Genomic DNA, 72,089 nt, shown 5'->3' with positions numbered 1-72,089 from the left:
ATGTGCCATATAACAATGTTTCAAGTAACAACGGACCACATATATGACAATGGCCCCATAATATTATAATGGAAAATTCTATTACCTAGTGATAGTGTAGCTACCCTAATGTCTCAGCATAATGCATTACTCACATGTGCATGGTGATATTGGTGTAAATAAATTTATTGCACTGCCAGGTTTACAAAAGTATAGGACATACAATTATGTACAGTATAAATATTTGATAATAAGTAACTATATTACTGGCTTATGTATTTACTGTACTACGCTTTCATTGTTATTTTAGAGTGTACTCTTTCTACTTATTAAAAAAAAAGTTGTGTCTAAAACAGTGCACCATGTTACACTGGTAGCAATAACATCGTTTTTACTGCATCTTTTGCTTGCATCATTTTCTCTCATGCTTGATTTAACCTCCTGGTGTTTAATATTTAGATACACAAATACCAGAGTGTTATAATTACCTAAAGTATTCAGTGGAGTAACATGCTATACAGATGTGTAGCCTAGGAGCAATAAACTATAGGATATAGCCTAGTGTGTAGTAGGCTAGACCATCTAGACTTGTGTAAGTGTACTCTATGATGTTCACACAATGATGAAATGGCTTAACAATGCATTTCACAGAATGTAGTCAAGCTATGCATGACTATAGTGCCTTCCAGAGGTACAGGCCTTCAGAAAACAAGTTTTTTCTACTTCCTACCCTATGGCTAACCTTCCCTGAATCAAGGGTAGGCTATCTACAGATTTGATATGGGGTAAATAGAGAGTATCGGGGAGAAGGAACCTCATTATCATTTCATATTCAAGAGCAAAAACACCTCTTTCACTGAAGAGAAAAAAAGGCTATTTCTTTAGTGATTTTCCTAATAAAGTCCTAATTTTGTAACTAGTTTGACCATTTTTAGCTAGCTTGGGACAATATGGTGCCACCTACTATTTCAAGTGTTGAAGCAAATGCTGTTGATACCCTGATTATATTCTTTGGCCTCTGCAGGGGTCACCTGAAGCTGGGTGGAGAGTTCCCTAATGGCTTTTTAGCATAAGCACTACCATCTCTGCCTGAGGCCTTTCTCTGGCTGTGGAGCAAGCATAGCCAGAATTCCAGACCAGATGGAGGAAGTTAACTCCCCTACGAGCAGCTTTGAACCAGTGAAGGACCACACTGTCTACTTAGGGGCAATTCCAAGCTCTGTTCTCTACAATTTCCAGTATAACAACTACTAGCAAATGTAGCTACTGAGTACTTAAATGTAGCCTGTCCAATAGATATGCACTTTAAATGTAAAATACACACTGGACTTCAAAGATACAGTATGGCAAATAAGGTAAATTATCTCATTAACATTTTTATTGACTATATGTTGAAATTATAATATTTTGCTAAGTAAAATATAATATAAAATTTAATTTTACCTTATGTTTTTACTTACTAGAAAACTTAAAATCGCATACATGGCTTGCATTTTTACATTTCCATTGAATAATACTGTATACAGTTTATTAAAGAGTCTCCCACAAAACTGAGCTGCAGATGCCCACACCAGCAACCTAATCATTTTGATTCAATATCTTCCCCACTTTCCTTCATACTGAAAACACTGATACAAGAATTGTGATAGAGATTATAAAGAGATTTATTTGGATGGAGTTTAGCATAAACAGAAATGTGTGCCTATTGTTCTAGGGACAGCAGAAAATTTATACATTTTTACGGGCCTTTAGGTTATGCAAAGCAAAGGAGAAAGTGGAAATTGAGATGCTTGAGCTAATGAGAAAGAAATCTATTTCATTTTTCTTGTTGGTATGTGTTCTCTCTGCAGAGATTATGATAACGTTGGCTAGGTTCTGTTTTCCCTTGAGAAAGCTAAAGACAGAGCAGGCTGGGGGCCCTGGACCATGAGGGAAGGCAGGAGTAAAGAAACAGCCATTTAGGGAAAATGAGTCAAGCCCTGGACCACGGTGTCAAAGCAAAGGAAAGGACAGTGATGGCCTCCCTAGGGGCCCCTTTGGAAGGGCACGACTAATGGACTCTAGGAGAAACGGCACCTAATACTTCATCTTAGGTTTTCCTTTTCTGAATTCTATTATCATCTTGTGTATGTTTCAGTGAAGTTGTATAAAATACCAAAACTCTGCTTTGGGCAGTTAAGGGGTTGGAGCCAGGTCTGTCTTTGGGGCATAACTAAATGGGTCAAAAATAGATGAAGTGCTTATATGATGGTAATGAGCGGAAAACCCTGAAACACTCATTTTGAGGGGGGGTGGTCAGCAAGGACAAGCTAATAATAATACACTACTGTCTACTGAACCAGACATGTTTAAACTAAAATGTTCTAAGTTTATCACAGATTATCTCCTTTCATTCTCACAACAGCCATATGATATAAGTAATATCATTATTCTTGCTTTATAGGTAGTAAAACTGATACAGAGATGCCAAATAACTTGACCAAGATCAAACAGCTAGTCAGTGGCAGAGTCAAGGTACAAATTCTGGCAATAACATTTGCCCTGGAGCCAGTCACCTTAACCACTATGATATCGTGTTTCATGGGACAGGTTTATGGAACAAGGACCTATTTCCTGTGTATCTTCAGAAATCAGGAGGGAAACATGGTAAAAGACATTGTGTCAAAGCAGGCCTTTCACAGGTGTCAACTAGAGAGTGTTAACTGATAATGGTTGCTGGAGCCAATTCAATGCCAACAGGGCTCCCCAGTTTGGGGTGTGGTGAAGAAGGAAACTTTATTCAGTGCAAAACAGCTCAATTGTAATACAGCACAGCTGTGAAAACATCGTGGCTGTGAAATAGTTTAATTGTGATATAGTGCTGCTGTGAAAACATCATGGCTGTGAGGCAGCCCTGGGGCCACGCCTGTCTCTGGTTAGAGGGCTCTGCTCTGCTAGTCTGCTCTGCTCTGCTCTATCCTGCTCTGTGCTGGTCTGTTCTGGCCTGCACTGGTCTGCTTCATTCTGCTCTGGTGAGACACCTTCAGTGTTTCGTCTCCAGCCAGGGAAAAATTAATCTTCACTTGAAAAGAAAAATGCACTCCACATGCCAGAGGGGAGCTGGCTTATATAGACAGAAGTGCCCACCCCTGGTCCCTGATTGGTCTATCCTCATGCAAATGAGGACTCCAAATCCTCACAATCTGACTGGTCCAAAAGGCAGTCCTGATTTGTCAGAATAAAGCACAGCTCCAATTGGATCAGGAAAGCTTTAGTACTATTGGTTGAAATAGGATTCCAGGAACTCCTTTATAAAAGCTGACTCAGGTACAACTATAAAAAGGATCACAACTAACCTCAAAACAAAACAACCAGAACTGCCAGAAAATCGAACTGCATGGAAGTCCAACAACCAAGGATTTAAAGAAGTACTCATCCAGATGGGTAGGAGGGGTGGAGATGGGAAGCTAGGGCAGAGAGAACACGGTATGGCAGTGGCGAGGCAGCAAGGCAAGGCAGTGGTGGCGGCTGGTGGAACAGGTAGTCCTACATTCATGTGTGGAGGATAAAAGCCAGGAGGGACACCTGGGGAGCGAAGACAGCCCCAGGCCAGGCCACACAGCCCAGGGTTCCAGTACTAGGAAAATAATCCTGATAGCTGCTGGCTGAGAAAACCAGTGGGGTTTGGGGTGGCGAAAGAAATTGCTTGTCTCTCAAGTGTCTGTTTATAGAGGGTCCCCATGGTCCTAGAATGTATACAAACCCACCCACTCTGGGGACCACCACCAGGATAACAGCTAAAGGGGCACCAGAGGCGTACAGAAGTGAGTGAAGTGACTGGAACTGGGGCGCGTGCTGAGCAAGTTGCACTGTTCCCCCTATGACCCCTCTCCCATATACAGTGCCACAAAGAGGTGAAAGGAGTTGCCCAACCCTGGCAAATAGCTAAGGCTCCACCACTTATAACACAACAGGTACGCCAAGACAAGGTGTTAAAGCAGCTCTACTTAATACACAGAAACAAACACAGGAGGCTGCCAAATTGAGGAGACAAAGAAATATGGCTCAAATGAAAGAACAGATCAAAACTCCAGAAAAAGAACTAAGTGAAATGGAGATGGCCAACCTATCAGATGCAGAGTTCAAAACACTAGGTGAGAAGGATGCTCAGAGAACTCATTGACTATGGTAAGCACATAAGTGAAATAAAAAAAATATGCAGGGAACCAATAGTCAAGGGCAAGAAGCCAGGGTTCAAATCCATGACTTGGAACATAAGGAAGAAATAAACAGTCAACAAGTACAGAATGAAGAAACAAAAATTCAAAAAAAATGAGGAGAATAAGAAAACTCTGGGACATCTCCACAAGTATCAACATCTAAATCATGGGGATGCCAGAAGGAAAAGAGGAAGAGCAAGAAATTAAAAACTTATTTGAAAAAATAATGAAAGAAAACTTCTCTAATTTGGCAAAGGAAATGGACATACAAGTCCAGGAGGCACAGAGAGTCCCAAACAAATTGAACCTAAAGAGGACCACGCCAAGAAACATCATAATTAAAATGCCAAAGGTTCAAGATAGAGTGAGAACCTTAAAAGCATCAAGAGAAAAGAACAGAGTTGCCTACAAAGGGGTTCCCATAAGACTATCACCTGATTTCTCAAAAGAAACTATAGGCAAGAAGGGACTGGCCAGAAGTATTCAGAGAAATGAAAAGCAAGGACCTACGACCAAGATTACTCTATCCAGCAAAGCTATCATTTAGAAGTGAAGGGCAGATAAAACTAAAGGAGCTCATCATCACCAAGCCTTTATTATATGAAATGTTAAAGGAACTTATTTAAGAAGAAGAAGACCAAAACTATGAACAGCAAAATGACAACAAATTTACAACCCTCAATGACTGAATCTAAAACAAAATAAAACAAAAACAAAATCAAAATCAAACTATGCAAACAACTAGAACAGGAACAGAATCATAGATATGGAGGTCACATGGAGGGTTATCAGTGGGGAGGGAGAAGGGGATGAATGGGCCAAAAGGCACAGGGATTAAGAAGCATAATTGGTAGGTACAAAATAGATAGGCGGAAGTAAAGAATAGTAACAGAAATGGAGAAGCCAAAGAAGTTATATACACAACCCATGGACACGAACTAAGGACAGGGGGTATTGTTGGAGGGAAGGCAAGTGGGTACTGGGAAGAGGGGGGCAAAGGGGAAAAAATTAGGACAACTGTAATAGCATAATCAATAAAATACACATTTAAAAAAAGCTGACTCAGAGGGCAGAAACACAGTACAGGCACACAGCTCAGGGCAGGAAGTTCAGTGCAGGCTTCTCTGGGAAGTCCAGTTTGTGTGAGAGGCCCCTATATAGAAATGGTTGCCACCAGGATCCCTTCTTAGTAGACATCTTCTTTCTCAGGGTCCATAATACAAGAAAAAAAAAAAAATCAGCTTTCACAAAACTATCAACTAGATGGGAAATTTGAAAGGAGAGAACAATTTCCTAAACTTCATGTTCCTCATAATGACTTTTACTGTGACCTATGCTTAGTAATAATTCCTAGTTACTGATAAAACACACAAATATGAAAATATCCTTTATTCGTTTTATTGCTAAGTGCTCCAATATATTGGACACCAACGTTTAAGCCTTCCAAAAATGTCAGCGCTTTTTCTAGAACAGCTTTGACTGACTACAGATGTATGACTTTTAAAATACTCCCCAGTGGTATTAAATTTTAACTCAATATAAACCTAAATTCAGGCAGTGAAATCCTTATTACTGCTTTTTTAGGGTACTTAATCTAAGGATTACAGAACACATGCCCCAAGATGGCATGAGCTTATAAAGACCTTCCCTCTTCACAACATACTTGGGCTATTTTCCTTCACTGAATTGCTTATTCAAAAGAATTAGAAGACAAAGAACTTTTTAATAGGTTATACCTGATTTAAGCAGAAAGCTTAGCATTCAATCCATTCTTCCTTTCTGGAAACTGCACTTTCTTTATTATTTTTTCTATATATTTGGTTTCCACCTCAGACTTTGTTTCCTTAAGAATCAAGGCTTTTGGAAACCAAACCAGGAAGACCAGCAGGCCATCAGCTTCCTATCCTGCCATATCTCTTTTCTAAGGAATGAAGCAAGGAAACTAACTGCTTGTGTCTGGGAAGGGAACAAAATCCCTAGGAACAAAAATGGTCATTACTTCAAAAATATTCTGTGTAAAGCACCATGTTCAGCATTTCACATATAGCATCTTAGTTCATCCTTAAACAACTCTAATGTTGTTTATTGTGTTGTTAAATGTTGTAAATGCTATTATTTATCCTCACTTGAGAGTGAAGGAAACTGAGGCTTGGTAGGTTTGCTGCCTGCCTCTGATAACCTCCTGATATTCACACCCTTGGGTCATTGCCTCCCCCTCTCCCCTTCCCCCAGCCTCCCAAGTGTGAGATGACCCCTAGCAATTCGCATCTAACAAAAGGAATACAGGACAAATAATGAGATGTCACTTTTGAAATTGGGCTGTGTGTGCCCTCTCTCACTTGTTCCCCCTGATGGAAGCCAGCTGCCACACTGTGAGCTGTTCTGGGGACAGGTCCACATCAGTGGCTGAGAAGAGATAACTCAAGCCAACAGCTAATGAGGACCTGAGGCCTAATAACAACCATGTCAGCGAGCCTGGAAGGGACCCTCTCCACTTGGGCCTTCAGATGGCTGAAGGCCTGGCCAATGCTTTGATTATGGCCTTGTGAGAGGCCCTGAGCCAGAGGACTGGGCTAAGCTGCACCTGATTCCTCACTCTCAGAAAATGTGAGATAATAAATATCGCTTTAAGCACTAAACTTTAGGGTAATTAACTAATACATTGAAACTTAGATGATTTGGCTCTCTGGACATGCTCTACTGCTCCCTAGGATTTGGGATTGGCTCTCTAAACTTCCCTCACAGAGGCCACCTCTGGTGGCTAAGCCCAGGATCCTCCCTCCTGTGTCCCAGTGGCATGGGTGATGCTGAGATTCTAGTACACAGCCCGCACCATAACCAACTCCTTCTCCTGTCCCAAAGAAAGATCCCCGGTTTTCTTACTTGCATCATCATTGATCATTTCTGTTGGATTATGACTCAAAAATATCCATTCATTTATTTCTCTTTGTTTCTCTACTATCACTGCTTTGAAGCTCCTCCTTTTTTTTACTCTTTACCCCATTTTCCTCTTCATTTCCACTTTTTCCTGTAAACTGTTTTCTCCTGCTTCTGTTTTCACTTAGAAAAAGGCACTATTTGCCTTCTGGAAACTTAACATTTGTCTGAAAAGAACAGTTTTCTGGAAACATCATCAGAAAGAAAAACACAGGTGGGGGCAGTACAAGAGAACTCCATTCTGTCGTGGGTTTCTTGTTTCATTCCCACCCACCTTCCGTATCAAAACATCCCTGTGGCACTTAAAAGCTGTTGGCCACCCCAATTAAAGTGTTTTCATAGAAGCTGTCAGAAATCGTTCCAAGAGCACTTTTAAGTTATTACATGTGGGTTACATAAGCACTGGAGACTTGTTAAAATGTTCAAAATAAGATATGAATTGAGTCACACAACTGTGGGTCAAAATTTTAGATTTTTAGTGTGAATAACACGATCATCTGAGATTTAGGCACCCTGGACAAAAACACATCTTACAGAAAATCAATTAGGGAATATTTTTGGTTCCTTCCAGGAATCTATATTCCTAGCTTTTTAAAAAATATGGCTACCATTACTTTGTATTTGGATTAACTAAGCTTTCAAGTATAGCTATAACAGAACCATTCACACTAGAAATTGGATATGGGATCCAAAGGTAATTCTTTATTTAGTTTAAATTAATCTTACCTTCTTCAAAAGTCCTACCCATTGGGTTGTATGGAGGGAAAAAAAAAGAAAGAAAGAAAAAAGAACTGTTAAGCCACTCCTCTCAACCTAAATGGATTGTATGACTTACCTCTTTCTGCATTTCTCATGATAATTCAAGTGGCATATTAGCTGGAACAGTTCTTCCTAGAGCTCTGCAGACATTTAGCATCCTGTGCCCCCTCCTCATCCCTACCTCCTTCTTCTACAAAATGCCACTAGTATGGCAACATGACAACATCACCTTAACCACCCTTACACATTTCCAAACACTCCTCTGTGGGTTGGTATTGTTGTCCCCCTGAAAAACAACAACAACAACAACAAAAAAACCCCTAAGTAATGCTCAGGTATTTAGGCAAATCTTCTAGTGTGCCAGACCCAGCCCTACCCACCTCCTCTCCAAGAAGGCATGTGGGCTTTTTAGGAAAAGAGACGGTAAGGATCCTTACTTAGATCAGTGCAGCGTTCCCAGGTCCTCTGAGCTCCAAGGAAATGGTCATCACTCAACTGAGTGCCCTTCACAGCTCAAGTCAACACTAGTGTCACGCACAAGCTGGTCATAACATAGAAAGTCAACCCTTGTTGATACATGATTAAAGGAGAGTTATTCTCCAATGTGCTGCTTCAAGAATAACTTTGTTGTACAACTGATTTGTCCAATTATACCCTGGTAAAAGGAGAAAATATTATTTTTAAAATTTTACTGTTGTTCAATTACAGTTGTACCAATTTTACCCCCATTGCTCTTTTTGGTAAAAAGTTATGTTGCTATGAGAGTAAGGAGATTCAGTAAAATAATTTGTTTTTCAATTATTAGGTATCAGTAAGAATTAGATACCAAAGGCAGAGTATACTAAATGAAGATTTGAAATAGCTTCAGAAGAAAAAGAAAAGTCTCTCTCATATGTCTACAAAGAACAGAGCATTAAAATACCAAAAGTATTCTGAATAAATTACCACATTAAAGTTTTCCTCAGTAGTTCTTATTTCACTGGGCCTCGGATGAAGCAGTTAGCTTTGATGTAGTATGTCTGCTTTTGCACAGAAGAGTCTTGGAATAGCTGACCTATTCCACTAGTCCAGCCTGAAAGTTCCTAAGCAGTGTTATCCTAGGAGATTGTACCCAAGACTTGGTTCTATTTTTATTTTTATTTTTGAAGATTTTATTTATTTATTTTTAGAGAGAGGGGAAGGGAGGGAGAAAGAGGGAGAGAAACATCAAAGTGTGGTTGCCTTTTGTGCTCCCCCAACTGGGGACCCAGCAGGCAACCGAGGCAGGTGCCCTGACATTCTTTTTTTTATACATTTTCTAATAAAGTACAGTTGGTATATAATATTATATTAGTTTCAAGTGTACAACATAGTGATTTGACACTTAAATACCTTATGATGTGATCACCACGGCAAGTCTAGTAGCCATTACTGCACAAAGTTATGATGATATTATTGAAAATATTTCCTGTGCCATACACTACATCCTTGTCAGGTCTGCATTGTTGTCTGTCAACTATTTCTGCCCGATCTTGCTCCCTGTCTGTTCATTTCACAGGTATTATTCCCCAATAAATGTTTTAAACTTCTGTTTCTATCTTCGTTCACTTCTCAGAGGACCCAAGTAGCACAATGATAGCAAGAATGACCCAAAAAAGTGGCAAGTTAGGATTCTGAGACTGGATCCCTCATTGCCTAACTGGCAAAAACAAGCCTATCCCAGGTGATAAATTGGGAACCATTTGTCCTTGGCACGATATGGTAGTGCAATTCTTAAAACTTATCACTGGCAGAGAGCACTGGAACATGATACTACATAGGAAGAGTTCATTGACTTTGGGGAACTTTCTTTGGATATAGGAGTAAACACTTTGGAACAAACCCAAGGGGGTGGAGCAAATTTCCTGCCAGGGTGACTTCTGGACACCTAGAGAAAGCAATGGCTCATGCTGGGGAAAATGAAATGCCTGCATTGCCATAGCTAACCCTGGAGAAAGAAAATTAAAAGCTCAGGGAAGTGGACATGCCATGCTGGAGTCAATATATTGTGTGCAGCCAAAAAACCTACGAGAAAATTATTTTCCACAGAGGAGCCCAGAGGACATATTGCCCAAGACCAACAGGAATGTGCTAGTAAGAAGGGCACCAGCATCACAAGGACATCCAGAATCGGCTCCTCTTTACAGGTCAGGCCTGACTATAGGACAGGCTGCACAAAACTGGTTCATTAGGAGCAGTGAAAATTATGGGTACCTGAAGCAACAGAGACTTAGGCAACACTTAACCCCTAGAAGCTGGAGTGGGGGGCGGGGTCACAATTACAGTGACAAGAATGTTAGAGCAGCAGCCAAGAGGGAGCTGTGAAGATGGTTACTAGAACACGGTGTCACTAGGAACAAAATATATGAGCAGCCAATGAGACTTGCTTAATATACATACAAGAAAGAATGGATGAGCAGAAGGCTAAGGTGGGTAACCCTAATAAAAACTCACAATCTCTTGCCTAGTTCCTAGACCAAACAATTGACTGAAGACTTGGCTAGATCTCAGGAAGAACCACCATGCAACACCTTGTACAATATATATTGTAATGATTCCCGTGGACCTTCCCCAAAGGAACCCACTTGCACTTAAATTAATGACTGTGCACTGGAAAAAGGGGAGTAGCCACATATTTTGAGGACTATTGGATACACGGTCAGAGTTGATATTGATACATCATAACTCTCCTATTGGAAATAAATGGAGTTATGGCCACAGTCTGGTTCATAAATCAAGCCAGTGGTCCCAAGTGTGTAATGGGGATCAATATACCTCACAGTGGAATAATTTCCATATATTGTCCTTGGCCCGTGGAGTAAGATGTATCATAGTGTGGAAAGCCAAGTAGAAGTCTTTGAAACTGCCTCTCTTGACCAATAAAGTCTGAAACAATATCATAATGCCATAGGAATGACGGAGATTAATAATACCCTGAAATATTTAAAGGGTACAGAAATAATAGTTCCCATCCCATCTCCAGAAACCAGATGAATTAGCAGAATGATTGTAAACTACCAGCAGTTCAACCAAGCAGCAGCCCCAATTGCAGCTGCCATGCCACTCATACTATCATTGCTAACACAGGATAATATGGCCATTTACTTCAAGAATGCATTCTTTTCTATTGCAATCAAGAAAGACAATTAGAAATGGTCCACATAAAATAGACAACAATATGCATTGACACTTGGGCCCCAGGACTATGTTAACTCTCTGTCTCTCTCATAATATAGGCCAAAGAGATCTGAATCAAGTGGAAATCCTATGGAGTATCATATCGATTCTTTATGTCAATGACATCACACTGATCAAACATGCTGAGCAAGAGGTGATTAGCTTGCTGGAGGTTTGTGCTCCAGAAGGTGGGAAACCAACCTTACGAAGAATCAGGAACCTGTCACTTCATCAAAGGTTTTAAGGGACAAGTATTCAGGACATGCTAGAACATTCCCTTTAAAGTAAAAAACAATTTGCTGCCCCTTGCATCTCCTACGACAGGGGTCCCCAACCCCCAGGCTGTGGAACGGTACCAGTTTGTGGCCTGTTAGGAACTGGGCCACACAGCAGGTGGGTGAGTGGTGCTAGAGTGAGTGAAGCTTTGCTTGAATTACTGCCTGAGCTCTGCCTCCTGTCTACAACCCCTCCCCATCCATGGAAACACTGTCTTACACAAAACTGGTCCCTGAGGCCAGAAAGGTTGGGGACCACTGCCCTAAAAGGAAGGAGAAAGCACATTGCCTAGGAGACCATTTTGGTTTCTGTAAGCAACATAACCCACACCTAGAAATATTTTTCCAGCCCATAGACCAGGTGACATTAAAGCCGGCAACTTAACAACCTGGCAAAAGAAAGGGCACTGCAGCAGTTCCGAGCAGTGGTGTAAGCACCCTTGACACTTGGGCTATAGGATTGTCAGTTTTGGAAAAAATGTAGTATGGCGTTTATGGGAATCTTAGAGAAAAATCCCATTTCAGGCCTCTGGAGTTCTGGAGCAAGTCTGCATATATTAAAAAAAATAGCTCTTGGCATGCTACTGGTAAAGAAGAAATGCTTGACCATGGGACACTGACTGACACAAATGGAATACGTTTTGTTGAACCCATAATGTCAGAAACTTGGTAGGGGCGGGGGTAAGTGCAATTCCTCATAAGATGAAAATATTACAGAGATGAAGAACAAAGAAGACCAGAGGGTACAATTTACATGAACAAGTAGTACAAACCTTGACATCACCATCACAGTTGCATCAAAACTCCTCTCAGCTCCCACTGTTGGCCAGATTAGGTAAGAGTGGTGTCTTGAACAACAGCTGAAGGAAGAAAAAACGGCCAAGCTTAATTTACAGATGAATTGGCTAAGTATGTGAATGAAAGCTGAAATTGAATAGCAGTTACATTACAGCCCCATGCTGGAATGAAATTGAAAGCAGAGGAAAGGGATAATTTCCTAATGGGCAGAGCATCAGATGGCGCACCTGGTCATCCACCTGTGTGGAAGGAAAAGTGGCCTGATGTTGCAACACAAATGGACCAATAGGCAATGGCAAATAGCCTGGCTGGCCAGTCAGAGATCTAAAAAGAAAGATGTTTAAAGGATTATAGACAAGGAGATTTTAGAGGGTTAGAGGTATATAGATAAACTACATATTGGTAAGAAAGGTGGGCAGAAAGCATGAATATCTCTTTATTATGTATCAATGCCCATCAGAAAGAAAACTTTATGGAAAAAGCACGGAACAAGTAAGTAGACAAAAGTACTCATCTGGCTGATGTTAGCTTGTTTTTGTCAGTGGCCATATCAGTGCAGCACAATGCACACCTGAATGAAATGGTTATGATGGTAAATGTAGAGTCTAAGCATGGGTCCATCATCATAAAACCCACCTACCATAGCTGATCAGTCTACTGCCTCATCTGATAACTCAGCTTGACAACAAGAGAGAGAGATGTCATCACTCCTTTAGAGATCGAGGAGGCACTCGGTGGGAAGTTAACCACACTGAGACCTTCCCATCCTGAAAAGGGCAGCAATTTCATTTCATGGAAATAGATTATATATTTTGGGTATGCATTTGCATTTCCTGCCTACCAGTTTTCATCCAGCACCACTATCTGGGGACTTACAAACTGCCTGATCCACAGACATAGAATATTATACAATATAGCATCCGACTAGGAAAAATACTTCACAGCAAAGGTGGTGCAGGAGGATACCTGTTACCATGGGTTCCATTGGTTATATCACATGCTGCATGTCCCAGAAGCTGCTGGTCTAATGGAGCACTGGAATGGCCTGGCAAAGGTGAAGCTCAAGAGCCTTCTGGGAAATAATACTCAGCAAGAATGAGGTGCTGTTCCTCAGGATGCAGTAGAACTTGATATGGCTCAGAGTCCCCAGTAAGAAACTGGGGTTTAGGAAACAAGGGATTAAAACAGAAATGGTCCGACTTACCATAATTCTCCATGAGTTGCTGGGGGAGATAGTATTTCCTGTTCCTACAAGTCTGAACTTTGTGGAAGTAGAGTCCTAGTCCCCAAAGATAGTACAATCTTACTAAGGGACACAGCAAGAGTCCCACTGAACTAAGCTTCATCTGCTACCTAGTACTTTGGACTTCCTGAATTTAGGGACAAGTAGGCGAGGAGTTAACACCTTGGCGGGAGATGCTAACTCTGATCAGCAGGAGGAGGTAGGCTTGGCATTACACAACGGGGGGAAAATAAGCATGTGTGTGGTACTCAGGTGATCCACTTGGGCATCTCTTAGGAGAGCCTGGCCCAATAGTAAATGTAAATGGGCAAGTGCAGCAGCACCTGTCTGCAAAGGAGATTATTACCAGGGGCTCAAATTTCTCAGGAATTAAGGTTTTCACATCACTGGTTTAATCACTGAGGCAAGCAGAGAGTGAGGGGAATTTAGAATGCGTAGTGGAGGAGAAAGGCAATGAGTTTATTTGGGGCTCAAGACCAATTGCAAAGATGGAAGCTGTGGTTTGCCCACTAACTTCTCTCCTCTCAGTTCCTCTTCAGAAAGAGAGGCCCACTGGGGCCTTAGAGGCACTGTTCCCTGAATGTGTATAGAGAGTGGATCTACATGGTGCAAGGAGTGAGCTATGGCAGACACAAAGATGTGCTGTTCAGGTACCTCTTCAACAAAAGGCCCTTTTCCATACCTGGGAGGAGTGTTCTTGGATGACAGCCTTCAACTGTTAACACTTTCAAGTCCACCTCAGGTTTGAGTTGAGGTGCATTCTTCCTGGGGTGGTTCCAGACAATGGCTAATCAAGACTGTTCAAGGGACCTACCAATTTATCCCAGGATGGGACTCTTACCCCTGCTCCATCCACTTTCCTCCCATTTCCTTTCACCTTTTCACATTCTTAACTCTATCTCACTATTTGCTTCCTAAAGGGCTCAAATGACAAACCTAGTGTTTTCCGGCTCCATTCAGCTCCTCTAGGTTCAACTCAAACTTTCCTATTTCTATTGATAACTGTAGAGGTGGTACTGTGCTTTCTTCAGATATGCACACAAATGTTTACCAAATTCATCTTCTGTACTCCATATTGGTACAGCTGAAGTCATCCACTTAAATATTTTAAGGCACTGAAATGCACCTTTAACTATACCCAAATATCTTAAATATGAAAAAAATGGATAATACTATTACATAGTAGGAATTACCTCAAATACATCAAGTGTATCAACTCATTAAATTCTTAAAACTACTCTGGGCTGCAGTTACTATTATTCCTATCTAACAGATCAGGAAACGGGCACAACAGTGTGAAATAACATGCCCCAAGGTCAATTGTCCATAAGTAAGTCAATAGATTCATAATGTAAACCTAAGTAGTCCAGCTCCAGGGCCTTTCCCCCATAAGCATTACTCTTCTGCCTCTGGGAAAGAGTTGGTAGCACCAGCACACTAAAATTGCAATAAAGAAGTGTTTGGAGAAACCAGACTTGGCTTGTAAAGGGCTGGGGAACTTAAAGATACGATTGTTTTATGAAAATATAGATCCCAAAACAGTAACAAGTAGGTGAACTTTAAGGTGTTATTACTATTGAAAAGTAAAGCTTAAGAAAACACTTTGGTTACCTCTGATCTCTTCAGACCGCTCTTTCCAAGTTGGCCAGGCTATCTCCTTATCCTCATCACGCCTCATGAGAGAGTACCTTAACCTAAAATAGAGGCATCGTTTTCTCTACAGAATTATTGTCTCCTCTTTACTTCACTTTGCTTGTGGTCCAATATTCTCCCATTCACTTTGGGCTTGAACTCTTGGAATTTAGTAGGCATGTAACACTTGGTAATATTTTGCTTAGATTTTCAGTCTAATTACTTTAAAAAGTCAGAAAAAAGATATCTGCTCTTTTTGAGATTTTCACGGGAAATGACTACTACGGTCTACTTTTTGCAACTGCAAAGAAATAGTTTTAAAGATTTTGCTGTGCCCCAATCGCTACCAAGTTTCCGACCAGCCCCAAGAACGTACTCTCCGGCGCTTATCCAGAAAACTACAATTCCCATCGTCAATTGCGGACTTCTCAGCCTAAACTACGTTTGTTACGTAATTTCCACCCTCATAGGCGGTGGATGCTGGACCTTGTAGTGTGTGTCAACTTATCTTTTGTCGCCGTCTTGAGAAGAGGAGAGCGTGGCCGCATCCACCGCTGTGAATACGACGTTACGATATGGTTTTTAAAATAGGTTACTACGATAACGTATCGAAGCCCATGTGGCGTCTGGTTTTTAAGTCACGTTCCGCCTTCCTCCTGCCGGGGCCGGGAGGGGGAAGTGACGTACATCCGGTGTAATGGCGGCGCGGTGGAGTTCCAGGTAAATACCTAGTTCTGTAGACTCGTCGCGGGCGGCGAACCAGAGAGGGCGGGTGGTGGGTGACCAGACTGGGTGGAAAGTGAAAGGGGACTCAGGAGTGGGTGCGGGCTCGGTAGTACGGCCGTCGGCGGCACCGGGGTGCGCGTGGCTCTCTTCCTGCCGCGCGGCGGCCCGCGAGGTTGGCGTGAGAACCGGTCGGGCGGAGGAGCCAGCGGGTGGAGAAGGAGCGGCAGTGATCTCTGCCCGCCTGCGCGGCCAGACGTAGCTTCCTAGTGAGGTTCTGCAGCATCTTCGTTGCTGACATCCAGCACCAGCGCTGGTTCTCTCCATTGTGTGCTGTGTTTCGGGGCCGAGCACTTGGAGCCCCTCGAGCTGTTCGGGGTAGAGGCCCCTTTCTCTCGGGCCGCAGGACATGGGCTTGGAATCGATGAACTGCAGTTGATTAAAAAATAGTGAAAGTCCACTGCTGGCTTCTCTCCGGCGTAACTTCCCTGTCACTGCTTCTCTGAAATGTCATTAGTTCTTTCTCTTTCATACTCTTGCCCCGAAAGTAATGATTTTTCCTCGTGTTTAGTCTTGAGGGCTCTTTGTTCACTATGTGTTGCTCTTCCTCCTTTATCCTTCCGTAAATTGATCAACCGCCAAAAAACGTGATCGCCCCCAAATTTGGCCCTCGAGTCACCATCTCTCCATTGAGCTCAGGATCCCACAATACACTTGCATGTAATGGTAATAAAATGATTAATTCACGGAGTCTAACTGCAACACCACTTTACCTGTTTTCACTTAATCCTTACAACAATTGACATAAGTGGAGAAGGAAAGAATTGGTGAAAGGCTATTCCAGATGCAAGACCTTGGTCATTGAAAGTGGGATAAAAGTTGGCATGTGTAGATATCCAGACTGGAAATAGCGGATAGATAAACAGCCAAACTTGGGCTTCAGAAGACCAGTTAATCTGCTTCCTCTTTAACTGTATTTAGACTTGTCTTATTTTAGGATTGTCTGTGAAGTGGAGAGTTAACCTCAATTACCGTCCTATGGAAAAGCATATTTCGAATAAGCATTAAAAGTCTGATTTTGATCAAAAGAAGCATTGTTACAGGCAGTATAAGTATGAGGAGAAGGCCTACTTATGTAGGCGCTCGGTGACAAGAGTAGTAAGCCAAAGATGTCAGTCTTCAGCATGTATAAGTCTGTGGCTTGGGGCCGGTGACCTAACTAACATCTTTATTCTCAGCATCCTCATCTGAAAAATGCGGATAATAGTAATACCTACCTCAATGGGTTGTTTTGAAGATGAAGAAAAATAATGCATATAAGGAGGGCATTGTGCACAGTGCGTGCCTAGCATACAGTTTTAGCTATTATATTGTTTTTACCACTACCATATAGTTGCTGAAGTCTCTTTCTGCCTCTGTTCTTGTTCTTTGGTTCTGAATGTTGCCCTTCCACTTTTATGTGCCCATTTGCTTACATGGAGCCTTTTCCACCTCATTTGGCTGGGGCTCTTGAGACTTCAGAGGCAAAGAATGTTGGCCCAGTGGTTCTGAAAATGTGGTCTCCTGAACCAGCAGCGTTAATATCTCCTTGGAACTTATTAGTAATGTAAACTATTGGGCTTTATCCTAGCCCTGTTGAATCAGAAACTGGGGAATGGAGGGCCCTTCAGTTTCTTCTTCCCCAAGCCATCCATTTGATTCTCATGCCAGTTTGAGAGCCATTTTTCTAGTCCATCTAGGGATCTGTTACGGCCCACCGCCACCCCCAGAATCAGGTTTTGCTGCCTTCCTTGCTTCAGAGGATTTAGTCCATGGCCAGCCAGTATATCTTTGTTATGCCGCCCTTCCTTCCCCACTTTGGGCAGTTTAGTGTCTTAACGTTTCTGGAATTCTAACACTTCCTAGACTACTTAACTTTGTCTTTCCTGAACCAGCTTTAGCTCTGTCAGTTTTCACAGCTGCTAAATTCTTAAGAGGTTAACTCTCCTCCCTTATGATTGTGCATTGCCAAGTGGTCTACAGTGGCTGTTGTGCCTGAGACCATCTAAGAGAGTACACAGTGGCACATTGTGTATTTATAAAGTCCGTGCCTTAATTTGAACATTACTCTCTGCCTTTTGCCCATATGTATTTAGTCTGAATTTTGTACTACCTGGTGTGTCTTAACTTGGTATTAGTCATGATTGGCCTAGAGCTAGTTTAAGCTGATCCCACTGACGACTTGGAGGGCTTGTTGCATTTCTCTACTTTTCAGTTCAAGTCTGAGAATCCTAGCATGGGAGGGTGATAAAACAAAAAGGCCTGTGGCGTAGTAGTTTCTGCAAACTTCCAGACTTCCTTAACCTATAGCCTAAATATTTTTCTCAGTATGTGCAGTTTCTGAGTGGACATTGAAAGAGACATTTCAGTGCCTACAATAAAGTATAAACTTTCAGAGCGTTTTCTTCAAAAGTAATACATCAGGAGGAAGCAGTGGATTAAAGCAGGCCTTTTCTATTTGTTCCCAAACTAGTAAGTCTTTCCCAGTGAATAAATATCAAAAAGATAATTTGGTCTGCTTTGGCCTGGGGACATACGGGCTTCTATCATACAGAACAGGTGAGCTAATGGGAAGGAGAGACCCTGTGGAGATTCATGTTTAACTTGACTTGGAGGCTAACTTTTAAGTGGATTTGGCTAGACAGAGTTCAGCACTTCCACCTGAAAAGTTACCTGACCGTCCTTTCGTGAATTAGTTTTATTAGGACAGCTTTTTATCAGGACAGCTGGTGACAGGAGCCTCTGGAGTGGAATGCAGTGGTGTGTGTCTAGGGACTACTTCATACATCTCTGGAGTCCACCACCTTCAAATTTTCTTGAAGACTTAGAATGTGGTTTACTAAGTGGCCCTTGAATTACATACTTAGAAAGCCCACTTTCAGAGCTGTGCTCTGAGAGTTGCCAGAACATATCTAGCCCATGTACTTAATTGGGCAAGCTGGGGAACAGAGTTTTTGGGAGGGGGGACAAAGTTGTATGAATGTTTGAAGGCCTAGTGCACACTCAGTGATGAGAGTTTTTTCTGTAAGTTGAAGTGACAGCACCTTGAGGGTCCATTTCCTCTTGCAGTGCCATCAAAGGAACTTTCCTCCCACCCCTATCAATAGCGAGGTTTATTCAAGCTGCTCACCAGGTTAACATGGGGTGAAGACAAATAGGGAGATGGGACCTGGTAGTGCTGTGTTCATGCAGTTTGATGACAGACAGCTTGGGGGGGGGGTCCTAGGAGTGGGGGTTGATAGGTCTGACAAGGCTGCTGGGGTATTCCTTGGTAAATGAGTTGTTAAAATATCATTATAGGGAGTTCTATGTAGGAAGAAATAGGAATACTCACCAAAAGTCCACATACCCTCGTTTATATTTAAGTTTAGAATTGGAACTTACTAAGTAGCAGACACTGTCTTAGGTTCTGGTTATTCAGCACTGACCAGTGTATCCATATAAGTTCAAGTAGCCAGTGTTCTCCTACAAGTTCATTTATGCTTTAGCTTCATGAATCTCTTGTGTTCCATCTCATTTCTGCTTCATCTTCGCACCCTGTACTCTATGCAAACAACTGTGAACCCCCTCAATTCTTCTATATCTCTGAGTCTTTACACATTCTGATCTCATTTCCTTAGTGACCTTTCCCCCTTTCATACTTGTCCTTCAAGATTCAGGTTCAAGACCCATGCCTTTTTTTATGCCCCAGACCCACTTACTTAGTTGCAATTCCTCTTTTCCAGTAGTATCGTGTTTGTAACATTGCTGTAACACTTAGACTTCTCTGCCTAGAGGAAAGGAACTTTGATCTCTCAGACCTCAATGCCTGAGTGCAGCTTAGGGTATACATCACCTTCCTACATACACAGACACTGCCTTTAACCCTCTATGCTTAATTTGTTTCCAGAAAGTATGGGGTAAAGAAAAAGACCATGACCATACTGCTCTTTCTGTTAAGCTTGTACTCTCTCAATTTCTCTGTAAGTACCCTTCTGAAGCACTTATTAACAGAACTATCAATTAGTCCCCAGCCTCATCTCTTTTTTTTTTTTTTTTTTTTTTTAAGTTTTGTTTTCCTGTTTGTCCTGGACAAAATTTTTTAATTTTTATGATATCACAAAGGAGACTCTTTTGCACAAATACATACTTTAACACAGAAATGAAAAAGGAAGCATTCAGTGAGTGATTAGAAGCATTGGAACTATGTCTTAACTACAAGGTATATATTAAGTAAAGTGATGAGGGTTATGGTATAGGTTTTAAATTTAAGGTTTTGTCTCACAATGAAAATGTATATCAATGTGACTTAATCACTGGACCAAGAAAACCCATATAGGTAATATTTGTTCAGTGAATGAGATACTGGGGCTAATGAGGAAAGTTAAATCTTTTTGTCATGCAGTTCAGCTGTAAACCAAGGGATATATGGGGAAACTAAGGCAAGACATGGTGGGTTTAGGAGGATGTACATACAGGTGATAGAGGGGTTAGTAGCAGTGGAGATGTTCCTTAGGGTTTGTTTTTATTCACTAACTAGAGGGACTGCTACTGGAAAACTCTTCTTTAAAAGAATAATACATGAAGATAAAATTGTTGATACAGTAGACATAGAGACAAAATTTTTATTTTAAAATTTTAGAAGGATCCCTGGCTGGTGTGGCTCAGTGGATTGAGTGCTGGCCTGTGAACCGAAAGGTTGCCGGTTCAATTCCCAGTCAGGACATTTGCCTGGGCTGTGGGCCAGGTCCCCAGTTGGAGGCATACAAGAGACAACTGGTCAATGTTTCTCTTCTCTCTTCCTCCCTCCCTTCCCTTCTTTCTAAAAATAAGTGAATAAAATCTTTAAAAATAATAAAAAATAAAAACTTAGAAGGAAATTTGAAAAGTATGAAATATTATTGCCTATATTGTAGAGGAATGTGCTTTCACTTTAAGGCCTGGGTTTCCCTGAGGGCAATTTTGCAGATATTTAAAGGGTCCTATTGCCCTGCATGGGTGTAATACAGTGGAGCCCTACCTGTTAGTAGTATGCGTATATAATTTATATTTTTAGAGGCAAGTTTAAACGTCCTGATAGCCTGCAGATAAGGAAGACCTTGTGAGAAATCTTGGTAGAGATCGCCGAAACAATTTGCCTTCTGAAATGAAGTGAAGATTGACTCATTATGGGGTCTTTCCTAAACAGAGGCTCCCACCTACCTATTTCCTATTAAATGAGAAGGTAGAATCATTAGAATTTGGTGACGGACTGGGTGTGAGGAAAAGGAAATGTCACTTCTGGCTTTATAGGTGATATCTTAGAGGAAGAGCTGGTTTGGGGAGATGATGAGTCCAGTTTGGACTTCCTAGTTTGGAGGGCCTTTGGAACACCAACGTGGAGGTTTTCTGTAGGCATTTGGATGTAAGGATTTGGAACTCTAGAGAGATTGGGCTGGAGTATGTCATTCTTATAAAGTTAGTTGAAAGTGTGGAGGTAGAGGGAATACAGACATAAAATGAGGGCTGTTCATCTAACAAATACATATGGAGAGCTTTTTATATTGGGAATATGGCAATGAACAAAACAGACAAAAATCCATGAGCAAAGATTAACCTCTACGCAATAGTAAATGTTAGAGGGGTGAACAGAGGGACAGAGACAGGAGGAAAACCGGATGAAACTGGTGTCCCTGTAAGTTGAGAAGTGAGAACTTCAGGAAGAAGTAGTTAGCACTACCAAATTCTAGAGCAGTGGTTCTCAACCTACCTAATGTCGCAGCCCTTTAATACAGTTCCTCATGTTGTGGTGCCCCCAACCATAAAATTATTTTTGTTGCTACTTCATAACTAATTTTGCTACTGTTACGAATTGTAATGTAAATATCTGATATGCAGGATCTATTTTCATTGTTACAAATTGGACATAATTAAAGCATAGTGATTAATCACAAAAACAATATGTAATTATATATGTGTTTTCTGATGGTCTTAGGCGACCCCTGTGAAAGGGTTGTTCAACCCCCAAAGGGGTTGCGACCCACAGGTTGAGAACTGCTGTTCTAGAACAGTGTTAGATAAAAGGAAGTCATGGATTTAGCAACAAAAAGGTAATTGTATCACCTTGATAAATACTTCAGAGTAGGAGGACTGGAAAACATTTTGATGGGTAAGTGGAGTTAATGACAGGTTAAGAATTGGCAGCATCAGTAGACTTATGTATCAAAAAAAATTGGCTGTTTAAAGAAAGAGGTTGGAACTAGGTAGGGGACAGGATGAAGAGAATTTGCCTCATAAATGTCAGAATTTATTTAAATGAATCAGTAAATAAGTTCGACATGTAGGATTTTTTTATAACTCAGTGTGAAATCAATACTATAAATCAAGAAATAGTTGATAGAAGTTTTGAAACATACAAAAATTAACAAATTCCTATAGAGCCTATATTCTGGTAAAAAGTAGCACATTAGAGGATCTTCCTATGTTTCAGCAAAGTAATTAAAAAATAAAACTTAGGTAGCATATCCAAATGATTTAAGTATCATATCACTAACTTTGAGTTCTTTAGTTACTTAAATACCAACCATTATGGACTGGCTTTATGTTGTAGGAAATGAATGGGGTATTATAACTATTCCCAATTTACAATGAGTTTATTTTTTTATTTTTGTCTTTTCTTTTTTTCTCATCTGCGTCTTTAATGAAATGACCCAAAATTGGTGCCATCTCCTCTACACAGAGTCAGAGACGCATCAAAGGCTTTCTATGGAGTTTATTCCTCATCACTTACAAAACCCAAACAGTGTCCAGATACTATCTGCACAGCTTCCAGTCCTGTACTTGAACATAGGAATATTCAGTCATTCAAATGGTTATGAGTCAAACCATACTCCTGGTGTGCAGTGACTAGGAACAAACAATGGGAGCACCCTTAGAGTCAGACTGTTCTGATATTCAAAATTTTTGAAATTTTAGAGAAGAAATTCAGTACAACTATATTAGGTAATCCCCCTTTTGGGGTCCTGGGCAACGTCCTGTAACTAAACACATTAATATTTATGCTACCCATCAAATGAAGAGTCCCATGAAGTCTTGTTGGTGTATGTCAGGTTTTGCTGGCTATTGAATTCACCATAAGTTTAAAAAGAAAAATGCTATTTTCAGAGCTTTTCAGATTTCAGAATTGCAGATAAGGAGTTGTCTCACCTTGTACCTGGTGACTTTTCCTGAAAGAGGGATAGCAGTATGTTGACCTTTTTAGTTTCCTGAAATTGTGAACTATGCTAAAGTCAGATTACTTCATTTTCCTTATGTGGCATATCATGGGGCAAATTTCTCACTAACATGTACATATCCAAAGGGAAAAAATAGAAAAAGATAAGAAAACAGTTCTCTTAAACAAAGGGGTTTTCCCTTAGTACAGACAGGCAAGGGCCATAGCAATCTTGTCATTAAAGCTTAAGAGCTACGGCCAGTCTGCTGCTACTGTGTGTTCCCTGAGACGGAAAAGCGCTCTTCGAAAGGGGCTTGGATTCTGTTTGGGGATTTTCCTGAGTATCCCATCCCCCCCATTGTATTTTTTTGCATTAGAACAAATTTTACCGAGGTTTTACTTGTATATTATTTAATACTACCATTTCCCCCATTGGACAACTAAGATTTTGCTGTGTTTTAAACTCCGATACAGTGTTTGAAGTTTGCCAAGCCTGTTGTTACTGTGTAGAATGCAGAAGAGGAAACTATCGGGAATCCACTTTCCTTTTAACAATTTTATGATAGTATATTTTGGTCAGAGTTCCTCTAACCTGGTTTGAGTTCTCGTAAGGGACAATGGTAGAAGTGTTCTATTAAAATAATAGCGAAAACAGTGCATTTCAGCCAATGGCTGAGTTTTTTCTCATTTTATGAATTTTTGAGGTCATTGCAGAATTTACAGTTTCATAGTTTTCAGTTAACAGTTTAAATTCCTTCTTACAAATGTTATTAAATATTTTGCTTTCTGATCCTTGCTAAAACTGATAGAAAGATTTTCATCATTTTTAAATTGCATGTCCTTATAAAATCTCCTTTCTCAGGACAGCAGGTGTTGTTTTGCTGAGTTGCTTAGTTGTGACAAGGAGAGAGAAATTTAATAATTCATCATAAAATCCTCATAGTGGTGCTAAGAAGAGCAGTTTGAGCTGTAAACTCTAGATAAATTGTTCTCTTTGCAGGAATTTCCAATTGGTCCAAGTATCAAGCATGTACATGGTGAACTCTCAGAATTTCCCTAGAGGCATATTCTATGTAAATCTGAATGGTGATAGTACCTTATACTTTTGTTGTTGTTGTTGTTAGAACTGCAGCACCAGTCTGCCTTACAATATTGTTAATTTCACACTTTCGTTTTGGGTCATGGGAATGTAACAAACTGTGCTTGATTGCCAGAATGTTATTTGGTGATGATGAAGTGTAGAAAGAGGAAAGGTGACACTGATCAGAAAGCAAACTCATTAAATTTAAATAAGGTAAATTTGAAATAAAATACATAGAAAAAACTTTTTTGATGTGTTGGTAGGTTAAGAAGAGAAACCAGGTTTAAGATCCAAGAAGAATATCAAAAGAAATGCTAAATCTTGCACAATAGAATCACCTGATTTGCTCATATTATATCTAGTTTTAATGAATTATAGGTATGCTAACTAAATAAAGGCATCCTTAAAATTATTATGCATGTTTAAAAAGAAGTCTCATTATATTAACATCAAAACTTTTGCCATCTGGAACTTTGGAAGAATGGATCAGTTTAGGGTAGAAACATTTTCTGGATAGTAGAGACCATACCTGTTTACATTTTATAATTTGCCAGTTTGGTGTTGATTTGTTAATGTTGGCATTTTTGTTGGGATGCAATAGTGGATAGTTTGGCATTTAAACCTTTTTGAATTTTAGTTCTACCATTTACTAGCTGTAATTTATTTGGACACGTTGCTTCAAATTTCTGTATCTTAGTTCTCCAACTGAAAAACACGGCGAAACAGTCCTTGACTGGCATGGCTGAATGGGTTTAGTGTCATCCTGCAAATCGCTGGTTAGATTCCCGGTCAGGGCACATGCCTGGGTTGCTTATCTGGTTCCCAGTGGGATGCCTGCCAGAGGCAACCAGTGAGGCACCCACCAGATGTTTCTTTTCTTCCTTCTCTCCCTCCCTTCTCCTCTCTCTTAAAAAAAAAGAAAAGAAAAAAAGAAAATTGCCAAAGCAGGATACATCTGATTGAAAAGATTATATAACAGAAGCATCTAATATAATGTCTTTGTAGATGCAATAATTTATCATTATTCATTATTGTTATCTTATTCAAAATTACTCATTTTTGACTTTTAAAACAAGGGCGTGTAGTTAATTAGTTAACCTCTGGATGTCTGGGGAACATGGTTATAATGTGCTGTGGAACCTATTAGTGTAGATACTGTATTTTGTTGCAGAGTTACTGCATACATTGACAGTCCTTCTGTTGGCTGGTTTTGTGGTTTTGAACATTGGTGGTTAGCTTGCGTGCATTATTGCACACCAGTTTCGTTTGGGACACTTGTCACCATGTTATGTTAAAATGACTTGTCTCAGTGAAATATGTGATATGTATTTGAGGAAAATGCTTTTTAAAACTTTGTATATTATTGGTATTAGTGCTTAGAGTGGCTCTCTTATTAACTTGAGCATTGTTAACATTTAAGTAACAGGTGATTTTGAAATAAGTCTTATTTTAACTATGTGCTCAGTTAAGTTCTTTTAGAAAATATGTATTTATAAGAATGCAAGTAATTTTGTTACTCCAAATCTCACCCAATTCTTATTCTTTTTGTCTCCCATACCATTCAATTATTGGGGAAATTGGTTCATTTGTCTTGTATGTTAAAATCCACCAAAGAAAACTCACCAGTAAGCTACTTAATTAGTAGTCAAAGTTAATTTATTTTCTGCACCAAGGGAGGAAGCGTGCTGTAGGGAATCACATAGTGCCTCAGAGGGATGGTTAAGAAAGAACCTTAAAGAGTTTGTGAGACTGGAGGTAGTCAGTCATCACAGTCTTGATAGGGATTGGGCAGAATGTGTAAACTGGAGTTACTAGAACAGTAAATGGTTCTGTCTCTAGAACATCTATGCTGTAACTCCTTAAGCTGTTATAATTTGTTTAGATAAAAAGTAGTCTTTTTTACTTCCTGAGAAAATTACCATTTCTAGTGTTCTCCGTTTCTTCCTGAAAATCTGAATTCTATCTGGTATTTTTCTTCAGCCTGAGGAACTTCCTTTAGCATTTCTTATAGTGCAGGTCAGCTGGTGATACCGGCTCTTTGATTCTCTTAGTTATTTTTGTTTGCTTAATATCTTGTTTTATCTTTACTTTAAGAGTATTTTTGTTGGAATCCTACGTTAACAGTTTTTTTATCTTCCAATATTTTAAAGATTGTTCTTCTGTCTTCTGGTCTCCTTAGTTTCTGATGAGAAGTTAGCAGTAACTTCAATTGTTATTTCCCTGTGGGTAATGTTTGTTTTATTCTCTTGCTGCTCTCAGAATTTTCTCTTTATCTGTGGTTTTCAGTGGTTTGATTTGACAGATATATATATATAATCTATATCTACATGCACACGAGTGGTTTTCTTTATATTTATCCTGCCTGGGATTCTCTGAGCTTCATGGATAAATTTATGCCTTTCATCAAACTTGAGGAAACTTTGGCTCTTCATTTTAAAACATTTTTTCTATCCCATGTTTTCTCTTTTCCTGGACTTTAATTATGCATATATGACACCTTTTGATATTGTTCAACATATCCCAATGCTGTTTGTTAAAATTTTGGGGGGGCCTTCTGTTCTTTAGATTGGATAATTTCAACCGATCTTCCTTTAGGCTCACTGACTTTCCTTTCTCTCTGTTTTGCTGTTAAATCTATCTAGTGAGTTTTTTCCCTTAATATAGTTTTCAGTTTTCTTCTCTTATATCCTCTATGTTGTTATTTGTTTTTTTGTCTTTGTTTTTCTGAAATGTTCTGTTTTTATTCCTTGCAAGCTTGTTTTCCTTGACCTTTTTGAATATGCTTTAAAAACATTGTGTGCTAATTCCAACATCTGGGTCATCTCAGTGTTGGTGTCTTTGATTGTTTTTTTCCTTAAGTTTAGGCCACAGTTTTCTGATAAGTTGAAGGTTTTTTATGCGAAGACTGGATTCTGTTACATTCATCTGAGGAGTAGTCGCCTTTTAGGCAATTAACTTGATTAGACTTGATCTCTGGGTGATCATTATTACAAGAACATTGGATATTTCATTCTTAGTTTATATAGAAACATTGGATAGTTTATATTCAGTTTATAGTGTCTCTTATAATTGTTTCCTCTGTTCACTTGTGTTTCCTAATGTCACAATACTGTTTTATGATGTAGATAAAAATATCCCTCGCTGAGAACAAGTTGAAAAAGTTATCTAACATCAGTTATTAAATTAACTTCCTCTCAGTCATTAGAATAAAATACTTTATTGTGCCTAATATGTCCTTTTTATTATTTGCTTATTGTTCAGAATCTTTTCTACTAATATGTGTTCTTTATAAATTATGTGGAATGCCTTAAGGAGTTTTTAGACTTTTTAAATTATTGATTATATCTGTGCCTATTGACTAAGAAAACTGAGATGGTCAAAGTTAACAGAACTTTTTTTGGTGTATTTTATAGGTGACCCTTGCAGAAAGAAAAAGTAAACTGTCAAAGAATTCATACCGTTTGGTACTTGTTATTTGGACCAGCTTAAGGAGTCTGATTTATAGGATCAGCTGGCATCAGAAAATGAAAAGTAGTGTGGCACAGATAAAAGTAAGTATTTGAAACTTATAATAAAAAACAACTTGTAGTTAATTACCTATCCTTTAAACAAAAATACATTTATAGAATTTGGACATTAGACACAGACAGTTGCCTGGCATCATATACACATCTAAAAAACACAATTTCAAATGTAGATACTTGGTGAAATGGGAGTAATAGTGTTCAAAAGGATAGTTGAGAAGGGGTGCATTACTGCCTGCACGAATCAACGGTGCATGTGAGTGGTCACATGAAAAAGAAAAATAGTAATAGCTTGAAATTCCACTATTCTTCTTAAAGAACATGCATTTCTGAATGAGCATGAAGTGAACTGTGTCTTTAATTGGTCAGTTCCTGCGTACCTATCTGCAGGTGAGCCTTTTGTTTCATGTTTTATATGTATAAGTGAGCTCTTTATCCTGTGTTGTCCTTTAGACATTATACATTCATTCAACAATATTCACTGAAATCTTACTGTGTCTCTCAGTGACTATTCTAACTACTTTGGGTAAAAGGGTGAACAAAACAGGAATCCTTGCTCTCATGGAGTTTGCATTCCAGTGGGGAGAGACAGAAAATAAATCATAAACTTAAAACATAAGTAAATTACATAGTATGTTAGAGTGTTGAGTGCTAGACTTGTGCTATGAAGAAAAGAAATAGGGTAAGATTGATCAGTAGCATTGGAGGTTGCAATTTTTAATAGGGAAGATCCATTGAAAAGTTAGCCATTTAAGCAGAGACTTAAAAGATATGAGGAAGTTAGCCATGCAGATGTCTGGGGGAAGCGTGTGCCAGGCAGAGGGAATAGCAAGTACAAATGCAGAGTCTAGTGTGGCCGGAGCAGTTTATGAAAAGGGGAGCATAGTAGGAGATGAGGGCTGAGTAATAGTAGGTCAGTAACTCCAGCTGCTTTCAGAACTGTTTCTCTGCCGTGGACTTAGTGGAAGAGCAAACCATTCTACTTCCTTTTTTTTTTTCAACTTCATGGATCTACAAGCCGGCACATCATTTCCTGGGTCTCAGAGTCATTAAAGAGGAAGGTGTATTTTTTATTTAATTATAAGTCTAGGCACTTCTCCTTCCCTCTCCTCCACGCACTCTGTACCCATAAACCTCCTTCTTGGCAGAGAACCAGTGGACTGTGAGCTCCTTAACAGCAGGCAGCAGGTAGAGGCCCTGGTGCATGGTAAGTGCTTAATAAACTGAACTGATAGACTTACAGACTGAAGCAGGCTCTGCTGCCAGCATTTCTAAATTCTTTCAATCACGAGAAGATACATTCTCCAGCCTCCCTGCTAGGTAGACATCCCACCTGTGCTTACATACCTCCTTTGGCTCGAGGCTCACCATCTCTGAAGCTGTCCCCGTCTGTTAGTAGGTAACTTTTGTATGTTCTGAAATCTGCCTTTTTGGGACTTGTACTCATTGATCCACTGGCATTCAAGTAATTGATTGATTAATTAACTGTGGGCCTAGTAAGTGGCAGACTGTATTAGGAGCTGGGAACACAAGAAGAAGACCTTGTGTGGAACTGACTCTTGAGTGAGCCTTGTTAGAGTAGAGCACTGAGATATAGACTGATACCATTTATACAGAAGGAGGAGTAATTAGTCTCTCTGAGTCTTCTTCCTGTTCCTCTTAGACTGTGCTTCTCCTCCTTTCCCTCTCATGTTCCTCTGCCTAGAAGCAGGTGTCTTCAGTCAGCACATCCCTTACACTTACACTTCGTAGTAGCTTGGGCCTCTCAGTCAGTTCTCAGTTTATTTTTTTAAATGTTTATTTTATTAACTTAAGAGAGAGAAAGAAAAACATTGCTTTGTTCCACTTATTTATGCATTCATTGGTTGTTTTTGTGTGTGCCCTGACTGGGCATCAAACCTGCAATCTTGGCATATTGAGATGATGCACTAACCAGCTGAGCTAGCTGGCTAGGGCCCAGTTCTCAGTTTAGTCTGCCTCCCTCTCTATATCTTGCCAGCCACAAGCAGGTCCACTACTGGGATTGGGCCCAGTCTTACCTCGGGTGAAGCTCAGCTCTTCCCTTGATGTTCTGAGGACTCATCTATGGTTCAAGAGGCCTGAGCTGAGGATCCCTTGTTTTTCCATTGAGTCTTACTGTAGCTTCCATGTGTGGCTAGAAGCAAGCTACCCACCTCCTTCAGCCCCTCCTGTCCCTTGCTCTTGAAGATTTGCTCCCTGAACCTAATGGATGCTCAGAGCCTCTGGACTCAGGATCCCTGCTTTACTCGCCTCCTTGTAATTAGAGACTACAAGTCGTTACATGGTGTACCATATTTGTTTTGCTAGATGAACAATTTAGAGAATTTTTAACAGTAATTTTGACAATATGTTATTTTCAACTACTGCTCTAATTTATAATCTAAACTCTATGATAAATGAAATTATGGTTATTATTATTTGAATCACACCTGAAAATGATATTTAGCTTAGAGAAATCCTGTTCAGCCACCAAAGCCCAGTTCAGGTCCCCCTTACCCACTGTCATCCCTCAGTACTCTCTATACCATAGTGATTGTGGCGTATTCAGGCTGTCCTGCTAGCACTTAACTGTTTGTGCCAGTCATCTGTTAACTTGATCGTATTTCCAAAATTCTGATTCATGACTTCAATATTTTTGGTTTCTCCCTCTTGCTCGCAACAGATGTTGCAGAAATGTGTGAAAGATCATTAGCACAGAATTGAGGCCAGCTCCCTAATGTAATCAAAATAATTGCACTGCCTTGTAAAAAAAAAAAAAAAAAAACAGTAGACTTTGCAGTTTTATTGTCTCTTTCTCCTTTTCTTTTTTTCTTCCCCTCCCCTCCTCCTCCCTCTTTCTTCCTCTCTCTCAAGAGCGTATGATCTGATATATATAATTGTGGAAATCTTTATAACCATCTTTTTCCTATAAAATCATAAATTCCTTAAGGTTATTCCTATCTTTTTATCCTCCAGAGTGTCTACACAGGAAGGGCTATGAATTATAGTATATCATCAGTATATGCTATGTTTGATGTTACCATGAATTGATTGAATCTTGTGCTTTATATTTGGTTTAAAATATTGAAGTCAGGTTTTATGGAAACCTATGTATAAATGTTGAATATTTCTATTTCATTGTGTTGCTAAGTGAAATAATTTTAAAACTTTCTTATATACATTAGAAACAGGGTTTTAAAATGGTTGCATTGAGTGTAAAATAACAGCCTAACTGGCTACTGTAAATTGAAACTATTCACATGCTAATTCACTTACATAGGTGAGTGGTTTGTGTACACTATTTTAAAAAATTCAATAGTTAATGAGACTGTTTGGGAATTTATTTGTGATAATGTTAGACTCAAGCTTCTGTTAATTAGATAATCAAAATAAGGGGAAGTTTGAACAATTGTTTACATTTCTATGCAGTATAGTTTTCTATTTTTAAATGTACCTTTTTCCCATTAAGGAGGCAAGGATGCAAGTATACAAAACGAGTTACTCATTATTGGTTTTACTTTTTCTCAGATGTTAAGATTAAGATACTTTTAAAAATGTACTGTTTTTCCTAGGATAATTAAAATTATTTTAATTTTTAAAAAAAAACATATCAATATAAATATTGACCAGTGGTATAAATTTTTAAATTAGGATATGTTCTCAAACTGGATGCTTTATGTCTCGTCTCATGTGACATGTCTCTTCAGTCTCATGTTATATTGAAGTTATTTGTATGTCTGTTCTTTTTCAAAAGATTTGATGTAGGAGCTGTATCTTTCGAGTTAAATCTTTCAAATCCTTAGAGCTAATGTAGTGCCATACGTATCAGACATTCAAATAATGTTTGCAGAAAACAAAAATGAATTTCCTAAATATATTAAAGTTTGTTTCTAATAGCCATTTATTTTACCTAGATTGTTTAACCTGGGCTAAATTTGTGGTTATTATAAGCCAAAGAAACCAGGAGATAAGTTCAGTATTAAGACTTGGGCATAACCACAAAAGCGAGCTCTTGTCAGAAAATATCTGGCCCTTGGCTTCGTATTTACCAAAAGAAAGCTTTATCGTATTTTTTAGCAGGAGATGTCTATAAAAATGGTGGTCTATAAGTTTATAATTTATATAGGAATAAAATATCAGCTAAGTGGCTTTGAAAATTTGAAAAATATTTTTATCTACTTTAGTTAAAAAGGTTATTTGCTCCATTGTGAGAACAGTTTTAAAAAAATACTTTTAAAGTAATTTCTAAAGCACTCCCAATTGTCTGAGATATATATTTCATTGTCTTGTGTTTTTTAACAATTTTTAATGCTTTCTCTCTTTTTTTTTTTTTTTTTTTTTTTTTGCCTTTGAAAGCATTCTTCAGGTCATGACAGAAGGGAAAACAGTAATTCATATCAGAGGAACTTCTTTCCAGAGGACAGGTAAACAGCTTTATGTATTATGAATTCAATTTAAGTATTTTATAATAAGCTTAAGACATTACTTAGCTCTTAGGTTTCTAATTTTAGTGTGAAAAGCTTTTTTTTTTTATGGTTTTATAAAGAACTTTAGTTGAATGGGCTTGAGGACAAATCATTATTGACTGTTCTAGGACTTTATAGTAAATAATTCTAGATTTTAAATAATTTTTTTTAAGTGAGAGGGAAGAATTTTAGTATCTTCAATACTAAATAGTATTTTTTTTTTGTATATTTTATCATAATCATGTTAAGATCAAAAATCCAGAAGTATTACCATTATATTCATCATGCATTCATATGGGACTTCAGTTATTTCACTTAGTAAACTGAGACCATTAAAAATTAATGAAGGGAAAAGCACCCTCTATAAACTTTCTTTCATCTCTATAATCTCTTTCTCACTTCATATGTACTGTCTTCTTATTCCATTCTGTTGTCTCTAAAAACCTTTGCTTAATGGACAGATTAATTGCCATGGTTTGCAACTGCTTATTATCTTTCATCAGTCACCTACACACAAAAACACACACATAGGTCTATATATGCATATAAATTAATTATAGGCATGTATATAAAATACAGTATAGGTATGTTACTATATGTTTTTATTATGTGCGTGTGTATTTAACTTCTCTTGAGTTTCTCTGATTTTACTGACTTCTAAGATTCAAATAGCAGATCTTACACTATTCATCCTTGTTTGCTTGTAATTTCAATTCATTGTGACCTCTATCCAAAAATGCGGTTTCAAGATTAATAGCTAATAAAGTCTTTTGGAGTGGAATTAAACTGGTTTTTATAGAGACCACTTGATGACCCTGGTCTCATTTGTTCAGTGTTTTGATAAAATGAGTAAATATAGACTAAGCAAAAGAAGTCATTTGCAGGATATTCTTCATGCTAACTATATATGATATCTAGATATATATCTTTTACTAAGGACAGTGTGAATCAGGATGAGAAGTTTGGTTAAGTGAATTCCAGCAGTCGTTTTGTGGTATACAAACTGAAATCTTTTATAATTAAGACTGAATAAATCGGTGTCAAAAATGGACTTCTGTTAAAAACAATTTGCTAAGACATTTTCAGTCATAGAATTGTTTTACATTACCAGTGTATGACTTTCGTAAATACAGTTGTTTTCAACTTTGGTTTTCTTATTTTCTGTGGTTAGATATGCAGACCACGAAAGATCCCCTCGGGACAGAGATCACTTCGATTACAGCAGGTCAGACTATGAGCGCTCAAGAAGAGGACGTTCTTACGATGGTAGCATGGAGTCACGGTTAGTATTGAAAATTTTAACTATAGAAAATGTGTATTTGGCCCTGGTCAGATAGCTCAGTTGCTTAGAGTGTTGTCCCAATATGCCAAGGTTGTGGGTTTGCTCTCTGGTCAAGGCACATACAAGAAGCAACCGATGAATCCGTAAGTAAGTGGCACAACAAATCAGTGATTCCCTCCCTTTCTCTCTTATAATTAATAAATTACATATATATATATATATATATAATGATAATATGAAACTGATTTTACTTACTGTATTTATATAATTCATGGCTGCACAGAGCATAAGCAGAATGATCTGAGTTTCCAAGGCAGTATAGATATTTAAAAAAAACAACTAAGTGGACAAACTCTTCTCTAGGGAAAGGTAACAAAAAACAAGGATTTATCCTGTTTTGTTGGCTTTTGATAGTTTCAGAGAACAATATTCTGATTGTTTTAAAAGTGGTAGATTAAGAAAGAATACTCACCTGTATTAGTAGAGAAGAGTAATTGTCGCTAGGAAATGGTTGATTTTCTTTGAAAACTGACTCAAATATACAGGGATTTCTGATATCCTGAGATTTCTAATAAAAATACCAATCATATCAAGAATAATTTCAAATGTTACTTTTTTTACAATAGTCTTCCACTTAAATTGTCACTGTTGAAAATAAACTCTGGTTTCTCTTTTATATAGTTCATCATCTATATCACAGGCCAATCTGTCTTCTTAAAACACTGTTTTCATGTCACTATCCCACTCAGAAACTAGTAATGATTCCTCTAATTTAAAAAGTTAATGTGTTGCTTGTCTTCTAAGATTTCACTATGACTCGAACTCGTCCTTTTAACCATCATTACACATGACTCTTTATTGTTTCTGTCCTGTTCTTTTTATTCTGGCCTGAACACATTTGCTCAGTTTTTCAGCAGTTATTCTGTCTTTTTCTGCTTGCAGAAAGCCAGTCTCCTTCCCACTCCCTCCTCTCCTTCTTGCCCTCAATATAAATTCTGTCAAACATTGAAGGCCTAATTTAAGTTATATTTTCTCTGCAAAGCACTTTCAACATTCCAAACCACTTTTCCATGTCTGAATTTCTGGGGCCCACTTAGGATTTCACACATTTGGTATGCAGAAATAAATTTAAGAATGGATTTTATGTTGTCTTTTCTGCATTTTCAAAAATTTGATGTTACAGAAGTAGGGACCATGAAAAACGCAGAGAAAGAGAAAGAGAAAGAGACGTGGATCGGAAACGGTCCCGGAAATCCCCATCTCCCAGGAGAAGAAGCCCAGAACCATCGGTAACCCAGAGTTCCTCTGCTCAGGATGAACCTACTGCAAAGAAGAAGAAAGATGAACTGGATCCTCTCCTTACTCGTACTGGTGGAGCATATATTCCTCCTGCAAAGCTCAGGATGATGCAGGAACAGATTACAGACAAAAACAGGTATGTTGATATCACATAAGTATCCAAGGCAAAGATACCCTCGTTGGAAAAAAAAAAAAAAAAAATCAAGTATGGTCTAATTAACCTTGGATGTTGAGAATTTGCATTGGTCCATGGTGATAGAGCCCTCAAATTCGACTTCTTTACTCTATAAGCTCCATTGAAGCTTTCACACTATTTGCCCTGATATTAGCTCATAACTTTATTTTTTTTTACTTCTATGAATTTAAAAATTGGAGGAAAGACTTTTATGTTATTTCTTTCATAGTTGCATGCTTGCATATAATTAATGTCTATTTTTCCTGGATATACAAGAGTATTGATATTTTTGATCTAAAATGAATCTTCTCACTTTTACCAAACCAGGAGTTGGTATACTTTTTCTGGAAAAGGCCAGATAGTCAACATTTAAAGCTTTGTTTGTTATTCTATCTCTGTTGCAGCTACTCAAATCTGTTGGGAAAACAGCCATAGATAATATGTAAACAGATGAGTAGCTTTTTTTTCAATAAAGCTTTATTTACAGAAACAGGCCATGAGCCGCGTTTTGCTCATGGATGTCGTTTGCCAACCCCTGTAGTAATCCATGAAACTAAGTTGAGAATTTTCTATTCTCCTTCCTTTTCTTAGACCATAACATCTTAGACTATAATGTGTTACTACACTAAGGCAAAGAATCAAAATTCGTATATGAATATTCTCACTCAAAATACCTTTCATTCCCTTTCAAAATAATTGGGATGTTGAGGCATTATATAGGAAAAGTGCAGCTAAGTTTTCAAGACCTTTTTCTCTAATGGAAAGAAATAATGTCTAGGACAACTATGGTTCAAGACAGAAATGGTCTTTCAATTGCCAGGTAGTTAGTAAAAAGATTGGGCTAGAAGATAGCTTATACTTTAAGAAAAAGAGATTCTGGGTGAGCCGAGAGAGTATTCCTGCGTCTTTCATGGGTATTTCAGTGGCAATAAACGAAATTAACTTTGTTTAAAGAATGAGCTTAATATAGAAATGTCATTTATGTAAAATAAAGTGTAAAGATTTGAAGTAAATTAAAATAAAAGATATGTTCTAGAAAGGGACATTAGATGACATTGAATTTAAAACTGGTAAGTTTCTCTTTATGTGCCATATTCCAACACTTGGTAGTGATGCTTGGTTTGTGATGTTGAGAAGGGATTTGGAAATGGTTTCTGGTTTGTGGGAGCTTCATGATCATGTAGGCTTTTTGCTCTTGTAGCAAGCAGTAGTGACAGCATTAGTGAGAAGAATTTACTGCCTCCAGTCTAGTCCAAAGCAATCCTGATTGTAAAAGACCAGAAACATTGTTAATCCAAATCTTTTTATGAATAAAGTAGACAGCATCAGCAGAATATGAAATTTTAAGTAGATTCCTGGAAGATAACGTTATTAGGCCTACCACTACTTGTTATTTAATGTGTTCAGAAGCACAGAGAATACTATATCAAACTGTTGTTCTTTTCATGTTTTAAAAACTATTTCAGTAGTATTGCTATTCTTTGTAAACCAGTGTATTTGTATATATTATTCCAAAAAATATCAGCTTCATCAGAGAGCGATATGTAAGAAAAAAATTAAGGCTACATCTGAAATCATATCTCACAGAGAAATAATTATAAAAGCAATCGAATTTTAGAGCTTTAAAATTAAAAGGTTTTCAACATCATCACACTCAAACAAAGAAACCGAATTAGGCTAAAGAATTTACCTAAGATCTTAGTTGAAAAGAGTTTAACTATATAACATTCAGCTGGCATAGCTATGGAACTATTACATAAATGTAGAGATGTTCTTTAAAATATTTAAAAGTGTTTCACCCTCATGATTTCATATGACTTTCCCTTTTTCCTATAATTATTATTTCTTTTTTTTTTTTTCAGATTTAATGTGTTTTATTGATTAAAATATTACATTTGTGCCCCTTTCCCTTCCCTCTGCTCCCCTCCACCCGGTGGCCCCCTCCCTCCAGTTGTCCCCCCCTTTTAGATTATGTCCATTAGTTGTGCTTACAGTTCCTCCCAACCTCTCTCCGTCTATTCCATTCCCTCCTACCATGATCCCCAATTCCTATATCATCTCCCTCCCTCTCCCCACTCCCCCTCCCTGTTGGCCTCCCCCCACTATGTTTCCCTTACCCACAGTTCCTTTTCCATTCTCGTTGCCTGTTTCGTTTGCCTTTGTTTCATCTCCCTAGCTTCTGTTTTTTAAACCAGTCCCTTTAACTTCTCATATAACAGTGGTTTGGATCTAATGAACTCTTTCAGTTTTATTTTGTCCTGGAAACACTTTCTCTGTCCTTCTATTCTGAATGACAATTTCGCTGGATAGAGTATTCGTGGTTGTAGGTTTTGGATTTTCATTACTTTGAATATTTCTTGCCAGTCCCTTCTTGCCTGCAGGGTCTCCCTTGAGAAGTCAGCTGATAGTCTAATTGGGACCCCTTTGTACATAATTCTTTTCTTCTCTCTTGCTGCTTTTAAGATTCTCTCTTTATCTTTAATTTTTGACATTTTGATTATAATGTGTCTTGGAGTGGTTCTCCCTGGGTCCAGTCTCTTGGGAACTCTCCTTGCTTCCTGGATCTGCAAGTCTATTCCCTTCCCCAAGTCTGGGAAGTTCTCCTTTATTATATTTTCACTCAATTTTTCAAGTTCTAGTTCATCTTCCTCATTCTCTGGCAAACCAATGATTCTTATGTTGGGCCTTTTATAGCTGTCCCAGAGGTTTCTGATCCTCTCATTGTTGCTTGCCATTTCCTCTCGCTGCATTGGTTGACTGCTTGTTCCTTCTCCATATTCCAGTTTGTTGAAATGGACTCTGGATTCCTCACCATCTGTCTCGTATGTGGTTTTGTTCCTTTCGTTATGAAAGTTTTTCGCTTCTTTCATATCTTTTTCCTGCTCTTTTGTGAATTCTGTAAGCCACCTGATGACAATGGCCCAGAACTGAGCCTCTGACAGGTTTCTTATCTGTTCATCTGTCAGGTTCTCTATCTGCTGCCTGGTGAGTTGTGTTACCGGGATCTCTATAGTTGCCTGCCTCATTTTGACAGATGCGTTTTGTTTTCCTGGGCCGGCTGTCGGGGGCAGGGGGCAGTGCCTGCGTCCGCGTCACAAATCAGCGACCGCCGGCGCCTGCCTGTCCTCGACCTATTTCGCAGCCCTGTGGTGCTTTCTGTGGGGGCGGGGGGTCCAAGATGGATTCACACAGTTATTCAGCTAGGAGACCTGGATCAAGGCGATGCTGCGGCTGCTCCCCAGCGCCCGGAGTCGCGAGTCGCGCAAGCCAGGGGCTTGATTGGAGTCGCGCACGCCAGGGGCTTGATTACCTCCAGGATTTTTCGCCGCCCCGCCCCGCCGCTCCGCAAACAGCTTTGCCTTCTTTAACTCTTACCTGCCCAAATGGCACCGCTGGTTTATAACTTCATATGTTGGGCTTCCGTGTAGCTTTATTTTCTGGAATTTCTAGTTATCCTTCGTTTTAAAGTAGTTGTATTCCACTATAGTTGTAGAGGGAGACCTAGCGTGTCCGTCTAAGCCTCCATCTTGGCCGGAAGTCCCTTATTATTTCTTTATGTTGTAGTTTAAAACATTTAATTTTTTTCTCTGTCATGCTTTTACCGAAAGGGACATAATAAAAATTTCCTTTTTATGGCTTATATGTGGCTGTTTCAGATAATAATTTAAAATAAAAAATTAATAGCTTTTATTTTAAAATGTTTTCTTTAGAGGCAAGTTTGAATGAAGTGTAATAATGTAAAATAAGCATGTATTGAATCTGACCGATATGAATTAAATGTAAATTGCAATATACGTGATCATAAGAACAAAAGATTATGCTTACATATCCTTAGTAGTCCTATGTTATTAAAGGGAAGCAGTATGTATATAAGCATTATATGTACATAAAAATCAAATAGCTTAAAATACAGTAGTGTGGTTATTTAGTAATAGTTTGCTGCATTTGGGGGTTATATGAAAATCATGTAAAAAATAAAGGAACTGAGTATTTTTTATGTTCTTATTTATAACCTCTTATTATTGTGATTGTTGGCCAAGTTTTAATCTTTATTAAAATATATTCTTTTTAGCTTAGCATACCAGAGGATGAGCTGGGAAGCCCTAAAAAAGTCAATCAATGGTCTTATCAACAAAGTCAACATTTCTAATATAGGAATTATTATTCAAGAACTTCTTCAAGAAAATATAGTTAGAGGAAGGTAAGTATCAGCTATTTTATTTGTTGTATTGCATATTAGTTTGTTAAAGGAACATAAAATGTACATGAACAGTCATCACTGATGTATTATGCTATTTTATTTCAAGATAGTTGAGAATATTTAAAATGCCATTTTTGTAAAAATTTAAGCTATTAACAACCTGTACTTCACTATTAGAGATTGTATGAAGTTTTTGCTTTTTGAAGAAACTTTGATATGATGTAATGATTTTTGCAGACATTTATTTACTGAATACTTCCAGTAATTTAAACTTATGAGGAATAGTGAATATTTTTTTATATGTATGACCTCAGACCAGTTTCATTTCTAATGAAAGCACAGTGATAATGTGAAAGAAACGAGGAAGATCAGTAATAAATTTTAGAAAAACAGAAGAGAATGACTTAGCATTCTCATGTGGTTTTAAGTAATTGTGATGTTTAAAAGGGTCAGGAAATAGAGATATCCTGTATTTGGTCTACTTATGTGAAAATCTGAAGGCTATTTTCCCGTGTCATTTTGCAGGACCCTGGTTTCTTTTCTCAAAAAACATTGGGGACATAAAGTCAGTTGTAGCATGTTGGGGTATACAGAGGCAGCCACTGTTCTCAAAAGTTGGTAGAGCTTTTATTTTATTGAGAAAGAAGCAGACTTAGAGAAGTTATGTGGATTGCTTAAGATCTTATAATTTATTAGTAGAGTTCTCTTTTCTCATTTTCTACTCTTTAAGTATTTAGTTGTCACACCTAAATGTAAGAACTGTTAAGAATGTTTTCTTGCCTTTGGCAGTCCAATAATTATTTGTCATTATATTGTTAAAAATAACTATTTAGCCTACTTTGAATCTCTCTCCTTATCAAATGCATATAGAAACATGTTTATTTCAAAATGAATTAAAGGAGAACCTTTTATTTTTCTGTCACTATTTCAGCATTATTCTTGTAGCGCTTTGATTGTCTTTATCTTTCATATGAGTTTTCCAGATCTTCATTTTTATTTCACTGAAAATAAGCTTAAGGACGGAAACAACCCACACTTGTCTTTAACCACATAATTTTATGCAAAATAATAGACCGAAGGTGGAAATCTTACATTGTTTTAACTTAGTGTTTTTGAAGCAGACCTTTTTTGCTTTCACTGTTTTGAAAATGTTTAATTATTTCTAAGTAGTTTAAAAGACTCAAATTAGTGACCAGATATAACAATTAAACTGGGAAAGAGAAATTATATTTCAAGAAAAAAATTTGAAGAAAATATTGTGGTAAAATCTGTTTTATGAACGCACAAATTGAAGTTTATTTTCTCAAAACCCATTTTTATTTATTAGGAAGACAAACTCTTATCCTAGATAAAGTGGTATAAATTTATTCCTGATTTAGCATTTGTGATTATTTACAGAGGAGTAGTATTACTGGATTTTAAATGAGGTATTTATTCTTTTAATTAAATTGGTGATTATTGTTGACTTTTTCTTTTTTTTTAACAGAGGCCTGTTGTCCAGATCTGTTTTGCAAGCACAGAGTGCTTCTCCGATCTTCACCCATGTATATGCAGCATTAGTTGCGATTATCAACTCAAAATTTCCACAAATTGGAGAATTAATCCTCAAGAGGTTAATTCTTAATTTTCGAAAAGGCTATCGAAGAAATGATAAGGTATTTATGATGGGCTTATGAATAGTAGACTGCCACATAAGGACAGACTAAAAAGTCAGTGTCAGCAATAGTGGGCAGTGTTGATTTCGATGTAGGAATTATTTTTTAAAACTGCATATTTCATGAGAACTTTCCTGTATTCTATTAAATATCTGTGGCCACTAAAATGATGAGCCACAAAAATGATGGCTACAGCTGTAGAATTATAACTAATTTGCCAGATATGGCATTCTTTCGCATATATTTCTTACTATTTAATTTTGATGTGAAAATTATCTTATGTGTTACATATTTAAATAGAGTGTGTAAGTAAGCTGTAGATTTTGTAGATAAATGAAAATCGGTTTTAGTTTATAGATTAACTTTCTCTACCTTCACTTTTCAGCAACTTTGTCTGACTGCTTCAAAATTTGTGGCACATCTTATTAACCAAAACGTGGTAAGTAATTATTTTTAAGGCTTAGTGCCTTTTTGTGACATTAGACCACAGGCTTGATGCACTTCAGTGACACATTTCTGTTTTTGTTTTGATTTTATAGTCCTTGGGAAACTTACCTTGGTAATATTTTAGTTTTAAAACTATAATAAATACCTTTAATATTCTTTAATATGAGGAAGAACCAGACAGTGTTTTATCAGATCGATCTCTTAATTCTCTGTATGGTTACTTTACTACAAATCATTTTTTTTTTTTAGAGAAATTAACTGAATTTGTTTTTATAAAGCAATAGAGTTGGTATCTATTCCACTTTTTTTCCCTGTACATGGTATTCATGAGAAACTAAGTGTCTGACTTAAAAACCGTGGTTCCTGAAACTACATTAGTGCATATAGCCTTATATTCATAGAATCAGTTTATAAAGTATTGCAGATTATAATTTTAATCAGTTTTAAGTACAAATAATTTTCTTTTTATTCAGTTTTTATGTTTATTTTGTGTTCAGTCACCATTTGAGAATTTTGATTCAGCTCTGTTTAACTTGAAAACAGTAAAATTTCTCTTGTTCATATTCAAAGGTTTCTTTCAATATATTATATATCTATAAAAAGAGAAATTTTGAAGTCATACTTAATCTTAATTCACTAACATTAAATATCATTTTAATTCCTTCTTGCATAGAATTGTTTTAGTGTTTATAGTTAGAAACCTTTTAGATTTTACCCTAATTACTCATAACAATGTAACTTGCTGATTAAGACTATGAAAACTTTACATGTTTGTATCAGCACAGCTATATGTTTCAGTTTTTGAATGTATATTTTACTTACATTGGAGATACTTTGGGCATTGCCAGAAAACAATTAAAATGATAAATGTTTTAGATCTTCCCAACTATGGTACAGGACAGTATTTTCTTGTCACTTATAAGACTGTTTGCCTCCCTCTCCAAGAAGCTAGTGTGTGTTTTTCATCTTGGGCTCAATGTAAAAAAGTTAATTTTCCTGAGCTGAGATTGAGACTTCTTCCCTCCCATCTTAAGTATCTGACTTCAGAAAGACTTTTATGTATGGTCGTTTTGAACATGCTTCCTAGTTCTTTTTATTTCATAGTAAAGCCTCCCAGTAGGATTTTATTACAATTCTATGAGGCATTGTTTATAAGTGTAAATTTTTTAATGTGGCCAGTGCAAATAGTTTAGTAGAAGGGAAATAAAAAGAGGATGGGGTGTACATTCAAAACTGTCATTGCATACCAGATCTAAGATATTTTCTGATAAAATAATTATGTAATTTTTCTACCTAACAGTTGCTGATAGAATGAATTGGAAAATGGATATAAAGATTTGTGCTCATGGAGAATTACTATCATCATATAATGACTATGAAAATATCTCAAATTAAAAATTAGTCATGATTCTTAACTTATATTTTGAGGTTAATTATTGCATTTCCTGTCGATAATGTATATTATATTTTTTATATATAAGAATATTTCTTCTGAAGATAAGTCAAATTCTTAATGGATGCATAATGAAAATGAAAAAATAAATTTTATTTTGTATTTGCAGTATTTTTATGTACATTATAAAACTTTGGCAATCATATCACTGAAAAATGCAGATTTACTAACTTTCAAAATTACTCTCAATAGTAGATGTGTGTGTGTGTGTGTGTGTGTGTGTGTGTACACATTTTCTCTATTCCGTATGTCTTTATTTTATTTAAGGCACATGAAGTTTTATGCTTAGAGATGCTTACTTTGCTCCTGGAAAGACCAACAGATGATAGTGTTGAAGTAGCTATTGGTTTTCTCAAGGAATGTGGCCTCAAATTAACACAGGTGTCACCAAGAGGAATCAATGGTAAGTTTACATTCTTGTTTTGATACTGAGGTTTTGTTTGAGTATTATAATATACATTGCTTCTTTTCTTTCCGTTTAGCTATATTTGAACGTCTTCGAAATATCCTCCATGAGTCTGAAATTGACAAAAGAGTTCAGTATATGATTGAAGTGATGTTTGCTGTAAGGAAGGATGGCTTCAAGGACCACCCTGTTATCCTAGAAGGACTTGACTTAGTGGAAGAAGAAGATCAGTTCACCCATATGCTCCCTCTGGAAGATGACTATAATCCAGAAGATGTTCTTAGTGAGTCAGGGTGATGATTGGGAAGGACACCAACAAATGTAAATGTAGAAAATAAACACTTAAACTTTGAATTTCTTTTTTTAAGATGTTTTCAAAATGGATCCTAATTTCATGGAGAATGAAGAGAAATACAAAGCTATTAAGAAGGGTATGTTGAATTTTATTAAATGATTTATTTTGGATAAGTAGAAGCAATTTTGTAGTTACATAATATGGTAAAAAGGTATAGATCACTGCTGACCTAATAAAATCTCTGCTCTTATTGAAGTTGTGCTCATCACTGGTTTTTGCATGCGTTATTTTTCAGTCTAGTTGTTATCCATGGTATCACTTCATTCTAAATTATTTACATAATTTTACTCTCTTTCCCTGTGTTTCAGTTATGCAACCCTTAAGTTTTATCCCTCTTAAGAAACATTCATGTATTTCTAGTGGACTTTAATTGCACTACCACTTACTGCTTTAAATGACATCTAATTTAATATTCATTAAACGCTATGTTGATAGCCTTCTGATAACATCAATCACAGTGTTAGCTATCAGTGCTAATAAATTGGTAATTATTATTTGTACACTATTAATATATTTTAAGCATTAACTTTGGACAAACTCGTTTGTATTTTGTCTTTGCCATTACTAGCTAAGTGACATAGAAAAAGTTACTTGTTTGATTAAGAGTAAATGTTCCTTGTTTGTATAAAGACAAATAAGACACAGTGCTTTAATATTGTCACACAGCAAGTATTTATACAGTGATATTTTTTTCACATTTGTATCATTTTTGTTCTAAAACTAATGTTCAGTGCTACTTACATAATTATATTTATATGATAATTATATTTCTTTATATATTATAAATATATGATGACTTTATGGATTTATTTTCCTGACCTGTGATTTCACCTGAGAGTACTCACTGCTCTGAAAGCTCCTAGGAAGGGAGAGCAGAGACCTAGAGTGACGTCACTGCCTGCACTCTGTACTTCAGTCGTTCTTAGAAGTGAAATGTTGAAGTGGAGAATAAGGGTGTAAGATGCTTTCCATTTCCATATATCATTCTAAAAATATGGTACAATAAATTGGTTTCTCTTCTTAGATGTTGATTTCTTCAGGGTGTTTTAGTGCATCAGCCAGAAACTAAATGTTTCCAAACATGGAGAACTCCTTAGACCTATTTTCTTTTTTTCTTATGAACTTCTTTTTCTAGTTTTCCTAAAACATGCTAAATGGTTTTATTAATTATTTATTATATCTTTTATGATTTTTTTTTTTTTTAACTTAGAAGTTCTCCATTTGTTTCTTTATGGTCTAGGCAGTTGGCCAGTGCCAGGAAAGAAGCACTGTTCTTCATTACTGCCCTTAAACGCTTTAGTCTCAAGAACTCTTAAAAATTATTGAAGACTCCAAATAGCTTTTGTGTATATGGGTTATAATTATTAACACTTAACTTTATTAGAAATTAAAACTGAGAATATAAAAAATGCTAAAGTAACAATAATAAACCCAGTGCCCATTAGTATGTAACATTTTTATGAAAGTTACTTTACACAACAAAGAAATTTAAGAAGAATGGCATGTTTTTATATTTTGTACCCTTTAATGTCTGGCTTAATAGGAAACAGCTGGATTCTCATTGTTTCTGATTTCAGTCTGTTGCAATAGGTTGTTTTGATTGGAGTATATGAAAAAAATTTAGTCTCACACAGATGCATAGTTCAAAAAGAAAGGAGTCCTGTAATAGTCTTTTCAGATAATTGTGTATCTTCTTCCTTAGCGCTATGCCATCATCTTACAGCTGCACTACTAGTGCAGGGCGATGCTTTCGTGTGTGCTCTGGTTGCAGCAGTTTGAACTCTCCTTGTTTTGGACCATCCTTGCAGGTGTCCTCACAGCGAAAGGCAGATAATGTCTTCGTATTAGTATGAAAATAGTTTTAACCTGACAGGCCACCTGACAGGTGTCAGTGATCGCCTCCTTCTCCCCCCGGGACTCACAGACCGTACTTGGAAACCATTGCTTTATTCATTTAATGAAATCCAATTGTCTTTGCCTAAGTGAATTGAGTAAGAAGCTTCTAAAATGAGCAGATGAGGAGAAGATGATGTAAATGATTAGACAATTCATTTGACCTTCATTCTTTCATAAAAATTGTTCTAGAGCTGGCATTAAAAAAAATGACCACAGCAGGAACTGGGCATAGCTTTAGTAATTAGCATCTTAGAGTGACTCAGGTGTACTTGGGTTTTAGGTCTGACAGCATTTGGGAAAACAGCAGGAGTGCCTGTCTTCCTGCTATTGAATACTAAATAGTTTCCTCTTTTAAAAGTCTGTCTAAACCATGTTATGTAATAATAAACTAGACACTCCAGATTATTTCTTGAAGTTACATTTGTTAGAAGTGTTCCTGAGGAGATTTGTATGTCAGCTAAGGGCTGAATGACTGTGAAATGATTTATTCCTCATGGTATGAAGTTCTCTGCTAATATCAGATATTATATGTGGCTTCCCATTTATACAGCTTAGTCAATAGAAAGACATTAAAAATTTCCTAAAAATGAATTAGCCCCAAACCTTTTATTATAAATTTTCTGATTATAATAAAAATGAAAAAAAAAAAAGTGTTAGCCAGGTTTGTGAAATTTTTTATCAGGCTAATAGAGTACACATCATTGGACAAAATATAATTTTAATTTTTGTTATTTGTTTACTATTAATATAGTGACTGGCCTTATTATAGTCTCTTATTTACATCACTATTTTCACCTAGTTCCGGGTGTGAGTTGTATTTTAAGAAGTGATAATCCAACGAAGTACTCATTTTACCAGTTTTCTTAAATGCTTTTAAAGCTTTTGGATTGAGTGCAATGTTCTTTTTAGTAGGTATACATTTTAATAAAAATTTCATTGGTGTTTATTTAAAATGAATGCTAAATTATACAGTTATTTCTTTGTCTTTCAAAAAACATTCTTAGTCTAAATTCTTGTTTTCTATATCAACCCTTTGAAAATAGACTGTTCTTTCTGATGATGAACTAAGAATATTTTTACTCCAATATGCTCTTGCTCTTTTGGAAACTTTGATCCTTTCCTTGTTTCATGGTTACTTTTCTGTCTGTCAGAAGACTGACATATGGCTCTCTGGTCAAATTAGTTATACTGCTCTCTGACCACAGAGGCAGCAACAGGAGGCCTATGTAATTATCTTTACTGGTTGACAAACACTTGCACCTTTGTGGATTTCGGTGAACTGAAAATTACCTTTGCAGAATGAAATGCGTGAGTATCGTTTGCTTGTTAATATTTCACTAAATTTACTTCGTTCTTTTAGAAATCCTTGATGAAGGCGATAGTGATTCAAACACAGACCAAGATGCTGAAAGTAGTGAAGAAGAGGAAGAAGAAGAGGAAGAGGGAGAAGAAGATGAAGAAGGTAAAAGTATAGCTTATTTAAATAGTACTATAAAATACTCTGAAATTAATTCTGTAATTCTATAAATCATTGGTTCTCAGTCTGTGGGGTTGGGAGGGCTGCTACTGGCATCTCCTAGGTAAAGGCTAAGAATGCTGTTAAATATCCAACAAGTCACAAGACTGTCCCCTCACACACAACCAAGTACTATTCAGCTTAAAATGTCAGTATCACCAAGGTTGAAAACCTTGCTCTAAAAGTATTAAACAAGGAAATTTGTTTTTAACATCAGCATAATTTTAATTTGACATACTATGTCTCTGATTATAAACCGTGAAAAGCTGCATTCATTTCAGTGCATATAATTTATGTAACCCTGGCATTAATGTAACAGATGAGAATGGGTATTTGCTCTTCATTTTGGCCAAATAGACTGGAGAGGTCAAAATTTATATTTATACAAAAGTGGGCACAATGTTCTTCCTTTTCAGTTTTGATTACATTATATTTCAAAGAGAAATGAGCTCACTATTTTGGTTGAGCCTCAGTTTAAACATCAGAACATGCCTGCACTGGTCACTATTTACTTGTGTTACATATTTGAAAATGTCAAAAGTATCTTTCCCTGTTAGGGCATAATGTACTTTTTTTAGTTCTGTCTTAGAGTATAATTGCTCTTCTGTAATATATTTTATAAAAATAAGTTTAATTTTTCCATTGCCTTATTTAAAACACGTTACTATTTATGTACTAAATTTTACTTTAGAATTTCTTTGTTTCCTGTGAAAATACTGTTCAAATAAAACTGGTTAAATATTTCACAGGGAAGTTTTCATGCATTAGATAAGAGAAAATTTTGACAAATACACATTGTCATGATAATCCCAGTGTTCTCTGAAACTATATTTCTACTCACAAGTTACAGTTCTTTTAAATTGAGAAGAAACTGTTTAGAACTGTAGAAATAATGTCTTACCACCCAGCATCATGAGTGCAGCCTTTTATAGTATCTAAATGAGCAGGTGACACAGAAACAAAAATAGTTTTCCTGACTTGGTTCTGGACTCTTTGGCGCTAACAAACTTACTAAAATGCATTAAGACATGCGAAAGACTTGAAATAGGTACTTTAAATTCTACAAAAACTATTTTACACTGTAGAAAAGAAGTTATTGTTATTAAACTCATAGATTCTAAATGTATTTCGAAAATTATTATACAGAATACATTTAGGTTCTTCACATTTATTTTTGTAGTTGCATAATTTTGTTATGTTTCTTTTAGGACAAAAGGTGACTATTCATGACAAGACAGAAATTAATCTAGTCTCATTTCGTCGTACAATTTATCTTGCTATTCAGTCAAGGTAAGATAACTGCAGTTCAGCTGTTTTTTACTTTTGATAGCAAATGGGCAAGAAGATGGGATTTTTAGAATATGATGACAGAACACTTGGTACTATTTTAGGGATTCTCAAACTACCTGCTGCTTCCCCTTATCCCAAGTCCAAGCTGATAGATCCCTGTTGTTGGTTCTTTGCTTCAAAAGCAAATTGTCTTTACTTATTTGGAATGTCTTAACTATGTTACATAATTAAATGGTTGGGTTTTTTTTGTTTGTTTGTTTTAGCCATGCCATTTCTTATAGTTTCAGATAACTAATTAAAACCAGAAAACAACTATATCACAGAGCTAGCACAGTGTTTAATAGGGTAGTGGAAATTTAATGTTTTATTACTTTCTAATTTGTTTTCTAATTCTAATTCTAAGGAGAGAAGCACTGTTACTTTAACTTTCAGACACTGATTTGTTGTTCAGATGGAAATATATATAAATGAAAATAGAAATTAGACTTAGGAAGGTTTTTAGGACCCTTTTGAGCTGTGTTAAATAAGAACTATCATGTCATGAAAACAAAACCTATTCCCTTTGAAGGCTGTGAGTTTGGTTTCGAAGAAAAGTAAATGAAAATGTTAAATATTTATTACATCTGTTGTTTTGTATGTGCATCAATCTGTTGATTTAGTGGTCACAGTGTTTACATTTTACACTGGAGGAGGAATGTTTTCTCTGTTTTTCTTTGTTACTAGGTTTTGTATATTTCCATTTAGTATGATGTAATAGCAGTAGTGATTCATAAGTAGGAGTCATCTTGTTTTTAGTCTGTGAAAACTTTTTGGTTCAGATTCACTTTCAGAAAGGAAAGTTAAACAGCAAGCATTGGTTAGAAATTTTTTGGTTTATCCTTACCTAGTGCTTTGCCTTTCACATGAAAGAAAAAACTATTAAGTATTTTTTTTATGCAGGATTAAAGTGGAAGATGAGAAAATTTTGTGATAGATAACTATTCTTAGAACTTGACCTTTTTCATTTGTATGTCCTTTTTAGAAATTCAACAGTAATAAGTTGTAAACAGCAGATATATTGTTTTAATACTGCAATTATAAGAGTTACAGTGGAGCTCTTTAAATAATTACTTAAAAGCAACCTCTTTTGTTTTGCTTTAAGTTGACCTAACCTTAATAATTTCCAGATCACACAAAAGACTTAAAAATTAAAGCATCAAGGCATAGTGACAGCCACTATCGTGTAGTGGTACTCATTGCAGTAACTCTGCCTTATGTATTGGTATTTGTTAAGTTCTCAACCTCTAAATGCCTAGTAAAAATAATTTAAATATGACAAAGGTTAGTATACTTAAAAGCTCATACAAACTTTAGTAAAGAAACACAAAGACTGATAATAAGGTATTTAAAGGATATGGTTGGGAGATTCATATAATGGATTATGAAACAAAAATATTAGTTATTAGTCAAATCAATAATATCTGCTGTTATCATTCATTAAAACAACTAAAATGGTTTATTTAATTAAAGCAACAGTACTCAGTACTAATGATTTTAGTGAGATATAAACAATATTAGTGGAAATTTAAATTGACTCTTTATGGGAATTTTTTCAGTAACATGAATCAAGGTCTTAGTGTCCATTCCATTTGACTCTTCTTTTTCACTATTATATTTCTTAAAGAAATACATATTGACAGAATTGTTTCAGTGCAAAAAAATAAAAAAACGGAGACAAGCTTACTGTTCAGCGCAATCACAATATCTGGTTTATGTCACCACTGAAAATTAGGCGAATGGAGCGTTGTTATCGATATGGGCAAGTGGTCTGATATAATGATTGGTGGGAAAAAAACAATAGAATATATAGTAGTACTGTACCTATAGTATTATCTTTACTGGACAAATGGGTAGGCAGATTTTTAGAAATAATACATTAGAAAAGTCAAATCTTTTAAAATACTTTCTGGCATTGCCATGTTATTGAAGTTTGTCAACTACACTTTAATATTTTAATCTTAGTGCTAAATATAGTTTAATATCTGTTAAAAATCACTTTCTTGATAAATAAGTTTTCCTAAAATAAGTTTTTTCCATTTTAGTATTTTAAAAAGTTCTATTACATTGTATTATCCTGGGTTATTACCCTGTTGTGTTTATGAAACCCAGTTATTAACAAAAGCTGAGAAATGCAGATGAACTATAAAATTAAATTCATATTCATTATAGTTTAGTGGGTAATTATTTTATACTACTTGTTATCAAAAGGATGAGGATTTGAACATTTTATAGAAAGTGCAAATATATTAACATTATTCCTAAATCGAGTTCACATTGAGTTTGATAATTTTCTTAGATGAAGCATAGCATATGAAAGATACTTTAAATGCAATGAAAGTTTGATAAAAGCAGTTTTTTTTACTGTAGGTGATTTTGGTTGTTATCTATTTTTATACTTATAAAATGTAGATGCTCTGTGTTTGGGTATGAATCAAGATAACTTGTAAAAATGATGATTAAGCACTAAATGTCATGTTGGGCTCCCGGAGCATGTTTTACCACTTCCTGACTTGGATTAGAGATAAGTAGAAATAATATAGTAGTGTAATAAAAATTGAAGTCTACTTGCTATGTCTATGGATTTCCTATTCAGGACATTTTATACAAGCAGAATCTTAGTACAGTATATGTGTTCTTGTGTGTCTGTCCTTTCTCACTTAGAATAGTTTAAGGTCCATCCATATTGTAGTATGTTATCACTACTGCGTTCATTGTAGAGTTAAGAGCTATGTCTTTTTTATATATACAACATAATATAAAATTATAATTTAAAAAGTATCTAAAACAACTATTAAAGTAAGATTCTTTTTTTTATAGAATTTTTATTATGCTTTTCAGTTACAGTTGTCCCTTTTTCCCCAATTGCTCCCCCCCACCCAGCCCACCCCTTCTCCCACAATCATATCCCCTCCCCTGTTGTAAAGTAAGATTCTTGTATATAAAAGAGTACTGTAATTTAACTGTGCTCCAAGTTTTTAACCTAACTGTTATGAGTGTTGTATCTCTACAGTTTAGATTTTGAAGAATGTGCTCACAAATTGCTGAAAATGGAATTTCCGGAAAGCCAAACAGTAAGTTAATACTTTTTTCTATTAGGAAATATGTATATCAGTTATAAAAATATTTAGGACAGTTAATAGGTTTCATGAATTGAAACAATCTTAGTACTAAATATTATTTAAAAGTAAATTTTCTGAAATTTACAATAAATCAAAGTTTAAAATAACATGAAAAAATTAAAATTTAAAATAACTCAAAACTTAGGAGACCTGGCATGTTTCTTGTATGCTACTCCTTCCAGTGAATTAAATTGGCTGCTGGAATGCGATATGGGAAAGGGAGACTGTCTCTCTGAATCATCACACTGTACATGAATTTCTGAGTGGTTGCCTGTAAATCAAATTGTAGCTTAAATATAATAGGACATTTATGGACTAATGCATTATTTTGGGGTAGAAATTATGAAGATCATTATACATGGCGTTACATTGTTTAATTAGGTATAGAAAAATCTGTACCATTTTTTAAAATTCATTCACAAAAGTGTTTCAGCATATACTATGTCAGGCAAGGTGTCAGGCATTCAACAATTCGTACAATACATATTAGACCCTTTTTAGCCTATAGGACTCATAGTCTCATAACTCGGTATGTACATACTTCACTATTCAGACTATCGTAGATCTCTAATGCCAAGGATAATAAAGACTGTATTAAATAGATTATCTTCGATATTTTTTTTTTATTTGTGTTATTGTTATGTTACTCCCAGTCCATCTAGACTTCAGATCCTTGGAACCTGAGCCAGCACTTCTGGGGTTTTGTTTTTTACACCTTGCTGTACATGTGCTAGACCCAGCAGAGATGCCGGACTATAATAGGCTATTTGGTTTCTCGTCTGTCTAAAAAATCTCAACTGTCTGAGCTAAGTTACCATTAACTGTTAAGTCATATGTCTTAAGACTTTAAATATGATCTGTTACAGAGATTAGCAGACTGGCCCAGGTCGCTGCCCATTTTTGTAAATAAAATTCTATTGGAATGCAGCCGTGCCCGTTGGTTGTGTATTGCATCTTCTGCCTATAACAGCAGAGCTGACTAGGTGCAAGAGAGACTGACCGTATATGGCCTCCAAAGCCTAAAATATTTACTATCTGACCTTTTTCAGAAAAAAGTTTGCCAACCTTTGTTATAGAATACAGATTTATTCTTGAAATGCCGCAGTATGGAATTTTGAGAGGAAATTATTCTTTTCAAATTAGAAAATATACATTTTTCCCCTCTTAAAGTTTACTAGTATATTAATAATAGTATACCTGTTTGTACTCTAAATGCATTTGATGTGCTGCCATTGGAAGGAAATAAATTTGTGAATTAACCTTTATAATTAAATCTGAAATTACTATGTGATCTTACCATATTATTTGAGGAATATAATTAAGTCATTATAAATTTTATTAATATTAACCCAGAGGATAATATTAGGACTAACCTCACTATATTTCGATAACATTTGGAAGACTGTCTTAGTGTGTCTTTTTTTATGCACTCAAAAGACTCCTAAAACAGCTATAATATTTAATTAAAATGTTAAAATATTTAGTTATTATAAGCCACAGGGAACAACTCTTGTAATTACATTTAGTCTGGGGAAGAAAGTCATTTGTTTTGTAAGTAGTGCTGACTTCATTAGCAATACTATCAGCGTATTACCATATTACACTGTTTACAACCTGATTAATTCTTATTGTAAAATACAATGTTAGTAGAAAAGCTGACAATGCCTTTTAACATAGGAAATTAGCATAATAAAGCAGAAGTCAGAAAAGCCTCATTTTAAGTGTTTAGTACTATATTAAATTTTGACCAAGTACATCTTTTCAAAATTATACATTTATAAACATTTACTTGAGGTAACTTGAACCCAATCTTTAAACAAAATAATAATAAACTAGCAGTATCAAGACATCTAAAAATTACCAATATTGTGAAATGAGGCCTTTGAGTAGCTTGTTTATAAGTAGATTATCAAGAATAGCACCATCCAAAAGAACTTTCTGCAGTGATGGAAATAGTCATATTCTGCCCTGTCCAGCACAGTAGCCACTACTCACATATGACTTTTGAGTAGTTAAAATGTGGCTCGTGGGATGGTGAAACTAAAATCTTAACTTTATGCAATATGAAATAATTAAAATTTAAATAACTACATGTAGCTGTGGGCTACCATCCTAGGCAGTACAGTTAAGAGTGTCTGTTCTGTGTTTCTCCATGGTCCCCTTCCTCTCCCTTGCACATAAATATATGCAGTAAATATCTATTGACCTAATTATTTTAAGTGTTTACAATATTAACAGGTTGCATCTTTTATTTCTAAATATCAACATTGCTAATGAAAAATATAAAGGTAAATTAAAGTAAAAGTGAACTGAAAGGGTATACATTATATTTTATAAGCTTGCTTTCTGTTATAGAAAGCAAATATATTGCAGTTACTATATTTGGAAAAAAATAATTTTAAACTTCAGTAAGAAATGTTTTGTAGAAAAAGATATTTAGTCAATTTTACAGCAGTGGTCAGAATGAATTTATGTCTTTTTCATTTTGTCTCCATTGATTTGTTCATGTTGCCTGAGTTTTTTCATCTATGAAATTGCTATAATCAATACATATTTCATTAGAATTATTTCAGGAATTAACAAATAACATTTGTTAATTATAAATCAGATATTTTCCGATCCTGGATTTATTCCTGAGTTTATTAGTTTAACACATTTTCACAGAGGAGTTTTCAAGACATACAGATAGCTGATTGGACAATATATTATTCCAGTAGTTATGAAATGATTCCACCTATCTGTGTAGATTAAGCTATAGATATATGCATAATATTTATTTTGAGACTGGAAAATTTAGCCACCGAGCTCTTTCTCTTTTTTTTCTTAAATATATTTTTTCTTTATCAACCAGTGTCATTTAAGTTGATATTGAAGTTTGTGTCTATTTATATTTCTATAAAAGACTCATCATGTTCTGCCTACTCTTCACTAACTAAATATATTTCCTAATAATTGCGTTTAAATCTTTGAAAGGTATATAACTGAATTGTTAGATGTATTGATGAGATGTCATATTGGTGACCTATATTTAAAAGAATTCTCTGTGGAATCTTTTTAAAATACAGTTTATTTACTCTCTTTTTGATGTGTCTGTTTCATATACTAGGTTCTCTTAAAGTGGTTCATACTTATATGAATTTAGAATTTTATAGTCAATGTAATTAGCATGGATGATATATGGAAGCTGTCAGCCAGACTGAAGGCTTTTAAAAACTACTCTTAGCATAGATTTTTTATTTTGTCTAATCACTAAAGTTCACAGAGTTTTAAAACCTTACTTAAAATTTTAAGATGTGTATCATATTGATAAATAATCATACAACATGGATTTGTTTTGTTTTGAATTATTATTGTAATTTTTTTCCAAATAGAAAGAACTCTGCAACATGATACTTGATTGCTGTGCTCAACAAAGAACATATGAGAAATTTTTTGGCTTATTAGCTGGGGTGAGTTCCAGCCTCGTCTTGCTTGTTGAAATTTAATGGAGTCACTAAGGGAATTCTTAACATGAATATTGTGAACTAACATGTCTGCTTTGTGGTCTAGGCTAATGTAATAGCATATCTTTACTAAAAGTAAGTTGTTCTTCCCTTCCTCAGGTTTCCCACTCTCTGCACCTTCCTTCTTTCCTTCTTCACTTTTGTGGTCCCTTACCATTGCATATGACTCTTCAGAACTTTTTGAAGTTCTTTGTGCTTTGTAAAAATTTTCCGGAAAGGACAATTAAATGCTGTCTTTCCAAAATCTGAAAGCAGCTTCTGAATTCAGGTGTATGTTTGTGCACCACAAATAAGAGCATGAGCTTAAATAATATTTTAAATCTAAACTACCTACAGAGAAATATATTTGTATAGTATACAGGTATATGTGTATGATTTGCATAATTTTGTATAATTTGTGTTGTTACGCTTTGTATAATTTTGTTGTAGCTTATAAATTCTAGATAGAGAAGGGTAACATATTAATTTCTTTTTTGAGCATCCCATCATATAGCACAAAGAGGTATGATATAGAAAATATTTATTTTTTTATTCATTAAATTTAGAAGGATTTTATATGCTCATAATTGTATTGCTACTCAATTTTTTATGGTATTGACATTCACTTTTTTTATTTATTAGCGATTTTGCATGCTAAAAAAAGAGTATATGGAATCCTTTGAAAGTATATTTAAAGAACAGTATGATACCATCCATCGTTTGGAAACAAACAAATTGAGAAATGTTGCCAAGATGTTTGCCCATCTTCTATACACTGATTCACTTCCATGGAGTGTAAGTAGATAGGGGTCAGTGTTTATACTTCTTCCTAATCCTTTGTTATTCTCAGATTTGTATTAAGTATAATATAGCCATACTTTTCCTTCTTAGGAAATGTACTTTAAAATGAAATGTGTGGCAAACTTTAAGGTTATGTTCATATAACGTGGTATCAGAAAGCTGAGTGCATAAATATATGAGAGTAAGAAATGCCATTCTGGATGATATTAGCAGTTCAAACATCATGGTCCTTTGTAATAGTGACAGCTACAGGTTTTTTAATGGAAATTATTATAGATTCTTATCTTTGTATACATACATGTGTGTACACTCAAATTAATAATGTATAGCGAGGTTCGGTAGTAATTTATTGTTGAGTCACCGCGTGTTTCCTGAGGGACTAAAATATCAGTGATTCCTCTAGTTAGGACATGAGAGAAATGTTTGTCCTAGCATTTGTGTTCTTTTTAGCAGATATTGAATTTCGGTACGCGATAGGGAGGAGTTCTTGTCACAGTTAGAACAAGGAAATGTATTCTTAATGAGGAAATGTACACTGGATTAGACTTTGAAGTGAATTCATTAATCTGGCATTTCCTGTACAACTACTGTTCATTCAACAACCATTTATTTAGCCACCAATAGAAAGAAATTGCATCCATGAGAAAAGAAAGAAGATCTCATTGTAGAATACCAGAATCTAATGGAAGAATGAAGCAACATCATTGAGCTTATAAACAATGGATAGATTTTTGTAATATTTTAAGTACTAATTATGTCCAGCTGCATTAATAGGCATTTTGTAAGCTAACCTAGGGGTCAAATCATAATAATTTGTTTTACTTATTTTTTTCCTTCTTTGGGAAAATGAAATTAAAGTTTTAACTCACTGAAGCAAAGGGGCTCCTGGAACGCATAACTTGACAAACTGGAGGTTGCTTTTATTTATTTTTTAATGTAAAACATCTTTCTATGAGCTTCAGCATCTAAGCCTCTGTCTTAGCATTCAGGACAAGCCACCATTCTTTCTGTCTTTACCCTTATCGTGTATTACTTGTGCTAAACAGGACTAGAGCCTGATGCTGTAGGTGGCATTTTGCCTCAAACCCTCATCTACCCCCATTTTGATGGGTTAGGTTTAGGAGCTGGTAATCTTCACTTCAGCATTATATACTCGAGACAATACATCACTTCTATAAAAAGCACATAGCTCAAGAAAGAGAGTGAACTCTGTTTCTGTAGCATCTTAATATTTTTAAAATTAGCACAGAGAAGTAGTCTTAAACTTTGCCAAGCAGTAGTACAATACATATCAGCATAAGGGAAGATATTCAGAGATGATGCTGATTGAAGATGAGACTAAATCATAATTTCAAGTTATAGATATTGGTCACTTTGTCTTATCTTTTGAACAAAATTGTCTTTTTTTATTTTAATTTTCAGGTTCTTGAATGTGTAAAGCTGAGTGAAGAAACCACTACGTCCTCCAGTAGAATTTTTGTTAAAATATTTTTCCAAGAACTGTGTGAATACATGGGTCTTCCTAAACTTAATGCAAGATTAAAGGATGAGTAAGTTTATCATTAAGCACTTCGCATCCTTACTGTCCTCAGGGGTTTTCCTTAACTTTAGGGACACGTCCACTGTTGGTTGTAAAGCAAGAGTTAAGCACCTAGGACTTTCTTCATTAGTTATGCTATGAATCTCGTGTTCTGTGGCCCAGGACAGCATGCAGTTTTTAATGATGGTTTTCAGTTCGGTAAAGGAAACACAGAATTAATGCCTCAATTTTAATTTAGTTAATTTAGTTAAAACACAGAAAATTATTTTTGTATGCTCACTGGAGGTCTTCAGTGGTGAGTATTTATAGTTTTATTTTCATTTTTTCCCTAATTTTGAGCCTTAGAATGATAATTAACATTTTATTACATATATATTATATACAGATGAATATGTAATGTAATTGTTCATATCATTACACTGGACTAGGGTCTTGTTCCAGGACTATGATGTACTCTCTATTCTAGCTTTATTTGCTATTTCTTTAGGTTACCCCTCGCCACTCATTGGCTTCTGCTCCATTCACATTGCTGAAATCATTCTTTCAAATCTCTTAGTGACTGCTTGTCAGACAAATCAGGTGGTCTTTCTCGGTCCTCAAACCCCTCGGATTCTCAGCCTCACACAGTTGACCACTTGCTCACTGTGGCTCCTCACTTTCTTCGCATTCTCCCTGTTCTCGCCAGGCTCTTCCCTTGTCCTCAGCCTGCTCCTCCAGTGTATACCAAAGGTCTGGCCTGGGTTCTCCGTGCTCGCTCTGTGCTGGTCCGTCCATTTCCCTTGGCTTTACAAACTCATTCATTGGCCCCTGCCTGCTTTGCCAGGCTCACCTGGTAAAGCCCACTCCAGCACCCCAACGTTGCCCTGCTTGTTAAGCAGGTCTGGCTCATTCATGCCTCTCTACCCCCTATCTCCAGAGCTGGAGGTCCCTCCCTTGTTCTACCCAGCACACTCTCAGTCATTCTTATTTGTCATCCTTTTCTGTGAAACAGTTTTTCCTGATTCTGCCGGTTAGCCATTCACTGTGGCACTCAAAACCACATTATGTTGTTGTTTTCTGCTCCCCTCCCTAGAAAAAATAATTATTTGCAATCAATAAACATGAATAAATCAGTAAATCACGAATAAACATGATCTCTCCCTTTCGTTGACTGTTTTTCCTCCTACCCCAGTACCTTGCACAGTCTCTCTCTCTCTCTCTCTTTCTACACACACACACACACACTCTCTCTCTCTCTGCACACACACACACACACCCCAAAAGAGCATTTTTTAATTTTTCTAAATATATATTCACATATATGCACTTTTGTGTATGTTACATACATATATATGTTCTCCTTGTGTGTATAAAAAGTTTTTTTAAAAACCTGTTGTATAATTATACAAATCAAGTTTAGTAAATTATGAATGGACCCTACACGTTTCATTTAGATACCATGTAGCCTAACCTACTAAATTATATAAATCATTTACTTGGTTGTATTTTATTTACTAATTTAATACATAGAAGATCTGAACAGTGACTGTATAAGAACTTTGACTTTAAGCAAAAAAATTCATTTTTAAGCAATCTAGTTTCTTTTGTTCATTTTCTTTTTGTCTTTTTTTTTAGAACCCTGCAGCCGTTCTTTGAAGGGTTATTACCCCGAGATAATCCCAGAAACACTCGGTTTGCCATCAACTTTTTTACTTCTATAGGTCTTGGAGGTTTAACGTAAGGATTATTTTCAGAATTGTATTTTCAGTTTACAAAATTATCTCACAATTGCCTTCTAAGCAAAATCTAACAGAGATTATATTTTTAATTAGGGATGAATTACGTGAGCATCTCAAAAATACACCAAAGGTTATTGTGCCACAGAAACCAGAAGTTGAGCCAGATAAATCCTCTTCTTCCTCTTCCTCCTCTGCGTCCTCTGCAGAGTCTGAGTCCTCTGCCTCTGCCTCTGACAGCAGCGACAGCAGCTCCGAGACCTCCAGCGAAGAGAGCGATTCTTCATCTGCCAGTAGTCAGAGCTCTGCCTCAGGTATTGAAACTCATAATCAATCATGCTCTTCTCTAATAAGTATATTGCTGGTGGTGTTTATAGTGAAAGAAGTAAATAATTTGATTTTTTTCTTATTTTAGTGTTCAGTTGTATAAAAGCCACAATTAATAACATAAATGATCATCTATCACTATTGCAGCCTATTGAAAATTATAACATTTACAATGCTAAGATTACCTTTTGGAAGCCTTTTCATAGAGATGAAGATATTTTATACCATTCATAATGTCTGTAATCTAGTTTATAGGAGCTTTCCTGATGTTCAGTTTTAAGAAATGTGGGGTTTTACTTTTAACAGTGAAGCTTTATGGTAGTTACTGACATGTATCACACATTTAGTGCATATGTCATAAATGTACATCTATAGAGAGAGAGCACCTCCATGCAGCCAGCACCCAGAAAAGAAGTACCTGTACCTCAGAGTCCTCCTTGTTCTCTCTCCCTGTTATTGCCACTCCTCCCATTCACTGTCTTGTGGCAGCTACTGTTCTGATCTGTAATTCTATAAATTAGTTTTGTCTTTTAACTTTATAATTATGTATTATGATCTCCTTTATGTCTGGCTTATCTTTCAGAGTTACTTTGTGAGAATCATCCATATTACTGCATTTATAGTTCATTTATTTTTCTTGCTGAATAGTTTTCCACTGCATGAATATACCTCCGTATATTTAACATCCTTTTTATCTAATGACAATTTGGGTGTAATTCATGTTCCCGTGAATACTCTTGTACATATCTTTTGATGACTGGATACATACACATTTCTGTTAGGTATGTATTACCTAGAGGTGGACTCACTGACTTATAGGTTGTGTGGATATTTAGCTTTATAATATACTGCCAAATGCTTTACCAAGTGATTATCCCGTTTACTCCCCCATCAGCCAGGTCTGCGAGTACCCTTAGAGACTGTCCTCCCTACCACTGTATCTGACCATCTTCTTCATTTTTGCCATTCTGGTCAATGTGTAAAGGCATTGCATTGTGGTTTTAATTTGTATTTCCTTGATCACTCATGAAGTTGAGCAGCATTTTATATATTACTGGTTATTTAGAAATTTTCTCTCTGTTGAGTGGCTGTTAAAGTCTTTGCTCATTTGTGCGAGTTCTTTTGCATTCTGGATGTATGTCCTTTGTCATATATATTCTTGTCTGTCCCCGGCTGCCAGAGCTCTGCTGGCCTCCCCGTCAGCAGCAGCCGGGATCAGCAGATGCTCTCAGGGAGAGTGGCTGTAGAATGGCAGTGTACCCTTCTGTGTTTCTGCCTTTTCTTGAGTCTTGACTCTTCTAGTCCTTATTTTTTCACCAGCTCTGATGTCTTTACTTGTTTACTTTTTATTTTGAACTAATTTTCCACTTATAAGAAGGTTGCAAAAATATTACAGAGAATTCCCACATAGCCTCACCCAACTTTCCCTAATGTTACCACTTTACATAACCGTGGTTCACTCATCAAAACCTGGAAATTGACACTGGGACAATGCAATTAACCAAACAGCAGATCTTAATAATCTTGCCTTTCACTAGTGTTTTCTTTCTTGTACTGGGTGCTATTTGGCATTTAATTATATTTCTCCTTAGTCTTTATAATCTGTGATAGTTCCTCTCAGGCTTTCCTAATGGCTTTGACACTTGAAGTCCTATGGTCACTTATTTTATAGAATGACCTTCAATATGGAGACATGTGTGAAATTTTCTCATGATTAGAATGGGTTTATGCATTTTGGGCTAGAGTATAGAAATGTGTTTTTTAGTTATTGGTGAAAATAACTTCGATAACTTAGTTAAGGTGATGTCTTCTGGATTTCTTCATGGAAAGATTTTTCTCTGTAAACTGAATCTTGTAAGTAGATAATTTGATACTATGCAAATCTCTTTTACCTTTCATCTCCAATTTTAGCATTCATCTTTAGATTTTGTCTGGAACACTTATTACTGTGGTGTTTGCTGAATGGTGATTTTTGTTTTTTCTGCATTTAGTAGTTGAATTTCTTCTGTAAGAAAGAGTTGTCCCTTCCTGCCATTTACTTAATAATTTAACTCTACATTTTATCAGTGTGGGTGGATTCATGGATGTTTATCTTATTCTGTGGGTTAAAGTGCAGTACCATCATTTATTTTGTTATTCAAATCATTTCAGCTTTGGCAATTAGGAGTTCCTTCAGGCTGATGCCTCTGTTGTTTGGACATACCCATCCCTGTCCTTTTCTTGAGCACTACCTTCCTTTGTAGCATCTCAGGTTTTTCAAGATCTTTATCGCCTTTAAGCAGAAGATTTAAATTTATATCCAGCATTTCTAGTTGTTTTTCAACAAGAGCGCTGATCTTCCACAGGCTTCTCTATTCTACTTGGAACTGGGAGTGCTGTAGTAAAAAATTTTTTTCAAATGTTCCATTTTCTGAAAAGGTCTCTGTTGTTTTCTGCAGGGTCAGCTCTGCTTTCTTTCATCATAGTATTTTAGTCTGAATTAGAGATAGTCTAATAGTACAAAATGCATGTTACTTCTTTTTCAGAGAGTGCGTGCTTTTTCCTATAGTCTCAAAAGGTTGGAAGCCTAGTCTTTTTATTCTTATTCCCTGATTTGTTACACTTGGAAGTGTCTTACCTACTATGTGGTAGCCAGATTTGTGGGCTCTCAGTGTTTTAAATTATTAGAGCAAGATTCCATTTGCTCACAGGACGTCGTCTTCTTGAATTAAAATATGCTAACATTGTTCATTTAACATTCACCTCTTTTAATTCTGAAGAATTTGTTATTTCATGATCTGTTTTGAGAACAGATGATACACAGCATGAATTGCTGCAATAAGGAGGCTTTGCTGATTCAAAATTAATTTGTCTCATCATACAATTTCAGGAGAGAGCTTTCAGTTTTGTTAATAAAATATTAAATAGCATAAAGGCAGTATGAACTGCCCCCAAAATGGAAAATTGTAAAGCAGACACCAAAGAGAGAAGAGATTGCATATTATTATGGGGCACGGGCATTCGTGTCAGCAAACCGCTGAGAGCCGTGTGGGGTGGTGTCAGAGGCGTTGACTTAGCACAGAGCCAGATGGTTTCTGCTTGGGTAGCTGCAGCTCAGCCGAGCTGCTTGATAGGAACAGAGGAAAAGTCCTTAGTGGCAAATTAACTGACTGTTCAAGGGTAGGCATTTGGCAGAGGAAATGCAGGTTGGTACAGTGAGATTTTGGTGGAGGTAGGATGACAGTAGGTGGTCTTCTACCTTATTTTCTTCTTTCTGTACACACATGAATGTGACAAGTTTTGGTCATTTCAGCACCATTGACTTACCTACCCAAATTAAGTAACACAGATAAAGCAGTTAAGTGTGTTCAATAGCTGAAAATGGTAAGTTATTTCACTGTAAGTACTTAATATTTATATTTGCAATAATGTCAGTAAAATTAAATTGTTCACGGCCTTTTTAGAAGAGTATTCTCAGAAATCAAGCCTGAGTGGCTCTTATAAAGCCTGTGATTGTGTCTTAACATAGTTTCTCCTGGCAGTACAGTTAGTACTTCTCTAATAGCACTGAAAACAAAACTGCTGTTTTATAGGAAGAGGTTTTTATCTGAAATATATACATATATATGTATATAAGTAAACTTAGTCATCCCACTCCCTCTCACCTGTGGGAAGTGATGTTGCTGGTGTGTGTGATCATTGTATTTTGATTATGTACCAGAACTGACATAATATTTCATATGGCAAAATGCACATGGACTAGAATTCCTGTTTTTGAATGAAATTTCTAAGTGAAAATGTATTTTAGTTACTTCATAAAAGATTTTACAACATGTGCTGTAGTTAAAAGTTTCTGTTCACTGTTTTGAGTCTAAAAATCAAAATGATACTTTGGTAACTAATGTTGATATACCATATACTCTTGAAATGTTTGTGAAATGTTCTGTCAGACTTTTTATTCAGTCAGTTTAGCTTTGCATCCAGTTTATCTGAATTAGTAAACCTACATTATATTAATAAATGTGATTGTTAAATTATGAAATTAAAGCTAACTATATTTCATTTTACATGTGCAGATAAAGATGTAAGAAAGAAGGTACAAGGGAACACCAGACGTAAAGTAGATAAATTGATCAGAAAACAACAAACAAATGATAGGAAACAAGATGAAAGAAGTTCAGAGCCAAGACACCAAGAAACAAGGACTGAAAGAGAAAGAAGGTCAGAAAAACTGAGAGATAAAAATTCAAGGGATCCGAATTGGAGAGATCCCATAATAAAATACACTTCAGACAGAGGTGTTCCTTCTGAACGAAATAGTTACAGTAGAATCTCCAATGACAGAGACCAAGAAATGCACCTAGATTTGGAAAATAAGTATGGTAATCCCAAAAAGAAGAGAGGAGAAAGAAGTTCTTTTTCTGAAAATGAGCATAGGCACCGAAATAAGGACAGTGAGAATTTTAGAAGAAGAGACAGATCAAAGTCAAGAGAAAAGAATAGAAAACACTCAGACTCTAGGAGTGATGAAGACAGGTGTCAGAATGGTGCCGATAGGCAGTGGGAAAAACCCAGCAGATACTCTGAGCAATCCAGAGAATCAAAGAGAAATCAAGACCGGCGAAGAGAAAAGTCTCCAACAAAGCAAAAAAAATAATTATACAAAATTACAGAAACTCAACATGCCTTATATTCTGTCAAAACAAATTATTTTTTACATTGATTAATGAACTTCATAGAGAATTCTTGTATAAAGTAGTGGTTTGTATTGTACATTTAAAAAATGTTTTCATTTTAACATGTTTTATATAATTGCTACATTTCAAGGTCCTCCACATAAAATTATTTGAAGAGAAAAGTTTCACTGGAGAGGGATGCAATTCTTGCATATATTTTGTTAATAAAATGATTAAATAAACGTCCTGAATCAGTGATTTTTTTCATTGACAAAAATTTTTTTTCTGATAATAGTGTTTCCAATTGTCATAGAACTATTATAATTAGTTATTACTGGCTTTTTATTTGTAACTGAAGATCAAAATAAACCATTTCAGTGTAACATTTTTACTTTGTTAATGAGTTGTTATGAACCTTTGGAAGTCACCATTTTTAAAAAATAGAGCAGTTTCATATTTTGTCTTTAACAAAAGAGGTATATGTAATTGTTTCTCACAAGTGTTTTGGTGAAGCTAGGTGTATATTAGTCTTTCAACAGATACACAGCTATATTATTTATAATTAGGACTTCTCTCATAACATTTCTTTCCAGACTGCTAAATTAATGTTTAAATTAAATTCTTTGTGACTAGTGCTTTTTCTCAGCCTTAAAGTTATATCGTTGGTGATTTATGTTTTTAATTTTTTATTTACATTAATACAAAATTGGAAAACATACAATCATGAGAAATGTGAACAGCCTAACTGAAATAATTCCAACTTTTTATAAGAATTTCAAAAGTTTCCATTATTGTAACTCACCAGTTTTTATCTGACCATATTATTTATTACCTTTGAAATAAAATACTGCCGCTGAAATTTTAGATTTGTTGACAGACATCTAACCCTACTTACTAATAGACTACTTGTGCTTGTTCACTTTAAAAGTTGATAAAATCCATTTTACCCCATGCCTGGGTTCAAGAATAATGGGACCACCGTCTTAATGTTTGACTTTCAGTCATATTCTGATTCAAAATGTTTTCTATTTCTGTTGTTTAAAGCTTGAGTATAAGCAAAAATAAAGTCCATGTAAATAAAGAAATATTATCCTGTCTTCCTCCTCCAATCCTCCTGCCCTCCCTCAGTTCTGCTTATTTGGGTTTCTTTGCTCCTCACTGTTTGGTTTACTGTTAACAAAATCAGCTAACAGAACACCTGACTACCTCCAAGCAGAAGTATTGGAGTGTAAGTGACTCATATCAGGACACAGTGAATAAGAGAGTGCAGAACTAGACCGTTCTGCCATCATGATGCGTTTCTACAGCATCAGATGCACTGTGTTCACATGCACTGGCTTCCAGTCAAGCAGATTTTTCACTTTAATCCTTTTAATATACAGACAAGAAACAGGTTGCCTGTATCTATTTTTTTACTTTTTAGAATTAGCATTTCTAAAGGATCAGCTGAGTTCTAGATATTTTGCATACGTTTCTCTATCCCTACTATGTTCTTAGCCAGCTGATCCCATGGTTATCTGCTTTATGTTGACTGCACAATCTGTACCACCTCTGAAAGCTTTCCCGTAAGCATCACATTCTGACCACTACCCATCCAGCTCACCTGCTTTAGTACTGCTATTCTTGGACTCTCTCATTTTATCAAAACTTTGGATCTATTGACTGTTTTCATTAGTTACCCTCCCCCCTTTCTTTACTTCCCTTGTGTGTGGTCCATCATTTGAATGGATGAATGAATGAACTGATTTAATTTTTACAGGACAATCCTATGAAATTTGACATCATCTCATGTTACAGGAGACTGAAGTCCAGCAAGGTTAATTGGGCTCAGACCACAAAGCTGGAAAGAAGTGGTAGGTGCAGGTTTTCACCCAGATCAGCATCATTCCAAAACACAACTGGAGGATGGAAAGAAGATTGAGAGTATTTGAGTTCCAGCTCTGTCACCTATAGGTGTGTGAACTTGGGCAAGTTATTTCCACCCCTCTGACCTTCACATTCACCTTTAAAATACAGGTGGGTCCTGGCCAGCTGGCTCAGTTGGAGACTCATGTCATACACTCCAATGCTTTAGGTTCGATACCTAGTCAAGGCATATACCTAGATTAGGGGTTCAGTCCCCAGTCAGGGTACGTACAGGAGGCAACCCATCAATGTTTCTCTCTCTGTGTGTCTCTGTCTCTCTTCCTCCTTCCTTCCCTCCTTTCCTCCCTTTCTCCCCTCCCTAAAATCAGTAAAGACATGCCCTCAGGTAAGGATTTAAATATAAAAAAAATACAGGAGTGAGCAAAAGTAGGTTTCCAGTTCATATGGAAAGTAATATAAGGATAAACTTTTACACACTACCATATTGTTACTGCATTGTCTTGTATTATTATTTTCCATATGAATAACTGTTGACCTACTTTTGCACTCCCCTGTATTTATTGTGCCCACTTCACACAGAAGCAGTAATAATTTAAGTGAAGTAATGCAGTCAGGGGCCCGGAGTAGTGTGTAGTACCAAGTGCACACTTGGTAAATATTTCTTGTATTTTTTTTCCCAGTATACAGCAGACTTAGAAGAAAATTCAAGCTCCTTAACTGAGTCATTTTGATTGCTTTGTTTCATTGTGTCAGAAACAGTACTTTGTAAAAAAAAAGGGGGGGGGCATAGGAAGGGGGAAGTTAAGATAGTTACACAGAGAATATGACACAGTAATCCTCCATTGCTTTTCTCCTATTGTACTTCTTTCCCAGATGTATCCGAGTATATTCTTTTAGCTCCAGCCAATCACTTCTTATACCCTTGATTTCATGATTTCACATTTCCCAAGTATGTTGTCAGAAAAGGAGAAAATGTTGCTCATCTACGATGGTTATGAGTGAATTTTTGATTCTTCAGTACTTTGTTTATGCCATTTTCATCTGACTCAACTGATGTGTTCTTTTCCTAATTCACGTCTGCCTCATACTTCTATGCTTTCCAGCATCAACATTTTAGAACCCAGATGCTTTTCCCCCCTAATTCTCACTCTCTCCAAGATAGGAAAATACGCTTTCTGATCTTTCAGATTCTCTCATTCTGTTCCATGGTTATTCCATTGAATGTTTCTTCAGTCAAGCATTCTTGAACGCTCACTGATAAATTTAGGAGAAAGCCCAGAGTGCCCAGGGGACCTCTGGGAAACCTGTTTACTTAATATGCGCATCTTCACTCGCACACTTCCATACCCTAACTGAAACATTTCCCGGTGGTTTTCTGGCTCTTTATTCTGAACTCTTGTGTCCCCGCAGCCTTGGATATGCTCTACAACTTCCATTTATACCCACCCACACGTTTCTTTTTAAATCTGTAAAAACCTTTGAGTACATTGCATATATAAAGTTACAACATTCATTTCTTGAAGTTAGTCCTCTATGCATTTTATGTTCTGCAGATAAAAGTGAGGACTAGTTTATCTCTACCGCATGCCCTCCTCACCACGAAAAGGCTGTGCTTTATCTGAAGAGAGATGAAACTTGTGCTCACCTTAGGCCAGAAGAATGCAAGGTAAAAAGAGAGTAGCTACTCAAAGTCGCATAGGGGTGTGCATGTCTGCATATGTACACTGCAGAAAAGCACAAGTCTGTGGCTGAAGTGGAGATGCTTACTTTTAGAAAAAGACTCAGATCCATATACGATAATTTATTACCATTGAATCTGACTATTTTTTGGCTGGCTGCACATTTATATTTGGGTTTTTATCTCACCTATCCCACTTGCTGGCTTTTGACTTCTGGGCAGGTCCTTTAACCTCCATGTCTGTTTCCTCCTCTGCAAAATGGTATATTAATAGTAACTCCCTCAAATAGTGAATGAGCTCTGTGGCTGGCTTAGAACAGCGCCTGGAACTGAGTGCTCAGTGTGCTACTATTACTGATACTGTTTTTATTGTTACTGTCATTAAAGCGGACATAGTGGCCCTAGACCAGGAATTGCAAGCTGAAACACCTGGACGGGCCAGGTGAATGGCAGAAACGAGGCAAATTGAATTGCGTGGTGAATTAGAATCATTTAAAGATAGCAGCCATTGCTCAGCTCCATCCAGTTGTGCCTGTAGAAAAGAAGGCTGAAGGCTGATATAGCTGCCTGGTTTTCAAGAGAATTAAAGAATCAGAATTTTTGTGTATACAGTATTCCCTCACTTACCGCGGGTATTACGTTCTAGACCCCTCCCCCCCGCAATAGGTGAAAATCTGCGAAATAGGAACCTTACATTTATTTTAGTATTTATACTAACCCTTCCCACACACTTATAAACCATTCCCAGTCCCTTATTAACCTTTCCCACTCCCTTATTAACCTTTCCTACACTTTTATAAACACTACTTATGTTCTTAAATATATTCTACACTTTTAAACCTACGTAACTTTAACAACACATATACAGTACTGCAAAATCCCATGATATAGCGAAAAATACGTGATAAATAATCATAATATTTTTAAAAATTCCGCAGTACAGTGAGGCCGTGATAAGTGAACCGCGGTATAGAGAGGGACTACTGTATTATTTTTAAGTGTAGACAGTGATTTTTTTTAATTTAAAGCAGCCCAAAACTATACAATCTAAAAATGATCTCTACAGGTAAATAATCTGAGTAACTAGTTTTGTGATTCCCCTCTAGACCATCAAAAACTATGACTTAATTTTGAAGCAACACTATTTGTTATACAATGAAAATCATTGTTTTCGTTTCTGCTTTTTATTATAGTGGAAGGAGAAGACCCTTCATCTTTCTTGAGGAAACTTCCTTACTTTGCTAACCTCAGCAATCTCCTCTAGCTAAATTGCTGTAAAACTTTTGTTCTCCACTTAATGTATTCAAAATACAATTTATTTTCCCTCAAATCTGCATGTTTTCTAACTTAACTAAAACTGAATCCGCCAGTTCCCCATCACTTTTGAGTTTCCAAAGCTGTTTCTCTATCCCCAAATCACCAAATTCTATCAATATTGCTTTTGGGAATCTTTGGTATATATCCCTATCTTCCCACCCAAATGTATCTACATGGTTCTGGCCCTTTTTCCTTTGTGGCTGGACTTTGACAACTGTTTATTGATCATCTTCTTTGTGCCAGGTACTGTTCTGAGGATGTAACAGTACTCACACAGAGAACTTGTTTCTCATTGAGCCTAAATTCTTGTAGGGAAAACAGAAAGCAAAGAACAAAACAAAACAAAAAACTTACAATACTTTGAAAAAATGTTAGCTATTCAGATAAGCCAAAAGAATAGTGCAGTGAGCGCCTGAGTGGTATCCAACCAAATTCAGACTGATCTGAAGCTTTGTTTTCATCCTGTCTCTCCCTTACACACTGAGGTCCAATGAGTCCTCTAGCCTCCAGGACAGATGTAAATCCTCAGCCTGTTAACTACTTGTTGTTTTTTAAATTCAAGTTCACCCTGTCTATCTTAGTATTTGTTGTAGTAGCTGCCATCCTTTGAACACTACTATGTAGCAGGCATTTTAGAGCACCTAATTTTTATAGCAACAACTGTAAGGAAAGAGAAATCCTAATTTTACAGCTCTCATGCCGGCATTGACTTAGCTAAAACATGGCAAAGCCAGGACTCCATTAGCCATTAGCCATGTTATTTCAAATGACAGGTGACAGCATTTTTTTTAAAGAGTTTTTCACCACACAAATTCTGATATAGCCAAGCTGATTATTTCACTGTTCTGAAAAGAGACTGCTCTCTCTCATCTCTGGATTTCTGCCGCCCTCTTACCCTCTACACAAAATATTCTTTTCTGGTTGCTTGTCCAAATCATATCTTTCACAACTACCTTGCTACTAACATGAAGGGGGTGCTCTGATGAAGAATCCAACAATGGTTTTTCCTTCTATAGCATTCAGTGTCATGCAAGGCACATGGTAAAGGCTTTATTATTTAGCACTTACATGCTGTACAGTGAGCTCACTTTTATTTTTTATTAGCCCCCCCCCCCAAGTAGACTACTGTATACATTTATCGGGGGCAGGAGTTGTGTCTAAATTATTGCCTTTCTGCCTGAACCTTGCTATAGACCAGGGTTTCTTAATTTCAGCACTACTGACGTTTTGGGTCAGTTAATTCTTCATTCTGGGGGACTGTTGCACTCATTGCAGAATGTTTAACAGCATCCTTGGCCTTCCCTGCTAGATGACAGTAGCACCAATCTTTCAGTCCTAACGATCAAAAATTGTCCCCATACATTTCCAAATATGCCCTTGGAGGCAAAATTGTTCCTACTTGATTACTACTGCCATAGACCTGGCACTTAGAAAATACGCTTTAGTGTACCACTGTGTCCCCTCATATAAAGCAGTGACTTACACTGTTCTCTTGTTTTTGTAAGGGCAAGGTATTTTTCTTGTTTTGTTATTGAGGAGTCCATCATTTAATAGAGTGGAGAACAGCAATATTCCAATGCTTTTTGTTTGAAAAATTATTCTGATATCACAGGGGAGACATTCTGGTTAACATTTTAAAGGTAGGTTTTAATATAATATAAAATATTAAATTTATGTAATAATATAACTGTCCCATATAGATTCTGGTTTCTCACTGTAGCTGTTTATTATAACCAACTCATTTTAGAAATGGAAAACAACCAGCTGAGACTGCTGTATTATTTTTAATCCTATATTAGATAATTAAATTATTCAGTATCCAAACACCTTGATTAAACAATTCAGGGACAGTCAGTGATTATTAAAGTGAATTAACTAGCCATTTAATGAGTAATTTCATGCATTCTAAAACCTAAAATATTGGGCAAATGGGATTGAATCTGCTGCGAGTTTACTTCTGTCCTAGAAAGAATCTTGGAACATGGATCTCTGATATGAATTAGGAGTCCTTAGGAGTCCCATACGTTATATAGCACCTTGTTTTGCTTAACCAGATATCCTCCCTTCCCTAACACTATTTTTATGACCAAAGCATATGAACCACTGTGAGGGCTGTACTGAATGTTTTCTGTTTTTGCTTGAGGATTATGCCTTCTCTCTGGTCAGATCATTCCGCTGAACCTGCCAAGTAGAAAACTCCCTGGCCTGGCCTTACATGGTACCTGATCCCCCTGGGCAAGGTCATCGGTTCAGGAGTATGCATGTGACCGAATCTGGGCCACTCAGAGTCCTTCCCCAGTAGTTTTTCCATCTAGAGCATGAAGCACAGGGCCGTGTCTAAGGGCACACAGACCAAGAAGGGTGTTCATTGAAGCTGCATCAGAGCTAATCTGCAGCAGAGAGTATCAGTGCAGCCTAAAAGGAAACAGAGCCCACTGGGTGGGTCCTAATACTTTTGCTTGAGTTTCTGAGTTGAATTCACCGATGCTAGACTTCTCCATTTAATGACACTTTCCTACTTAACCTACTTTGATGTGGATTTGTACCATTTGGACAAAAACAAAAAACAAAAAAACAAGTCCTTACTAATTCAGGGTCATTGCTGTTGATGCACAGGTTGGAATCATTGGGTGTGAAGGACAGCTATTTCCATCTTACTGTGCCTTCGCGTACATACTTCCCCTTGCAGCCCTTCTTTAGATGATAGAGGGAGTAAATGTGGGCCCAATAAAGGGGGCCTGTGGAAAAAATATACAACAAAGGACCTTTGATGCCTCTTAATTGTGATTTTAAATTAGGTTAATTTTAAATGGGGTTAATTTTATTACTAATGCTCCATTTAAAAAACTAATGGCGAACCTCATTTTTCATAAGGCACTCTTCTCAGAGTTTATAATATATTGCACAGATGCTACAATTCACAAACAAAAATTTGTTTCCTACTACCAGAGAAAAGGACTAACTGAAGTTATGTTTGGGGCAGGAATACCTCCTTAAAACCACAAAATACTTGGTAATGGAAAAAAATACGATAAAAAAATAAATTGCGAAAGAGAAAAACATTAAAAAACACAAAGTACTTGAGCACATTACCTTAACAACTAATGTATTCTCCTGATCACTTACAATATGAAATACTAAACAGTAAGAACACTGTGAACATTTTTAATCTTTTTACACAAAATAAATGTAGTCTGAAAATCTCATTATCTACAAATACATGCAGAGATTGTTCCTTGAAATACAGGGTAAAATGTGAAAAGTATATATTGCCACAATTCCTTAAGTTCTGAGAACAATTTTGCTCATGTCTTTAATACTATTTTTGTCCAAAAAAGAGGAAATAAAACTTACAGGTAGTTATCCAAAGAAGGAAAATAGAGGAGGGAAAATTGTGTTTGTCATTAATTAGACATGCTGCATTGCTAGCCTGGGCTGGAGGCAAGTATTGATAAAGTGACTGGAGAGGAGCTAACAGTTACTGATGGGTCATTTACTACTGTAGATACTTCTTGGAGGTCAGAAGTTCAATTTCACATTCCTTTGTATCCCTA

At 36.5% G+C, this 72,089-nt stretch overlaps 1 protein-coding gene across 1 annotated transcript; it reads left to right on the top strand.

Moving 5' to 3' along the window:
- The first annotated feature begins 15,670 nt into the window (after positions 1-15,670).
- Positions 15,671-64,753, top strand: CWC22 (CWC22 spliceosome associated protein). Its single transcript, XM_090281235.1, has 20 exons — positions 15,671-15,737; positions 27,445-27,582; positions 31,912-31,979; positions 33,193-33,303; positions 34,487-34,738; positions 38,850-38,978; positions 40,465-40,633; positions 41,019-41,072; positions 42,801-42,936; positions 43,016-43,222; positions 43,308-43,370; positions 46,551-46,652; positions 47,915-47,996; positions 51,046-51,106; positions 54,526-54,603; positions 55,279-55,431; positions 56,860-56,987; positions 58,592-58,693; positions 58,789-59,006; positions 63,075-64,753. Exons 2-20 carry the CDS (start codon positions 27,556-27,558, stop codon positions 63,653-63,655), a joined length of 2,721 nt encoding a protein of 906 aa, XP_090137361.1. The 5' UTR covers positions 15,671-15,737; positions 27,445-27,555; the 3' UTR covers positions 63,656-64,753.
- The last annotated feature ends 7,336 nt before the right edge of the window (positions 64,754-72,089 follow it).

This window comes from Furipterus horrens, unplaced genomic scaffold, assembly GCF_987537825.1.
Source record: "Furipterus horrens unplaced genomic scaffold, mFurHor1.1.pri manual_scaffold_1, whole genome shotgun sequence".
Taxonomy (NCBI): domain Eukaryota; kingdom Metazoa; phylum Chordata; class Mammalia; order Chiroptera; family Furipteridae; genus Furipterus; species Furipterus horrens.
The sequence above is the reverse complement of the archived record's forward strand: the minus strand, read 5'-3'. Positions and strand labels throughout refer to the sequence as shown.

Bases quoted from the DNA above. Each gene is read 5' to 3' on its own strand.
- CWC22 (XM_090281235.1), top strand. From the start codon at position 27,556: ATGAAAAGTAGTGTGGCACAGATAAAA. The intron at 41,073-42,800 runs GTAAGTAATTAT...ATTTTATTTAAG, and splicing joins ATCTTATTAACCAAAACGTG to GCACATGAAGTTTTATGCTT. The intron at 46,653-47,914 runs GTAAAAGTATAG...TGTTTCTTTTAG, and splicing joins GGGAGAAGAAGATGAAGAAG to GACAAAAGGTGACTATTCAT.